Consider the following 72,089-nt stretch of genomic DNA (forward strand, 5'->3'; position numbering starts at 1 on the left):
CAAGGTTGAATAACAAGTAAAAGTCATCGAGAGCAGTGTCTCTGTAATCCACAGATGTGTCTCTGGAGGCTGGAGAACAGAGAATAGAACAGAAAATTGTTAAAGGAACCTACAGGAAGTGCTGTGATCAGCAAGTGATTGAGACCCACTGCTGTGGATAAGGTATTTTTTGTTCTCCATGTCCAAAGCAAGCAAGAAAGTTTGATTTTACCGTTGGAAGCCCTTTGTAGCAAATGTATGCATTAACTTTGATCACCTGTATGGCTAAACAATTGTGTGATTATTTATTCCTATATTTAAGGACAAATGCAACTTTACAGGTAATATCAAAACAATTATTATTATTATTTTATTTTAAGCAAGAGTGGTGGTGTTACCAGATAATATTCAACATAATGCACAGATTGCCTCCAGGAGTGGAAAAAGTGAAAGCCTTGCTGTGAAAAGCTTTTCCATCCTGTTGAAAACATCAATACCACATGCCGTGGTTGGCACTTTCAGAGAAATAAATATTGATTTTCCACCTCCCTTCTTTACCAGTGGCAGAGAACTGCCTGTCTAGCTCTGATTTTTTTCATTGTTTTACAGTTGACTGATTCTGTTAGCATTGAATTTTTATTGTTTCATTGTTCTCTTCTCTCCACCCCCCTCCCATCTCTCTCTCTCTCTCTCAAACATTTATAATGTTTGTTGTGGTGGACAAGACAGCAAAGCAGTAGTTGAAATTAATGTAGAACTCCCTACACACTGTAGTTCCCTTGTCAGGTCTGATTTATCTAATTTTGGTATTACTATCAGGACCTTTGTAACAATTTCTTGGGAACATATGGTGTTAATAGTGATAAAGCATCACTATTAAAGAAAATTCTGCAAGTTGTATCATAGTTCATATGTATGTTTTATATTGTACAATGGACATCTCAACACATTCAGTTCAATTAATAATACTGTCCATCTTCTTTCTGATCAAGTGAAACCAGACAAATTCTCTAGTTCTCCAGGACAGCAATACACAAAAGTGACCTGCAGAAATGAAATATAAGTTCAGTGGAATATACCACATTTTCCTGAAATATTCTATACTAAGCAAGATTTTTGGGGGGGGGGGTAGGGTTAGAGGCAAAGCATGCTCATAATGGTTTGATAGAATACCCAACATTTTTCAATACAACATGTATGTCATGCAAAGCTTACAGAGTAGTTCTTCATTTTCCTGAAGGTCACCCAGATAGCACAAGTTTGTGTCATTTTCTTGATAACTGTTCTACACTTGTTACTGCTCTATGAAAGATGACAAGTAACTGTCCCTCCGATCCATTCAAGCAAATGAGATTTTTAATGTCCAACTAACAGGTAAATATGTATTTTAATAAAACACATTCACTTGTCTGTGCTATTGAGGAAGGATAGCATTGTGGATGAGATACTAGAAGGGGAATTAAGAGACCTGGGTTCAGTTCCTAGTTCTGCTGTACAATTCCTGTGTGACCTTGGGCAAGTCGCTTAACTTCTCAGTTCCCTTTCTATAAGATGCAGATAGTGTTTTCTTTCCTCTTCCTCCATTTTCACTCAGACATGTCTATTTAGACTAAGCTATTCAGGGCAGGAACTGTCTGTCATAGCTCCCAGCACAATGGCACTCCAATCTTAGAATAATAGAATATCAGGGTTGGAAGGGACCTCAGGAGGTCATCTAGTCCAACCCCCTGATCAATTCCCAACTAAATCATCCCAGCCAGTACTTTGTCAAGCCTGACCTTAAAAACCTCTAAGGAAGAAGATTCCACCACCTCCCTAGGTAACCCATTCCAGTGCTTCACCACCCTCCTAGTGAAAATGTTTTTCCTAATATCCAACCTAAACCTCCCCCACTGCAACTTGAGACCATTACTCCTTGTTCTGTCATCTGGTACCACTGAGAACAGTCTAGATCCATCCTCTTTGGAACCCCCTTTAAGGTAGTTGAAAGCAGCTATCAAATCCCCCCTCATTCTTCTCTTCTGCAGACTAAACAATCCCAGTTCCCTCAGCCCCTCCTCATAAGTCATGTGCTCCAGCCCCCTAGTCATCCAAGGCATCTAGCTCTACTGTGATATCAATGAATAACAACAATATATATCAATAATAAAATATGTAGAATTTTTTTTCATGTACATTGATCACTTATTTTGCTCTCAAGTGAGTCCCCTGCCACCCTAGCCTACTCTTGTTCCTCTTCTGATGTCATATGCATAGCCTTCCTCTCTGTCAAATAATAACTGATCCTTCTCATTATTCATTATTCTGTACACTAACACCTTCTATTCTTCATGAATTTGAAACTGAGAATGCATGTCATGGTTAATTTGATGGTTCTTGTCTACAAGGTTTAATTGCTGCTTACAAATCATATGGCATGCAATAAAATGAGGTCTTTAAACATAGTGGCTGCAACTCACATTTGGGGTTTACACAGACTCGGACTGGCAGTCTAATAAAGGTATAATATATAGTCTGTTAACATTTTTTACAGTCACTCATGTTAGCAATGTAATATGGACTATGATAGCAGGTCACCCATTCAACATAAACTCTACCAAAGAGCTGTAAAGGTGAAGTGGCAAGTTGAGCTGATGGGCAGGGGGCAGAAGGGAACTATATGTTAGATTATTTGGTGTGAACCATTATTTGTGGGCAAACAGGCAGGACATGGATCCAGGATGTGAGCACCACCACTTCCCACTAGTAGGAGTTGAGAGTGCTCAGTACTTTGCAAAATCAAGCCCATGGTGACAAGGAGGTCCTGTAAAAGGGCTTCAGTCTAACATACAGGGTAGCAAAAGTGCTGTCCTATGGTGTATCCATGGGCCGAAGGAATGAATTCCTTCCTCTCTCCTGCCAAACAAAACCAGTTACTTAAGCTGTATTTGAGGAGGGCTGAATACCAGCTTGTATGAGATGTCTACTATTGTTGTCTGGTTTTGGTATGTCTGTCCTTTCATCAAGAAAGTTTAGCCATCCTATAGACACAAGACTTTTAGGTAACCGTTTATGATCATTGAGAATAAAGAAAACAAGTCTGAGAATCTCTTACCAGTTTAGTACAAATAATATTATTGATTCATATGGTTACATTAATGCAATAATATGACATTTTAAATGACAGAAAATGCAGGCATTTAAAATAAAGATTCTCAAAGTGGCTAACATTAATACCCCTAGAATATGTAACATTTTATATTATTGAGTATGGATTTTTTGTTTTTGTTTTACTTAATCCTATCAACAATGGAAGTAAATTAGCTTTGATTCCATGGTTGGAAAGTCTGCTGTGGGAGAAAAAGCCTTTATATATATATATCTGTAAGATGATTAAAGTTATGGATGCAGAAAGAACTGGCTTTCCTGCTTATTATGCATTTAAAATTTCAACTCTAGTACTTTGCATGTATTACTCGTTTGGTAAAGAAAACAAACGAAAAAATTGATAGATTATTCATTCAAATTAATATTGACTGACCTTCAAATAATTGTGTTGTTGAATATAAAGAGAATGTAGAGCTGGTCAAAAATATTGAAGAATGGCGTTTCAACTAATAGAACCATTTTCAGGGGGGGAAATCATTATGGCTGAAATTTTCCAGTTTTTAAATTATGGTATTTTTCCCATTGTTTGTTTGTTTCAATTATTTTTCTGGTTTGTCAATGAGATATTCTGTATCTTTGTTGTTGTGTTGCTTTATTTTAAAACAGAAACTGAACATTCTGTAGTTTAAAAAATACATAAAACCGTTGCTTTTCTGGTTTACTTTTTGGTAAAATTCTTCATTTTCTGATTTTCAAAACCCAAAATATTTAACTGAAAATGTTTTTCAAAAAATCAGTTGTTTTTCCAGTTTCTATTTGCATTTAAAAATGATTATTTCTTTCCATTACAAAGATTGGGAGTTGTAATGAACTGTTCTAATGTTTATGTATGAACATACATTCAGATAAATGCACAAGTTAAGGTAAGAAATGGTAAAGGGACTTGCACAAGAGTTGCAATTTTAAATATCTTTTTTGTTGTACAATACCTTACGCAATATGATCCTGGTCTATGACTAGGCATTATGATAATATTCATAAATAATTACATAGGAGGGCTCATTTGAACCTTGATTTCTTTGCTAGGATTAGCAACATGGTTACCAATTAATGCCATTTGCAGTTGTGTTTTTTTGAGAGGTGGACACTCATCCCACTAAGAACTGGACTGAGGTCATAGATTATAATGAAGGGCAATGAACAGCCAACAGACGGCAACAACTTTCAGTCTCTCCCAAACTTGGCTGAATTCCAGAAGTCTGAGATTTTTTTTACCCCCACACAAAGACGGTTTTGAGTTATGTGAGTGTAAACAGAAGGAAAGTGTGTCAAACCTCCACAACAATAAAAGTATCACCTCTGAGTAGAGAACAAACAGGAATAGTTTCAGTCCAAACAGGCTTTTGGTAAAAGTGTCTCCGAAATCTAATTATAATCTAACCATAGCCAGAAACATCTGATTGAGGAAGCCCTTTCTCCCCCAGGTATATTTGCCACCCAGAAAGAAATTGGAATTTGGATATTATCTCCTGTATTGTTTGCCAACTTCATAACAACTTACTGTATATTACATCATTTTGCTGCAATTCATATTGGTACATAAATTACACTGACACACCATTAACATGGGTAAATATTGTAAATAATTGATTTCTCCAGAGAAACATAAAAAACAGTATAATAACACAGTTCCGCAGTGTGCATGAGTGAGTCACTATTGGGAACATATGTATTTCTATAGACTTTTTTTTTTTAAACTAAATCAATTTTAAAACAAAGTTTATATTTATGCAAATGCATTTCAAAGAGAGATTAAATACCCTTTGAAATGCTACAAAACATCCTTCTTTGGGGGCATTATTCCCATCCTATTAATAATAATTATATTATAATAGATGTCTAATGAATGGAGCCAGAAGGAAATCAGGGGAAAGTTTACTATATTTGGTGGAACTGTAGCACTGCTTTGTGTGGAAAAATTGAGGATTTTATTTATTTATTTTGTGCTAAGGACTTTTATCCCCTGTGGAAAAGGCTGTTTGAACTGGCTTTGTAAATGCATTCTCAGGGGTTGAGGGGGAATGGGAATGGAATTCTTCCTCCCAGCCTGGAGCCAGGATGCAAAGAAGCTACTCTGGGGTCACTGTGGTAATAGGCATGGCACACTTACATATCTACTCCAAGGTTTTGGCAAGCAGGGGGCATGCTAATTGTGGAGCTGCATGTGGCTCTCCCAAAGCACAACCATGCAAGTGGAGAGTCTTCCTGAGTCAGCAGACTCAGCTCAGAGCTGCTGCTGCTGCTGCCAACACCTGGTAAGTCTCCCTCAGAAGCCAAGGATCACCTCAATTGCAGCTCCTTCATCTTCTGCATCTCCTTGCTGGCCTCATCTAGTTCTGCAGAAGAGTGGAGCTGGTTTCAATTCCCCTGAACAAAAGCAGTCAAAGGTAGACAAGAGACAGGAGACAGGAAGTAGAGGCCAGAGGAACAGGAGCTGAGTTGGGGTGGCAGAATGGGCCCAGGAGCTTAGATGAGCAAGAAGTAAGTGTGAAGGGATCAACAGAATGTGGAAGGAGTAGAAGCTATGTGAGGATGGGATCTGAAGGGGTTTGTGTATGCACAAGGGTTCAGAAAAAAAACTTTGACTAGACAATGTGTTTTGAGGTAGGAGGGGAATGCTGTGTGGGAGTTAGGGTGATTGACATGAGTGAGTGTTAGGGGGGATGAGTGGTGGGAATGAGGCATTTAAATTACAGACTCTGCCCTTTGCCAAGAAAATGGAATCCCCTAGGCATTCTTGGCCTCGAGACTTTGTAGGACTCACTGAGAAAGGAGCTCAGCTCACAGACCTACTGTTTCTCATACAGTCTGTGCACAACATGCATGCATGCACTACCACAGAACAGCCACCCAGAAACCTGCCTCTGTTTTACTTTGATTTTGTATGCTTTCAGTTTGTTTAGTTGCAACACTATTACAACTTTGTTAAATATTGCTAATTAACTAAGAGTCTGTATGTAGTTGGGCTGGCATATTTAACCGGAGAGTAAAACTACACAAAAATGAAGAAGTTCCAAAGTATATTTATTATCTGCAGAAACTCTGTGCATTTAGTTTTCATTCCCTGGGTGTGATGAAAATGGGTGGCCACAGGCATTTGGCCAAACATGATGGAGGTTAAATTCCTGAGACAATCCTTCATAGTAATCTCTCTATTGAGAAATCAGAGTAATCTTTGCTGTCTCCAGAGGAGGCTTTGCATTGGTTAATGCATTGATTGTAATGAGAACCATGTCCAGATTACCAAGCAGACCACCCAGTAAATAGGGTTTTCTTTGTTAGAAAGAGTATATATTTGTTACACTACAACTTCCAGCTGATTCAGTTATAGAGATCAGTATTATCTAAAGCATTGTCTTCTAGTAAGCTATTATATATGGTCATAGATTCTTGGGTTGCCTAGAATTTTAGTGTATCTTTTTTTTCCCCATATTCTTTTTATTGTTGGTATGTTCTTCACAAGATTGCAACAGTGAAGCAAAAAAGTAAAGTCCCAGTAAAAGTAAAAAAAGTACAAGATTTCCCTCTAATGGCTACAATATTACATTACTGACTGTGAAACTCAAATGGTTCACAAGAAATACCCAATATGACACACATCTAAAGACAAGACAGTGGACAGATCACTGGACTGGGCCTTTGGAGTCCTGGCTCTGTCACTGTTTCTTTTCTCAAGTGATTTCACATCTTTGTTCCGCCCTTTCTTGGTCTTCTCTATTTAGATTGCTAGCTCTTTGGGGCAGTAACTGTGTGTGTACATGTACACACATTATATATATAGATAGATACACACACGCTCCAGTGGTTAGTACTTTAGAATATATAGAATATATAGTATAGTTCTTCCGGCTTGTAAGACTATTACAGCTTATTCTGCACTGTCTTCTGTACAGGTCTTTACACAGAGATCTTAACAGTGTCTAACAGAGTGGAGCTCTGATCTCAGTTGTGTCTCTAGAATCTACCATAATACTAATATCTTAGTGTCAGACTAAGGTTAATATTGTATGTGCCATTGTAGAGGAAAAGCAACACAAGTTTAGATTTAAAACACATTTACCTTTGAGAATGAGGTTGGGAGGGGGGAAACACCTAATTTGGATGTGACTTTCACCATATGAAAGGCATCACTTCTTCATTTGTGTCAATAAACAGAGTGAGATAATGGATCAATATGGAATAGAGTTTAAAACTCTGGAGAATTAACACATTCTCTGATATAGAATAAGATTGTTTGTGATATTCATAATACCACTTTGAAAGAACCATTGTTAAGAGAGCTAGTGATTTTTTTATGTTGACTAAAAAAGTAGATATCTGCAGAAGCTACTATTGAACAAATAAAAGCCTGACAAGTCAGGGCTTGTTTGGATGTTTCCATGGATCTTAAAGCAGGTCATTAAAATAAAATAACAAATTAATAAAAATAATTAATAATACCCAGGGAAAAGTTTAAGAAACTAAGGCAAAAACTAGAATCCTGTACATGTGTAATGTCCCAGGAATAAGTGTCTTTCATATGTGAATCCCTGAAAAAACTAGCAGAAAAATACTAGCAAGTTCACAAGCACACAAAGAAACAATGCAATTGATTACATGGGTCCAAGAAAAAAAACATACAGGTAATAAAATTAAAAGAAAAAAAAGAAGTCACTTGGCTGAGAGTCCTAGTAATACATCTTAATATAAAAATGGATATGCACAGAATGTTAATAGAAGAGAAGTTCTTCTAGAATGTTGTCTTTTTAATCCAGCTCCTAGCCTCTGCACAAGTGATGAAAGGAAGCCATGTGTTCAGATATCTGATGTATGAATTGTTTTTAAGGCTACTGATGTGCCAGATTTTCATAAGCCATCTGTTGTGTGAAGGAATATTAGGTATATGCAGTGGTAATAATTCTAGCAATAATTGTCAAAGCAACACATCTTGAGGAAGGCTGAACAAGTAATTTTCAACACCAACACATCTATAGTAGGAGAGTTTAAATACAATTTGTTACTGTGCATATTTGAGTGGACTGTACTGAAGGGGGGGGGACTTCCATATTACAAAGACCCATTTACCCATTAAAACCTTAGGAACTGATTCTGCAAACCCTTATGCATATGGATCCCATCATTATGAGAACAACTCCTTTTGTTCCCTTAGAAATTCCACATACCATCTCCTTTAATTTATGAGCAGACAATTGTGTGTTCTCTTTACAACTGGTCAAGGATTTTCTTAGAAAATAATTTTGATGAAACAGAAAAAAAATAGACCAACATTTTTCTCAAAAAATTGTTCATTGGCCATGGGAATTCCTTCTCTATTATGTTTCACTCTGATCTTAGCTTCTGGTAAATAAACACGAGCTTGTGCATCTGTTACTAAGGGACTGACTCTGCAAACATTTAGGCATGTGAATAGCTATACGCGTGAGTAGCTCTGCTAGGCCTCAAAATACTAATACAAAATTAAAGCTTTTGCAGAGCATTGCGGTTTTGAGCAAATTACATAGATTCATAGATTCTAGGACTGGAAGGGACCTCGAGAGGTCATAGAGTCCAGTCCCCTGCCCTCATGGCAGGACCAAATACTATCTAGACCATCCCCAACAGACATTTATCTAACCTACTCTTAAATATCTCCAGAGATGGAGATTCCACAACCTCCCTAGGCAATTTATTCCAGTGTTTAACCACCCTGACAGTTAGGAACTTTTTCCTAATGTCCAACCTAAACCTCCCTTGCTGCAGTTTAAGCCCATTGCTTCTTGTTCTATCCTTAGAGGCTAAGGTGAACAAGTTTTCTCCCTCCTCCTTATGACACGCTTTTAGATACCTGAAAACTGCTATCATGTCCCCTCTCAGTCTTCTCTTTTCCAAACTAAACAAACCCAATTCTTTCAGCCTTCCTTCATAGGTCATGTTCTCAAGACCTGTAATCATTCTTGTTGCTCTTCTCTGGACCCTCTCCAATTTCTCCACATTTTTCTTGAAATGCGGTGCCCAGAACTGGACGCAATACTCCAGTTGAGGCCTAACCAGAGCAGAGTAGAGCGGAAGGATGACTTCTCATGTTTTACTCACAACACACCTGTTAATGCATCCCAGAATCCCGTTTGCTTTTTTTTGCAACAGCATCACACTGTTGACTCATATTTAGCTTGTGGTCCGCTATAACCCCTAGATCCCTTTCTGCTGTACTCCTTCCTAGACAGTCTCTTCCCATTCTGTATGTGTGAAACTGATTGTTCCTTCCTAAGTGGAGCACTTTGCATTTGTCTTTATTAAACTTCATCCTGTTTACCTCAGACCATTTCTCCAATTTGTCCATATCATTTTGAATTATGACCCTATCCTCCAAAGCAGTTGCAATCCCTCCCAGTTTGGTATTACCTGCAAACTTAATAAGCATACTTTCTATGCCAATATCTAAGTCGGTGATGAAGATATTGAACAGAGCTGGTCCCAAAACAGACCCCTGCAGAACCCCACTCATTATACCTTTCCAGCACGATTGGGAACCATTAATAACTACTCTCTGAGTATGGTTATCCAGCCAGTTATGCACCCACCTTATAGTAGCCCCATCTAAGTTGTATTTGCCTAGTTTATCGCTAAGAATATCATGCGAGACCGTATCATAACATACAACATATTCATGGCCAGAGGGACTACCGGTATAAGCTTCTCTCATTGTCAAAATATATAAAAGAAAAATTAGGAAAAATTAGTTTCTTCTATTGCTATAAAAATCTCCAGTGATCAAATAATTAGAATGGCTCCTACATATAAAGCTAACTTTTGCCATTTAGATACAGCTCCAAATAAGAGCACTAGGAGACATTCAGAATGCCACTTGACACTCAGAAGCTCAGAGAGGATGCTTCTAGTAGGCAGATTACTGCCTGCAACTAGGTGGCTGACCAGACCTCAATAGATAAGGGTCCATTACTTCCCCAAGGTGGCAAGTAGCATAAAGTAATGTTGTAGAATTCATTACAAAACACTCCTGCTAGTCAATTTACTTGCCATGTTACTCAAAGTCTTCATAAGAGAGAGGTACCCAACATGCCTGCCTCTTGAACATGCCAGCTGCTTTAATTTAAAGCTAAGAGGTTTGTTTGGGTTTTTTTAAATAGCAAAGACTCAAAAACAAAAGGGGTAGTTTGCCAACTGAGCATATATCCATCATCATCATGGAATTTTCCATGTGTGCAACCTTGTGTCTGTACTTTTCAGATGCAAACAACTGTGGCACACACTAGCACCTGAGTGTAAGTTTTCAATAGTCTAACACCTGCACAGCACGAGTTATAGTTTACAAAAGCAAACCCAACAAGCTTCCTACAGCTTTCATAGTGCTGAATACTGACATTATGTTATTGCTGTAGAAACTCAGGCCCTACGTTATTACAGTGTTCTAGTTTCTCACACTCATAACCATGACCAAAATCAGTAAACACCTTTCACTTCATTTTATCTGGAATTACCATGCAATGTATAACACTCATGTAGAGTGGAGGGATAATGTCACTGAAGTGCATCCCCAAGAAGGAAGCAGAGAATTGCAGTCTGCAGTGCAGCTGCTCTGAAATATGAAAGGAAGACTCCTTCCTCTGCCACATCTGTGCATCTGTCAGATGCCCATCCCAGCTGATCACTCAGGGCAACGGCATGGATATTTGGTCCCTAGTGGAGAGAGATTATCTTTTTGGATCAGTCACCACTGGTCTCACAAGCGACCAGTCCCATTTGAAATGCAGGGTTAGTGGGTTCTTCCGGTATGTACCAGTGGAAAAAAAAGCAGGACCTTACAGGTCAGATTCAGGGGGAATTCAAAGACCTTTGTTAAAAGCACTTTCATGAGCAATGACTAGGAGCTGGCTGGAAATTCTTTCTTTTACAAAATTAAAATTTTTCCATAGAAAAATTTCCATTGAGAAAATTGAAATGATGGCTCCCCAGGTCTCTGTTTCCCCACCACGCAGCTGCTTCTCCAGTAACCAGGCTGTGGAGGGGTTGGTGAGCCAGGAAGGTGGAGAGCCACTCGGGATGGAGTGGGGCATCAGTCTCCAGCAGCCCATCTGGAAGACTTGTCTGTTCTGCCACCAAGAAGTGAACTGACAAGAGTTTTCCAGGCAAGCACCCAGCAAGCTGAGACATTCCATGTCAATGTTCCCAAAATGAAATTTTTCTGGAAATCCCTTTTTGAGAAACATAAGTGAATTTCACTCAGTCTGAGCAGTTACATATTACTTGGGCAAGCAGTTACTCGTTTAGCGTGCAAGCAACTTCATGCTGTGCAAATTTAAAAAGTAAAAACCTCAGGGAATTGGAATTTTTTTTTATTTTAAATCTTTTCATTCAAAATGGATGGCAACAGACTGCAGGGAAAGGATTAGCTCTGGAGGCTTACGGCCGCACATGAAGACAGCATAATTTATTGGCATCAGAATCATCTTCGTATTTTCATCCATTTTTTCCCCCCTGGCCTATCTGTCTATAGCCCCAACAATTGTTTGTGTGCTGGCACATCCCTGCTTTAGTGTGGAGCTCCCTTTACTTCAGTGGAGCTCTATGGGGGTGTAAGGATGAGCGTATGCATAACCAATTGTAGGTTCATATGAATGTACCTAATAATGACATTTTACATTTTCATATTCTTATTCTATTTTATGTATAGCTCCACTGTATACCTGTATTCTGTATGTATATTTTAATTTGATCACAAAATAAGTATTAAGAACTGAGAGAAGGTGGTTGGAATAGTTGGCCTTTTATGCTTTTCATTCTTTTTTAAAATATTCAAAATTACACTGGGAAACTTTGTCAATATTTTTGTATTTAATAAAATATTTATGGCTAATTTCATGCTTAATTACCGAGAGCACTTCTGAGTCTTTAGGATTGCAGCTTTAAATGTTAATATCTAAAAATAAGAAGAAAGACACTATAGCTATGTTTATGTGTAAGGAAAAGAAAAATGCTTTTTTTAAAAAAAGTTTAGGGTAGTGCATAAAGTATAAAGAGCTTAAATGTAGATTGTAACCAGCCAAGTCACACCAAGTGTAACTAAATGCATTAGGAAACTTCAGTGTGTTTAAAAACATGATTGACCATAAGATGAATAATGTGCAAAGTTATACATGGGACTTGGTTTATGGAGTACGATGACACTGAGCTGAATCCCGCTCTATTGAAATCAAATGCAAAAAGCCTCCTGGGTAAAGGATGTGACGCAGCATGTTTTAATTTGTAGGTATGAATTGATTTTTTTCTGTCATATGTTTAATTGCATATTTAAACATAACTCAAGCTACAACAGTTCCTAAACTGACCATTCAGTATATATTTGCCCAACACTAGTTGGATCTCTGTCAACCTCACCTCTCTCTTTATAGTTACTTTTTTTCCTTCTGGTATGTTGTAGAACCTTTTTTCTTTATTATATTTCTGCGAAACTTGAAAAGCCTTTAGGGGAGCTGAAAATGTATTTCCAATAAAACAAGCTCTCCAGGTCTATGGATCCAACAATTATGATATTGTACTGGGGGTGGTCAGGCATAGGGTCTGAAATCATAGCAATATAACAAGTTTTTCATATAAGACAGAGCCAAGTGCTTCTGTTTCAGAATAATTTTTTTAGTCTCATGGGAACTCAAAAAATCCCCCAAAGCTTCAGTAGACTTTTCACCACAAGCTATCTGAGCTGAAAAAAGTGGCTTTAAATTCAGAAAAAAGTGAGGTACTTGTATGGCAGAGGGGATTGATATTAGAATACGGAGGCTTTTAGTTCTAGCTACTTTTTCAAATCTTCGTCAGGTTAAGGGTAAATAGTTACTCTGTGACAGCTACTTAGTGTCCCCATCACAAAAACCATCATTCCAAAAGGTGCTGTTGTGAAAAGTCTTAGCAAAGAGGCCAAGAACTGAATAGGGAAGGGAGACATCAATGAAGCAGTCCTTAGTTAGGGCTGGGTACCCTGGCAGAACAGTGTGGGAAGCTTGCATAGCTGCTGCCTATATTTCCAGTTTTGTTCTTATTATATTCTTAGGCAATGCATTAAAAAGATAATGAAAGAAAGGAGTCAATGAGGGAATACTACATTTGTGTATACTTACCAATTTGTGCTTGGAGAATTTGAATGTGGAAATTATAGTTTTTTGCTTGCTGATGCTGCCTTTTCAGGAGAACAACAAAAAATGTTTAAATTTTTCACAGTTTTATCCATACCTCTTTGGTCTTAATACTGAGCTAAAAAATCTTACAAGAGCAGGTTCTGTTGGGCCAGATCAGAAACAGCACAAGAGCAGACTCTTTGCAGCATTTTGGTCCTTTAATTTCCAGTCCCAATTCAAAACAGAGTGACAAGAATCAAAACAATCAATCAAAGCAAAATATAACCAGACCTTTTCAAATGTCAGAAAAGACTTGGCTTCAGTCTGGTTTGGATTTTGGGTGAATGTTCAGATTGTTTGAATAAAATAAAAACTGCTCACTTAATTACACTGACATGCCATATTTTTGAAGTCCCTTTTTTCATCAGAATTTTATTGCAAACATCTCTGAAACATTATAGCAACTGTTTCAGCCAGGTTTATTCTGTTTATTGGGTTCATTCATTTTTATATTGTTAGAGTTTCTATTTTTTAAACTTATTCATAAAATGTAATGACCTGCTTCAAGACATCTACAAATATTAGATTTTTTTTGTCATTAGAAATGTTATAAAAAGAAAAGAATGACCATAATACAAATGATGATGTCTACACACTAACCTTTCAATTATCTATAATCAGAATAAATCACAGCTTTGGGTAAGGGATAAAGCAAAAACATAATGACCAACAAAGAACAATGGGCAGATATTTGAGAGGTACTGTATTAACTAATTAGGTAGAGAAAAAATTTCATTTTCTTTCAAATATAATGTTCAACTATCACAGCCTAAGTCTCTTCTTTCACTGAGTACTTCATCTTTGGTTGAAAATGTGCTCACTGTAACGGAATGAGATGGGTCTTTGGCTGGCTGGCTGGAGGAAAAGGAGTTGTTGCTCCTTTAAGGGCCCTCCCTGAAATTCGGTTGCACAGGGACAGGGAATTGACCTGGATGGAACAGGGTGGAATAGGAAGTTGCCAGACCAAGTGAGAAACACTCCCACTCCTGGTGTCCAGAGGAGGAGATTATTAGTCTTTTTTTTTTCCCTTTCAGGGCAGGGAAGAAATGTTCCCCTCACTGCCAGATTGACCCAGGCAGGGTGGGGTTTTATTTGCCTTCCGCAGAGCACGTCAGGGAGTTGGTGTGGTAGATAAGCAGGTTTGGTCAAGATGTTGCAACTTAGTAAGTAACAGATGTCGCAGGTGTCTAGTTCAGGTACACATTACAGAAGGAATATAACTCCCTGATAAACAGGAGCTGGAAGAGGAAGCATCCCCAAAGGAAAATAGGAAAAGTGGATAAGGGGCTGCTATACCTCGTACAGCAAGAAGACAACCCCTACTCTTTTTTCCAGCCCCCCGTTATCCCACATTCGAGGGGAAGGCAGCAGAGTCCCACCAAGGGGATAGAACCAGGTTGGCCAGGGCAATGTGATGACCTCAGTTCAGTTACTGTTAGAATGTTTATTGAAGCAGCTAACTTATGTAATTTTGAATTTCTGACAGAGAGATCCTTTTGCGCAGGTACTTTAAATTTACATTTATACCTTTTAAAAATCAGTTTATCAAAATGATTAAAATCTATTAATCAAATTTAAATCCCATGTTTCAAATCTTGCAATCATATTTGTGCGGGATCCATTTAAGATTTATCAGGCATGCGGTTTTGTTCTTTCTTGGCAAAACTCACATTAAGTTTTGAAAGGAAGAAGCCTCTTTGCTTGTCCTCATGTAAGCCCAGATTGTACTTGGTTTTGTGCATGGGGGAAGGCTCAAGGAACTTGCCCCTCTCCCCTGGGCCCATATAAAGGCCAAACACAGCTTCAGTCTCTCCTTATTCCCTTGGGAAGGGTGAAGAGGCAAGCCATGGCTCTACCCCACTCTATATGCCAGTCAGCCAAGCAAGCTGGGAATGTAGCAGCAGGCTTTGTGTGTCTGCATGCTCTGGGAGATGTTATTCTCCTCTTGGGAGAAGCTTCTCCATAAAAAAAATATGGCTCTGACCCTCCCTTAATGCAGGGGTGTACCTTATAGTAAAAAATTAACCAGTTAGGACTGGTCTTCCTTTTAATGAATACTAACCTTGCTAATAAATAACATCCAGTGACAGTGTGTTCCACAGCTATATTACATGTTCTGTTTTTAAAGCATTTTCTTTGATTCATTTTAAAGGTGATACCTACTTATGTTTTTGAATGTCCTCTTTTTCTTGTATTTTGTCAGATGGTAACCATTTGCCCCCGATTGGTAATTTCACTACTAGGCCACGGCCAACGGATGAGAGGAGGACAAAAAAGCACTTTGAAGACACTCTCAAAGCCAAGATGAAGTACAACAGCGACAAACCATTGACCAACTAAAATGGAGAAGGACCTTTTGGCACAGATCCTAGCATTTTGAGACCCAATGAAGACAAGAGGAAATGGAGTAATGGGAAAGAAAGAAAGAATGTGCCACAACCTGACTCAACAATCTAAATCCACTCCTTCCCCTGGAAAATGTCTGCCCCAACTGTGATAAGATCTGTGGATCCTGGATTGGTCTTATTAGCCACCTGTGGATCCACCAGTGATAACCAGCTATCATTTCATGGAAGACTATCATCCTTGAATTCCAAGGAATCACCAACTATTACTTGGTATGCTCTGTCTTATTTTGTAGACTAAACAAAAAATTCTAGGCCCAGATTCTCTGGTTCAGCTGAGTTGCACACCGACAGGTGGTGCACAAAGGTGGCTCCAAGTGGTGCTTTTGGTAGCTGTAGATTCCTGGGGCATTGGGACATACCCTTTCCACTGGCCACACCCTTTTGACAGAAGCAGAGGTAATTTTCAATGGACCAAATCCATGAGCTTTATGGCTGCTTTGCACTACCAGAGTAGTTAATGCAGGACCCAAGGCTCTGTGTCCTAGTCTTTTTCATGTCTCATCCCATAGTCAGCTCTATGTGTTGTCCTGCTCAGAACCTTCTCTAATATTCTCTCTTTATTGGTGTTTGCAAAAAATATCAAAAGTACAATTTTAAAGCTTCAAATATTTAGTGTTACAATTAGAAATCATGGTAAGATTTCACCCACATAAATAGAATATACACAAGTGTGCTTGTAGATATTAACACAGAGACTCCCTCCCCTAAGTCAACAGAAAATAACCATTGACGCTTCTACAAAAATTGTCATACTATACTGCAGATAAGTAACTTTGTCATGGGAAGGAAATAAAACAATCTGCAGTGTGACATCCCCATTTTAAAATTTGCCGAGTCTGGGGTTGTTATTGGTAGGTTTAAATTTCTTCTGTGGTGCATTGTCTTTTCTGAGATGTGATGGGTGAAACTAGACAGAGGAATACCATTAATTCATATAGTGACAATATTAATATTTATTTCTTTTGTAAAGTATAATATTTTTGCCCATGTACCCATCCTTGTATGTTGAGTGGATGTCTTCACTTAGCTGCCAATGCTGACATCTAAATCTCTTTTGAGAGATTTCAACTAATTTAGAACCAAGCAATGTGTGTGATTAGTTTCATTTTTTGTTAGCCATCATCTAACACTTATCCATATTGGATTCCACCTGCTCTCATGTTGCCCAGGTGAGAAATTTTGTGTGAGACTATCTTAATGTCTCATAATTGCACCAAGTTCTGTGCTAAAAAGCTTTGTGAAAATTCAATAGGCTTTAAATGTTTTATTATATAAGTAGTGGGTTGGATTTGTGGCTGCCTAATTAGCTACAATTTTACATGTGTGCGCGTGTATATAAATTGACTTTTATATAGATTATGCTCACATAGCTAAAATTTTAGCTAATTAGGCAGTCACAAATCCATATTATATATAAAAATAAAAAATAGCAATCAGCTATTTTAGGAGATTTTTAAAAGAGAATCTCACATTTTGAAGGACCAACGTGATCGTGTCTAAATGAGTCTCCTTGCCCTCTGTTGTAAATCTCAGAAGGTGATATGATACAATTGTATTCTCTTAGGGATAAACTCTACCACTTCCCACCTGCAGAAGCCATGAATGCAGAAGAACTGAAGGAATGTTGTTGTACAGAGGGTCAGGATGCAGGGAGGCCACATGTGAAGTCCACATCCCTTTGAACTACATTCATTTGGTGGAATGTTTTGGGATGAAGTGGGTCTGCTGCTATGAAGAAGCATTTGTAGATGGTGGCTTTGACCCCAGAGGTTGCTTCAGCTCTGAGCCTGCAGTGGTGACCAGACAGCAAATCCATTACTGCTTCAGGGACTTGGGAGAGGTTTCCTACTACCTTGACTGGTACAGGATCCTGTAATGTACAATACACGTTTATGTCAATAGTCTTTAAGCCAAGACCTCCAATGAGAATGAACTTTTATAGCATCACACCTCACACGCTGACAATACCTTCTTGTTTTCCATATAAAGTCTTGGGTTTAATGAGAATCTGAACTGTAGTCTTGTAATGTGATAGTTTAGTTTATTGACCCACCACACCACCTATACAAATCTCTTGTTCTTGAAGCACACCGCAGTGAGTGAGTTACTACAAAGTAATATAGGGGAGTTTGGCTAGACCTCTGTTGTGCAGTCCACATCATGTTCACATAGGGCTTTTCAGAGACTTCCACCCTCTGAAATATACAGGAGAGCTCCTCCTGCCAAAAAAATAAAATAAAAAAAAATTAAGAACATAGATTAAGTTGTAGTGAGCCAGCACACTGCAGCATGTGAGCTGGGCATTCATCACCCTGCTCTAAGCTTTTTCATCTTTACACAAGTAAGAGACAAATAATGAAATCTATTATATTTGGGTCAATTTTGTTGCATCTACTGTGATTTTTCTACAGTCCAACCAACCGAAATAGGCTCACAGAATGAGAGAAAGAATGAGAGACTAGGAAGAGACCAAGAGAGCACAGAATCAAGGAGAGAAATTTGTACGACAGTCGAACCCGATCATGCTGAATACTGCTTCTTTGAAAATGATTTATGGATTTAGTAACTATAACCCATCTTGTGCATACAAATTATGATCTCTTCATGGCCAGTTTTGAATTTGTTATTGAAAATCATTCAGCAGTTCATTTTTTCAAGCATATTGAGGCTATGGATTGTTAGGAAGTGTTCAGAATAGTCACTGTTCAGATGATTATTTGATATGTCAAATTCACTCTTTGGGCTTTCTGACTGGCCCTCTAACTTGCATGGTATTATATTTGGGAATACTTGTTGCTTGTCTGCATAACCTAGCTGTTATAAGCTTCTTGTGCTTCCAACCAAGACAAATTGGTTGAAATATTGATTGCATTGGGAAAAAAAACCTCATGTAAAATGTTTGCGGCTAGTGTCTGCTTTCTTTGAAAAATATTTGATTTTTTTCACTGGAAAAATTCAAAAAGCTCTAAACTCAAAATTGTTGGTTAATGGCAGTATTTGGCTAAATCTTTTTCAGTTTTCATCAGGTTTTGGTCAAAAGTTTTCAGCACCAGAAAAATTAAAGAAGAGCTCTGTGGAGCTCAAACTTGTGTCTTTCACCACTAGAAATTGGACCTATAAAGAGATTTAAAAGGTGACAAGATGGGTGAGATAAAGAAGAAAGTCATGAGTACTGACCTTTGGGACTCAGCAAACTATGATGGTTACTGTTTCTGATTAAGTTAAATAATAAACTACTAGGGGGGGGGAGGATTTTTCATTGTACTTTGAGTAGAAAGAAAAAAAGTATCCTACAATAAATGACTAATTTATTCCCACAATTTTTCATCATTTCTGAATAATATAATGATGAAGTGTGAGAAAGATGCTTGATTAAATGAGGTCCCTGGAGTATATAGGACAAGATTTAGGCTGGAAAACAGCAGCTGCTTTATTCTTCTACCCTGCCATTCTCAGTGCTGTGCTGTTTCCACTTTTTATAGCATATTTACCTTGTCATGATTAACAGATTGGGACAGTGCATTAGGTGAAATTATTCAGACTTTGTGTAGTGGTCACACAAAGTGTCTCAATGTGTGAGGGTCTGAAAAATATTACTGAACACTTGATTTCTTTTTCTTGGCTGGAATTAATAATAAACAATTCTCAAATATATTGACCCAAATATCAGCTTTTCCTAACCAGTCATAACGGGTGTCCAATATAATCATGTCAGTAAACATGACTGACCTGGCTTTCTCTCAAAGTATTTTTTCTACATTTCTTCCTTAATCTGTTAATATATATATATGACATTGAAGGTCATGACCTCAACTGGTGTAAATCAGTATAGTTCCATTGAACAGAATAGAGCGATGTAAATTTATATCAGCTGGGAAGCTGGCCCTGAGTCTCATCTTCCTTGAACCTGGATTCACCACTGCATTGCTACAGCATTATAAATGCATTGAAATAAACGGAGTTGGTGGAATAATACTGGAAAAAAATAACTCTGTGGTGAAGCAGGTCCTTTATTTAATATGTATTTTTAAATTTTTAAGTCCCTTCAAGGAAAAAAACAAAAAAACAAAAAAATCAGTTGGAGAAATCTTTCATTTTTAACCCAGAGCTATGGAGTGTTGGAAAGACACAAACCAGATAACTCCAGAGGAAAGCTGAATCTAGTTCAGAGAATGCTTGACACTTCCCAGCAAGGACTACATTTTCAAAAGTGCAAATTGCCCTCTTTAGAGATGTGGGCAGAGGCCCCCCCTGGGGGGGGGGAAGAAAAAAAAAGTTTGCCAATATTTAACAGCAGCCAGAAGGAATATGGACAAGCACAGAAGGAAGTGCACTGAGGGGTGCTCAGCTGATTGTTCATTGAGCAGCTGGTGGCAGCAGAGACATTTTCAAAAATATCCCCGGCAGTTGGAGACAGCGTGAGGCAGGCTGCAGTTAGAGAAGAGCAGGTCACAGGATGTCCCACACCTGCTAGATCCCTTTCCTCCCCCTTTCTTTCTTCCTTTCTCACACATCACTTCCTTGCAGTAGATCTTTGCTTCACCACATTTATCCTATCCCCTCTCATCTGTTTCCATCATCTTTCCCCTTCCTCTCTACTCATTATTGTTACTTAAAACATGACATTTCACAAAACAGGCATCTCACCACTCCTTTCCTTTCTCCTTTTCTGATTTCAGTCACCTGTCTTCCTCCTTTTCTGTCTTTCTGTTCCTCCTTTTTGTTCTCTTCCCTTTTAATCTCTTCCTCTCCAGTTCAAGTTGAGGAAATACAGCCACATGGCCCTCTAGTATGTAATTTGGATCCTTATACTTCCATCCTCACTGAGAGCAGTCTCCAGCTAGAGAGAGGAGAGGCAGAGTGGGAGGTAAAGCTACCTGCCACTGGGAGTGCAATCTCTATTCTTTCTTTGCTGCTGTAAAACCTTGTATTTGATTCCAATTCCTCCCCCCCCCCCCCCACCGTATTCTCACCATCTGGCTGGCATTCCAAATACTGTGGGAACATGCCTCTGATGAAAATAGCATGGTGAAAAAAGCTATCAATGGTATTTTTATGCAACAAGAATTCATGTTGCAAGTTAACTAGCACGGAGGTGGCTGGACACTGATCCGTTGTCAACAAATATCATGGGATTAATGCTGGTTTCAGAGGGTGGTTTCTGATTCACAGAAGAGCAGAACTGTTCATCCATTCCAATGGTACATTGGTTCATTTAAAGGGATGCCTTCTCTCACGACTGCACAGTCACATTTGATTAGAGAGACAACCATTTTTATGAAAAAAATGTATGCCAATATTAACTAGTAACAAAGATAATATCAAAGATAAAACTGCCACAGAGTTATTACAAGGCTGTAATTTACTTGAGCATTCTTATGAAATTATAAAATGGGATAGCATATCTATATCTTATTATGAACGGCAGCATATCCCCATGAGTTAATAATTACAGTCTTGTTTTCATGTGTTGACAATCTATGACTAATTACAATCTGAAGAGAATTTAAACAAATCAATTCAACATCAGCTATCTAAAGAAAAGCAATGAGGTTTAAACTGATATTTTATTCTGAGTTGTGAATTTTCCAAGTTATTTTATTTTATTTGTACTTAGAAGCCCTTTATGGGGGTCAGGCAGGGATTTTATTTCCTCCCCTCCACACACCATGTATTTTGTTTTGTTTGTTCGTTTTATCTCCTTCCTCTAAAGGATCAGGAATGGCCCTGGCTGGTAATGGGATATTTGACAGGGAGGGTCAAAATTCTGAGGCAGCACTGAACATTCTCTCTCTGGGGTTTGCTCAGGGGCTAAATGATCACCATATGTGGAAAGAAGAACAGGAGTACTTGTGGCACCTTAGAGACTAACAAATTTATTAGAGCATAAGCTTTCGTGGACTACAGCCCACTTCTTCGGATGCGGATACAGACTAACACGGCTGCTACTCTGAAACCATATGTGGAGACAGTACGGAATTTCTCCCAGGTCATTTTGGCAGTGATGCACGTTTTTTCCCCCACCTTCCTCTGAAGTGTGCGGGTGAGGGTTACTTGCTGCGTATATCTAGGGTGACCAGACATCCCGATTTTTCAGTGTTTGTCCTGACCGATCTCTGGTCGGGACGCAATTTGTTTCATCCCCCTGGTGTCCCAATATTTTCTTCCTCTCATCTGGTCACACTAATATCTCACAATCATTTGCCTGCCATTGTGGGGGCCTCAGGCAGTGGTGTATCTTGTCTGCTCCTGTTCTCTGCCTGTGGCACATATGAAGTCTCCTGTGGGCTGTAATCCTTTGGTCTTATTTCAGTTGTTGGTTTTAGTATATGGGTGTTGGATGGTGTTGGTGGTCGGTAACATACAGGAGGTCAGGCTAGATAATCTGGTGGTCCCTTCTGGCCTTAAACTTGATGACTGTAAGGTAAATTAAACCCAACTCTATATTTTTTTGTTACAAGTTATCCATAAATAGAGAATGTGCTAATTTTATACAGTACACTTCTTATTCTTTAACCCCTGCAATGTATTCATAATTTTTATCTTGCATTTTTGGACAGTCCCATGTTTTGGAAGTGAGTGGTGTTTGCCTAATGGTTAAGGCAACTAACTCTGCCACTGTTTGAATTAGCCCAAGGGTAGTGTCGGAGAATAGGTTCTGCCACTGTGTGCTGTGAGAAAAATGGATCTTTCAGTTCACCACCAATTTCAAAAAAAGTTTCAGAAAATAAAAATCTGCACTATTTTTTGAAGACTTCAAAGAAGAAAAAATCATTTTGGGTAGAACTAAACATTTCATTTTGTCAGAACAAGATGTTTTATTTGACCCAAAATGAAACGTGCTTTCCATTGTGGCCAATTTAAAGAGTTTTTTTAATTTTTAAAAATATATAATTACATTGAAGGAAATGTCTAAACAAAATAGCTTTGAAATGAAAAATCAAAACATTTTGTTTAGAAAATATAAAAATAGAACATTTTTATTTTTTCAGCTCCCCCCCCCCACACCCCCCCAAACTGAATAACTCATCAAAACAACATGAATTCCTGACACATTTTGGTGTTGCTGAATCTGCATTTTCTGCTGAAAAAATTTTGGCTGAATAATTTCGCCCAACATTAGTAATAAGTACTGTATAAATAGTATTTTTGAAATGAATGTGGCTAATCACTGAGTAATGTTATAACAAGCATGAATAAGGAGGGTAGATTCTGAACCTTAACCTCCTTCTTGCCTAGTTTGAAGGGTATTGTGCAGTTTAATTAATAATTTTCATAAAGTGCTTTGAGATTCTTTGATACAAGCCACTTCTGCAGATGTTCTCACATATTACATTTTTATAGTTACTTCCTTCTCCTTATTAAAATCCCTCCTTCCAATGCACCACTTTTGTGAAATACTTCAGTAATGCACCAATAGTTATTAAAAAACAAAGATACCTGCAACTTTTGAGTCCATATCTTCATCTGGTGTATTGATGTCTGAATTGCACAGCGTGTGTCTGTTCTTGACAGGAAACTCTTGGGGGGAAACAATGTCTTCCTTTATATTTGCACAATGCATGGACTCTAGTAGGGCATAATAAATAAAATATCAATCACCATTTACATTAATCTACAAAGCAATGAGTGTGCAGTATAGCAATCACAGAGTAAAGGTCCATGCCTGTCTGTATTACTGAGGAAAGAAAGAAGTACTTACAAGTTAGATCTCTCAGTGCTGTAAATCCATTGAGTACATTACAATTTGGTATTATTAATTTTGAATAGACATTCTAGAATTATAGAATCCAAAATGTAACATTTTGTTGAGGCATTACAGATCTGAATCTCTTGATTGCAGCATCACAAGGTTAAATGTCATAGGTCAAAGGGTTCATAATATTATATTAACTTATCAGTTGTCAATGAATTACTGAATTGGTTGATTTTTAATGCTTCTTAGGGGCAACATTTTAGAAATATTTAAATCTCTCTTGATTTATACTCTCCAGATGAACAATAAGGGCTTATCACCGAGAAAGGGAATCTGGAAGGTTTAGTAGCTGACAATGTGAAGTCAGGTTAATTTAACAGTGGCTCATTGAACTACTGGCAACAAATAATTTAACTGATTAATTTAGCCCATAAACAGGAAATGATTTGTAGGCATATGTTTGCTATTTGCATTTGTTCAAGGAATAAAATTTTAGCCTACAAAATTCTGAGTTGTTTTTTTTATTTTAGCAAGTATTTTCTATTTACTATTCAAGATCTGTGATGGGTTACTGACAATCCATGTTATCTTTCTGCTTCTTAACTGGAGCATTGGAACTTCAATAGTCTTGCCTGAGCAGATGTATTGACAGGAGAATAGTGTAGGCACATATAACCCAAGCATGCCTACAAATACAGACTCCCACAAACACTTGCAAAAAAGCCCTCATTCATTTGAATATTACAAACAGTGAATGGGAAAAAAAACATGATTCATAAATGTTCATTTCCTGATATTACTTACAGAATTTTTTTTTGTATCTACTTTCCAGTTGTATTTGCACTGATCTATTTGTAACTATCTTCTATGGAATTAGACTAGGGATGAATTTGTCCCATTATGCTCAATGTTATTTTGGGTCATTTGCTATCCTACTGATTTCCTTTCTTCCCCTCTATATTATTCGTAATGAAAGCATGAGAAAATTAAAATTAATGAGCCCCTGTAAATGAAGAATGGAGCAGAATTAAAACAAAAAACAGAGGTATGTAGAAGTGTTGAAATTTCAAGAAACCATCTATGATTACTCATCAAAAGAATGTCAGCTCCACAACAGAAATATAATCACCTCACCAATCCTCATAATGAGTATGGTTTGTTACCCAGTTTACAGTGGGCTTCCCCCCCCCCCCAAAACAAGAAACCCCATGAAAACTGTTAATGCATTTTGTTGTAAATCAAATCCATTCCCTATATCTAGGTATATGAAAAGAAAGTAGATTAGTATTTTTCTTGCAATTCCATGAGGTATGTGCAGTTTTCTAGAGCTACTGTACATTCAGAGGCCATATATATAGTACATAAATCATTTCTAGAAGAAGAAGAACATGGAAGATGACAAAAATATCATTATTGCTAGCAAAGGCATAAATATTGTCATTGAGCAGCATTGTGTTAGTAACTTCAAATAGAAGAGTTGATGGTATAATCTTGGTTTAAAATTTTGGGAATATGTTCTTTGGTCAAAATACGTGCATAATTCCTGTTGATCTTACTCAATGGATATTGATGTCTGTTAGGTGACAGATTAATTGGCTCAAAGGGTAAATATTAACTAAGGCAAAGATGAAGGAAAATAAATCTTGATCTTCACCAAAACAATAAACCAAATTTTAATTTCAGTTACACAGGGGGGTTCCTTTATTTATGCCTTTGGATTTTCTTCCACTAACATAACTGAGTGAAAAGTTTGTTCCATTACATAGTAGCTCTGTTCATTTAACTGAAGTGAAGTATCTCTGTTACGGCCATGAATTTCATTTCCCTCAAGAGTGGAGGACAGGCTCGTAGAAGGATCCTCACACAGACACTCCCATCCTCCCCACAGAGATTCAGTAACTGAGAAGATCTGCTCAGCCTTGGCACAGGCAGCGTCCTCGCTCTCTTGGAGCCAGTGCTCACAGCACATTTGGGAATGCTCTCAACAGGGTCTGAGCCATGAAAAGGAGACAGAAGCTACTGGCTTCCTTTAACTGCCACTTTGTGAAATGTACAAACAGCAAAGTGATACAAGGATTAAAGTGAAGAAGTATTCCCGGTTCTGCATATTGTTGTCCCAAAAGGATTAAATTAATCTGGAAATCAGAAGTGGTTGCCTCATGGGGATAAGAAAGAGGTCCCATGACGAATAAGTTTGATCAAGAAAAATCCCATTCCATCACACACTTATTTGTAAGCAGTGCCATAAAAGACAGAGTACATACTCATCAAGTGTCCATATCACAAAAATGAATACTTAAAACCATAATAAAGCCAGTCTTTCCCCCCTTCCATTTGGGGTACCTATTTTGCATTCTTGTCAGTTCCACTTTTTTCCTTTACTACAGGCAGTTCTAGTAGGCAGCTGAAATATTTGTATACAATGTAACAAAAAAAATATTGTGCTTACTGTATATTCAAGTCATTGTTTTCTTTTGCAATTTAATCTGCCATAAATATGAAGGCTATAGTGACAAAAATATTGTAAATGAGTAGTAAGTGACATTTTATCACCTCTTATATGAAAGATTTTATCATACTGTGTTTGGAGTATTATACAGTACAAATTAAGTACGCATTCATCTAGGATTCACATACTGTAACAGAATAACCTCATACTGTGTATTTAAAAGGCAACCTTTAATATGTTAATATGATGTGAATGTTTTCCCAGGAAAAATGATTTATAATACTGAAAAGAAGTAGGCTTATTGCAATATCTATTTTCTAAAATAGATTGCACTTTATTTCTCATAGAATTTTTAATTGATTGAGTTAGAAATGGAAATGTTCTCAGGCTGTTGTAATGCATGTTATAATTTAAAGTATTCCTGTTTTAATGAAAGTGACAGCGAGAAAATGGAAACTGCTAATTTATACCAGACAAAGAGACAATTTAACACCTGGACTTGAATGCCATGGTTCTGTTTTGTTTCTAGCATCACAGCATTGACCTACCATGCAAAGGATCCGGGTGTAGGTAATAGGTTTATCCCTCATTCCAGACTAGAAGTGATGAGGCAGCATGCCTAGATTCTTTATTTCAATATCCCCATTTTTATATTGCCCCGAGCAGTTCCTTCAATTCAATGCTTGACAGTTTCTTGAGAGAAAGCTTCTGCAACACAATTCTTGGGAGTGGGATGGCAGAAAGGTAGGGCTTGTCTACATGGGTACACTCAGGAAACTTAATCCAAATTATTTTAAATGGATTAATTAAACTGCATTAAATCCCAGTCTGACTGCTCTTATTCAGAATTAAAGTGGCCTTCATTCATTTTAATTTAATTCACTTTAGAAGTGAATTAAAATAAATGGAATTAAGGACACTAATTTTGAATGCTAGAAATAACTCACAGGCTTAAAGTGAGTTAACTATCCACTTTAAAAGTTAATTTGAATTAACTTTCCCAAGTATACCCATGTATATGAGCCCTTAGTGGGATCCAAACAGTCTCATTTCCCACCTCTTCAGAGGCCTATGTCCTCTAAGATATTTCTTTTATCTTTTTTCTAAAGAAGTCCTTATTTTTCATTGTGATCACAGTCAACTTTCCATCTATCTTACCAACGCTTGAAAAGATGCATACTAATTTCTATATGTTAGGAATGAAACATCCATTAAGTACCTGCTACTACAAATTACAATGTGAATAGGGACAGGGAAAACTGGTACAGATAAAGAAGACTGGACCAAGACCTTAACCCTAAATTCAAATTGAAACCAGGGGATGGGGAGGAAGGACAAATTCACTACTCATTTATTTCAATGGAACTACTACACTAATTTACTCCAGAGAGTTTCACCCAGCTTGTTTATGTTGTTTTGGAGGGCAAGTTAGTTTTCATGTAGTCATGCATTTCTTGGTTTGAACTGGGAACAAAATTAATTATTGTAGTAATTTTGACATGATAATCATTAGTCAGGCAAGAGCATATGCCTTCAAACACACATCAACTTGAGTTCAGAGGGTATATCTTCTATTTTACCTGTCTTTCACCATACTATCCTCATAGTTCTCAGCAATGTCACTCTTGGAAGACTGTACTTCTGAAAATGTGATGATATTACCCTGGTCACTGAATAGATAAGACTGCATTTTTTACAAGTTTGCAACAAAAACGTGTTTCTTGACTACTTCTCAAAATGATGATTTTATTATAAATGAAAATTCACAGCATTTGGTTTGTGATGATCTAGGATGTATATGAAAAATAAATGCACCATTTACTTTAAGAAAATTAGAACAAAATTTGCAATTCCCCTTTAAAAGATGGGAAGGGTGGAGAACAGAGTGGAGGTGTGGGGGGAGGGAAGGCTGTGACAAAGCTTTGCTAGAGAGTGTTAAGCAGCAGCCAAGGGAATTTCAGTGGCTGAGTTAAAGTTGCTGAAAATCTAAACAAAACTAGGGAGGGCCCAGTTGAAGTAAAAATGTGCAGCAGAATGAATTAGAAACCAGTATATATTCAGTCAGATTCTTAGCCTGTTTGAACTCCAGAACATGGAGTCTCATAATAAAATGAACAAACCATCATTTATCCTTTGAAGATAATTGGGGAGAAAGGCATAAGGAAATTATGAGTACTCAAGACTACCGGCTTTTCGGTTATCAGAGTGGTAGCCGTGTTAGTCTGTATCCACAAAAACAAGGAGTCCGGTGGCACCTTAAAAACTAACAGATTTATTTGGGCGAAAGCTTATGCCCAAATAAATGTGTTAGTCTTTAAGGTGCCACTGAACTCCCCATTGGCTTTTCAGGGTGCTTTTCCAAGTGATGCCTATCTTGTCACAGAGCAATGGTTATTGGTGCATTTCAGCTGGGAAAGCAATAAGTGAGCCAGACACTAACTTCAAGGTGATGTCCCTGGACCTCCACACCTTAAAATCCTTTATGAGTATGACAGAGGTCCCATGTTTGCAAGCAGATGAAGTGATCAGTTATCCCTGAGATGCTTTGAGAGGGACTGTGAATATCAGCATCAGCGACCACTTGGCACTGATGACAGACACATGTTTTTGCTGAGATGCGGGGAACCAGGAGAGACAGTACAGTTTTGATATTTTACTTTGTTTGCATCACACTTCAGCTGAAGACTATTTTCCAGATGACTGAAATGCAATTAGAACAACTCCCTCAGAGAGCTCTGCAATGCAAAATACTCTTTAAAGTGCAAAGCAACAGCAGCACCAGGTTTTAAGCCTGCCTTCAACCTCAGCCTATGTAACAGACTAGAGCAAAGGGAAGTATGAATTGTAAATTCTAAGTGAACTATAGGTACTTACTGTAAATTCTTTTGGAAAAGAATTCTCTCTTACATTAAGTGTGCAGGAAGCCAGAAAACACTATAATCAGTGCAGATTATTTTTAAAGGATTGAGGATTTTTAAAGTCATTGATTATTTGATTCTTGGAATATAAGAAGGAAACTTTCATGTCAATTATTATAGAACAGTCAGTAATACTAATAACGAATTAGAATCACAAGCTAATTACTGTATATTGTCACAAAGTCCTGTGAGAAGGAGACAGCTTACCGACTATATGTTTGTAAAGACCCAGCATTAGTTTTAAATAATTCTTGTAGCCCAAAGGTATTCCTGCAGTGGCAAAAAAAGATATAGTTTGTTTACTAGAATAGGCACACTTGGAAAATGGTTTTGTTGTATAACTTCATGTTTTACACAGCTACTATTAAAATATAAGCGGCTGGATTCCTTGCTGCAGCTACATTCTACATTGACACAATTAGAAAGAGGCTATCTGGGAACTTATCTGATTTACCATCCCGTTCCACACCAACTCCACTGTAGATCAGAGCTAGAGCTGTCAGAATAATTGACTTTTTTGGTTCATTGGAGATTCCAAATAAAGGAATAAAAATAATTTTGCATTTTGGATTTATTTATTTATTTTTAATTTCAGCAAACCAAAAACTTGGCCTGGCGGGCCGCGGGCCAAAGATGGCTGATCCCTGGTTTAGAGCATCGGTTTGCATCACTGACCATCTTGGCTAAAAGCCATTGATGGACCTATCTTTCATGCATTTAATCATTCTTTTTTTAACCCAGTTATACTTTTGACCTTTACAACATCCTCTGAAAATGAGTTCCACAGGTTGACTGTGTGTTGTCTGAAGAAGTACTTCCTCATGTTTGCTTTAAACCTACTGCCTATTAATTTCATCTGGTCACCCTTGTTTCCTTTGTTTTATGTGAAGGGAGGAATAGTACTTCCTTATTCACTTGCTCCCCATTCATGATTTTATAGACCTCTATCTTATCCCCCTTACTCAACTCTTTTCTAAGCTGAACATTCACAGTCTTTTTTCTCTCTCCTCACATGAAAGCTGTTCCATACCCCTAATCATTGGTTGCCACTGGTTTTGGTTGCCCTTCTCTGAACTCTTTTTCAATTCTAGTATCTTTTTTGAAATGTGACAACCAGAGCTGCACTCAGTATTCAAGCTGTGGGCATACCATGGATTTATATAGTGGCATTATAATATTTTCTATATTATTAGCTCTCTCTTCCCTAATGGTTCCTAACATTCTGTTTGCTTTTTTGACTGCCGCTGCACAGTAAGCAGATGTTTTCAGAGAACTATCCACAATGACCATAAGAGCTCTTTGTATTTATCAAGCCTGAATTTCATCTGCCATTTTGACCTTCAGTCACTCAGATCCCTTTGTAACTCTTTGCAATCAGCTTTGGACCCAAGTCTCTTGAGTTCTTTTGTATCATCTGAATATTTTGCTGCCTCATTGTTTACCCCCATATTTCAGATCATATATGAATTTAAATACATTGAACAGCACTGGTCCCAGCACAGCACATTGGGGGAACTCTGCTATTTACCTCTTTGCACTGTGAAAACTGGCCATTTATTTCTACCCTTTGTTTCCTGTCTTTTAACCAGTTATTAATCCATGAGAGGACCTTCCCTCCTATCTCATGGCTCCTTAGTTTGCCTAGGAGCCTTTGCTGAGGGACCTTGTCAAAGACTTTCTGAAAGTTCAAGTACACTATATCCTTTGGATCACCACTGTCCTCATGTTTGGTGACCTCTTCAAAGAATTCTAATAGATGGGTGTGTGGATCCCAGTCTGTTTTAACTACAACTGGGTGACATTTTTCATCTAAACCTTTTTTTAAATGAATAGTGAAGATTTGGGTCAAGTGAAACAAACACATCCCTTAGGGGAGGATTTATTGATATTCTAGTAAAAAGGAAAGTTGATAGAGTATAGGTAGGAATGGAAGAGAAACAGTCAAATAAAAAAGTCCCGTTCAGTTACATCATATGAAGGCAGACAACTAAATACTGACAAATTTTAAAAGTGGTTATATACAAATTCAAGAAGTCTAAGTACTAAGACGGGGGGAATTGAGTGTCAGATGTTAAATGAGGATATTGATATCATATACATCACAGAAACTTGGTGTAATGAGGCTACTCAATGGGACATGGTAATACCTGGGTACAAAATATATAGGAATGACAACAGATGACGCTGGTGGAGGAGCAGAACAATACGAGAAAGAAACCAGCATCAAATATTGAAAAATTCTTAAATGAATCAAACAGTGCCACTAAATCTCTATGGACAGAAATTCTGTGCTTCAATAATAATATAACAGTAGTAATACGCTGCCCACCACCTGACCAGGATGGTGATGGTGATTGTGAAGAGCTCAATGAGATTAGAGAGGCTACAAAACCAAAAAGCCCAGTAATAATGGGGGATTTCAACTATCCCCAAATTGACTAGGAATATGTCACCTCAGGATGGGCCACAAAGATAAAATTTCTAGACACCAGCAATGATTGCTCCTTGAAGCAGCTAGTGCTGTAACCAGGGCCGGTGCAAGGAAGTTTCGTGCCCTAGGCGAAACTTCCACCTTGCGCTCTCCCCCCCTCCCCGAGCCCTGTGGCAGCTCCCTACCCCCCCTCCGCCCTGAGGCGCCCCCCCACGGCAGCTCCCCCCACTGGGAAGCCATGCAGCATCTCCCCACCCCAGCTCACCTCTGCTCCACCTCCTCCCCGAGCACGCCACCACCGCTCTAATTCTCCTCCCCTCCCAGGCTTGCGGCGCCAAACAGCTGATTGGCGCTGCAAGTCTGGTAGGCAAGAGAAGTGGAGCGGCGACTGCGCGCTTGGAGAGGGGGCATAGGAATGCTATAAAAAAAATTGGGGGCACCGCTTTTTGGCGCCCCCAAATCTTTGTGCCCTAGGCAACCGCCTAGTTTGCCTTAATGGTAGCACCAGCCCTGGCTGTAACCCACAAGGTGTGAGGCAATTCTTCATTTAGTCCTATATGGTCCAAGAGGTATATAGCTGAATATAGCTGAATTGCTTAATAACAGCAACTATAATGTAATTAAATTTAATATGCTGGGGGAGGGATACCAAAGAAACCCACCACAGTAGCATTTAACTTCAGAAAGGAGAACTATGCAAAAATGGGGCAGCTCGTTAAATGGAAATTAAAAGGAACAGTAACAAAAATGAAATGTCTGCAAGCTGCATACAAACTTTGTTTAAAAAAAAAAATAGTAGAGGCTCAAAAATATGTGTATGCCCAACTAAAAAACAAAACAATAAGACCAAAAATATCCCACCAGGACTAAACAGTAAAAAAGGTGGTTATAGACAAAAATATCTTTTAAAAATTGAAAGTCAAATCCTATTGAGGAAAATAGAAAGGAACATTAACTATGGCAAGTCAAGTGTAAAAGTATAATTAGGCAGGTCAAAAAATGTTTTGATGAGCAACTAGCAAAAGACACAAAAACTAACTTTTTTTTTTTTTTAAGTACGTCAGAAGCAGGAAGCCTGCTAGACAATCAGTGGGGCACTGGAGCTTGCTTCATGGGCTCCATGAATGATGGGTAGGGTGACCAGATATCCCGATTTTATAGGGCCAGTCCAGATTTGGGGGGCTTTTTCTTATATAGGCACCTATTACCCCTCACCCTGTCCCAATTTTTTACACTTGCTATCTGGTCACCCTAATGCTGGGAGAAGTGGGCAGTTTCCATTCTTTCTAGGAGAGCAGAACTGGCCAAAGAATCTTGGTTCTAGTGACATGTGTAGCTAAAGTCTCAGTTATAGAAGAATACATATACAATTCCTGTTGTTTCCTAAAATAAATAGTCACCGCTGATAGTCATCCTTTCTGAAGGTTATATTTGAAACCTTAAAAGGAGAGAGAATCTGCCCTTTCAACCTATAACACCTGATAGAGGTTCAAAGGTCTAATGAACATTTTAATTTAATAAGTCTCCTATAACTAGTCCCTAATAACTATTGTAAAGTTGGTAATTGCCCTATAATATTTCTTGGCACTTTGACTGCTAATCAGTTTCATCATCTCTAGCCAAATGCTACAAGCTATCCAAGGGAGGAGAAGTTTGCCATCATCTGCCAAAGTATACAGTTTGCAGCAAAGTGCTGAAACCTGGCCTCAATCCATAACTAAAAGTCCTGTCATGTAAATCAAATCCACATGGGTAGATCCCTGCCCCTGTGTGGAGCCCTATTGATTTCAATAGAGCTCTATATAGGAGCAACAGTCCATATGCAGGGATCAAGGATCAGGCCTAAGTATGCAAATGTCAGTTTTATACGTGAATATGTGCAAAAGGGATACTGAGATTTTAATTTCTTTCAGAACAGTAAGGGGAAGGCAGAAGCTTGACTCTAGTCTTGTCCTCTGGCTTCCAAGCATGTCTTCCAATGTATTATAATTTTATCATGTATAGGATAATGCTTCTAGAAAAGATGATATATTAAAATTTATCAAGGTAAAGTCATTTTGACAAATTCACCACGGATATAATTCCATTAAGTTCCGCCAAGATAAACCAAGTGTGAATTTGCCCCATTAGTTCTTAAAAGTTCTTTAAAAACTACATTAGATGGCAAAATTACTTGTGCAATTCAGTATAGATAAATCTATAAAGATGCACATCCTGATCAAGAGGGTAATTAGATAAGGAGAAATATAATGGGTGAGGTTTCAGCATTCATTCATGAGCAGAGGGAAGTGTATCTACTTTCTGGGTTAAATTCATTCATGGAGTAACTTCATTAAAGTTAATGGAGTTGCACGTGGGATGAATTTGGCCCTCCATGTTGAAGTGTAAATAATATCGTTATTAATACATTCAAACCTCTCTGGTCTTAATGAACTGATCAGGTTATTCTACTCATAAGCTTCACAATGATGAGGATCATTATGTATTGTCAAAAGAATCAGCACATAGCATTCATAATGCTGAAGCTTAGACAAAGTACTTTAATATTAAAGGCTGATTAATTTATCAGCTTTAGGATTCACATTAGGTATGTCAAGCTGATTTGCTCTATGTTTTGCCTGAGCTAATGGGTTGGTGACCAAAAGCAATGCACAATTGAACTGAGTTTAAAATGTGAAGAAGAGTCTCCCTACTGTGGCTGAAGTACAGTTTAGAAGTGATTTAGAAGAGGGACAAGAATTTGAAGCCAATTGTTCAGTTTTTAAAAGTACACGTGCACATTGGGGAATCATCACAAGTTTCACTGATCTTCTGTGATATAAACAGACTAAGAAGTGATGTGATAGACTACCATAAAAATAAATAGAAAGGTCCCTGAAGAAGGGATCCAAGCTTCTCATAGACTCATAGACTCATAGACTTTAAGGTCAGAAGGGACCATTATGATCATCTGGTCTGACCCCCTGCATGCTGCAGGTCACAAAACCCTTCCCTGGACTCTGCCGTTGAAGTCCCCAATCCTGTGTTTCAGTGACTTCATCGGCAGAGACTCTCCTGCTAGTGATCCCTGCCCCATGCTGCGGAGGAAGGCGAAAAACCTCCAGAGGCTCAGCCAATCTACCCTGGAGGAAAATTCCTTCCCGACCCCAAATATGGTGATCAGTAAGACCCTGAGCATGTAGGCAAGAGTCTCTAGCCTGACCCCTGTTGGCCATTATACTATTTACGTACCATTGCTTGTTTTTCCTTGGCTACTATGTTTTACCATTAAACCATTCCCTCCATAAACTTATCTAACTTAATCTTAAAACCAGACAGGTCCGTCGCCCCCACCGTTTCCCTCGGAAGGCCGTTCCAATATTTCACCCCTCTGACGGTCAGAAACCTTCGTCTAATTTCAAGCCTGAACTTCCCCACGGCCAGTGTATATCCGTTCGTTCTCGTGTCCACATTAGTACTAAACTGGAATAATTCCTCTCCCTCCCTTGTATTTATCCCTCTGATATATTTAAAGATAGCAATCATATCCCCCCTCAGCCTTCGCTTTGTCAGACTAAACAACCCAAGCTCCTCTAGTCTCCTTTCATACGACAGGTTTTCCATTCCTCTGATCATCCTAGTAGCCCTTCTCTGCACTCGTTCCAGTTTAAGTTCATCTTTTTTAAACATGGGAGACCAGAACTGCACACAGTACTCCAAATGAGGTCTCACCAGCGCCTTATACAACGGAAGCAGGACCTCCTTATCCCTACTAGATATACCTCGCCTAATGCATCCCAAGACCGCATTGGCTTTTTTCACCGCCACATCACATTGTCGACTCATAGTCATCCTGCGGTCTACAAGGACCCCTAGGTCCTTCTCCTCTTCCGTTACTTCTAACCAATGCGTCCCCATCTTGTAACTAAAATTGTTATTAGTCATCCCCAAGTGCATCACCTTACACTTTTCACTATTAAATTTCATCCTATTTCTGATACTCCAATTCACAAGCTCATTCAAGTCTCCCTGCAGAATATCCCTATCCTCCTCCGAATTGGCAATGCCTCCCACCTTCGTATCATCCGCAAACTTTATCAGCCCACTCCTGCAATCGGTTCCGAGGTCAGTTATAAATAGATTAAATAAAATTGGTCTGCACTATAGCAGATTCAAGCTCTGAACTGAGTCTCTTGCCCTCCCCTTACTCATTTCTTCTCCCAGCACCAGCAAAATTCTTAACTTCCATTTCTACTGCAGTTTCTTTTTATTCTAAAGGGTACGTCTATACTTACCTCCAGGTTTGGCGGTAAGCAATCGATCTTCTGGGATCGATTTATCGCATCTTGTCTAGAATCAATCCACGAGAGGAGTACGCGGAGTCGACGGGGGAGCCTGCCTGCCACGTGTGGACCCACGGTAAGTACCTTGTAGTTCAAACTAAGATACTTCGACTTCAGCTACGTTATTCACGTAGCTGAAGTTGCGTATCTTAGTTCGAACTGGGGGGTTAGCGTGGACCAGCCCTTAGTAAAATTGCAACCCTGATCCCTCACACCTGCTGTTATTACTCCCCCCCTAACTTATGTGGGCCTTACCCCTTGTCCTTTCAAAGAAAAAATTGTATTGCACTGTGTGATAGTCCCATTTTCATTTATGGAAAAGCAGCTATATTGCAAAGAGCTATAAGACTCCATAGACAACAAGCAAATCCACATTGTTATTGTTCTGTCTGCATTCTGCAGTTTTCTAGCTCAACTAAACCTTCTAGAATGTAACTGATCTGGTTTTAACAGACTGATGACTGATCTTTCACTGCAGATTTTTTGTGAGCGCTGAAGGGGGGGGAAAAAGTCCCCAGTAGAAGAGAAGGGATCTTCTGATTGCAATACACTTACACATGCTTTATCATAGAAAAGTAGTATTTTCTTGAAACTTACAAACCTATCATATTAACTCTTACAATATTTGTAAACTATTTTAATTCTGTTTATATCTATAGATACAGTTGACCATTATTTCTTTAACAGGCCCTTCTAAGGTATTGGACATAAAGGTATAGCATAAATAAAACAAATAAAATGAAGACACATTCATGACAAGCATCTTTAAGCATTTTACCAGTAGGAATTACAAGATGAAAAAATGTCAGTTGTGCAGCATGCTAACAATGAATTTTAGACTATAACTCAAAATTTCCCATTACTTTGCTTTAGGTGGGTTGAAGATATGCATCTATAGTACAGATTGCCTTTGACTTCATGGAACACGTCTACTTTGTGTTTTTACGTCTGTTTTCCTTTTCCATAGCTGGATTTACATACCCATGGAAGTACAAGTTCCCTTCATACACACCTATGTAGATTATCTAGAATTTAGATATGAGTGCCCAAGCTTAGTGATACCATCTTGTGTCTATTTATATCCTCCCTCTAATAGACAGAGCTTTGGCTCCAGGTTCTCTTACTCTCTAGTCAGTGTAGCTTGGCCAGCACAAGGAAGGTGGTAGTGATTTGCTGCTGTCAGAGGTCAGCAGTAAATTATTAGTTCCTGATTAAGCAGATGCAGGGAACAAAGTGTGGCCCCAATTCTTGAGCTACTATTCCTTCCCCACATGCTCTTGAAACAAAGCAGCTATTGTTTAGAGACATAATCTAGCCCTAAATAATAATGCTTGTTCCTGTTTCTGCCATGTCACCAACAGAATCTAGAAGGGGATCAGACATACACATTTCTGGATATCTTATGATGCAAGACCTAGTTAATGGCTGCACTCACTGTGACTCAGGCTATTTAGCCAACATTACAACCAGTGACAATTGCTTTGAACTTTCTTATATTTTCTGGTGATCTTATCCTGTCAGTTTGTCACAGAACAATGGGATTATTGCTTGATGTGACAGCATTTAATGACTATCTCAGGAGCAACATAGCCTGTCTCTTTTTGTGGCTTGACTGAGTGTTGTTAAAAAAAGTGCAATGTGTGAAATGCAGTATTTCAGGATAACTGAGACTGTTTAACTCTTACAGTACTGAGAACGTTCCATGGCAGCCCTTTCCCATGAGCACTCCAGCAGATTCACTGTCCCTGATGATTCTTAGACCAGTAGTAAAGTCCAACACCTGCAGCAGGAAGGAGCAACCCCTGAGATGTGAAGATATCAGTAGCTTTCAAGCAGCAAACAACCAATATAGAACTTACCAGAGCTTTGACTTGCTGTACTCTGCAGCTGCTAGAAACCAACTGTAGCCTCTCCTCTTAAATACTAGAGATGAGGCTGAGCGTCCATGTCCAGATTTGGATCTGAACTCCAAAAGGTTGAGGGGTTTTGTATCTGAGATTCTGGGCTGAAAACCCAGAAGCAGCAGTAAAGATTAACAGCATTTTATTTTTCTCAACCACAGGATCTACTAACTTGCACTCATTGCAGAACAACTGCAGGTGATGAATATCCTGGTACCAGGCTGCAATCAGAGGATCAAATGTTTCTAAAGCTGCAAGGTGTTCTCTCTTTCTGTTCTTTGCAGACATGGTCCCAACAGAGAGATTCTCTCCTTTGCTGAGTTACAACTCTCTGATTCACAAGCTGCCTTAGCACTAGCATAAATTATAGAAACCTAGGGGTTGATTTTTTTTTTATACCAGCTGGCTATAGTTCTGGACATGTCCCCCCCACTCTGGTAAAGAGGAACTGGCTATGCCAGCTTTTTTCCAGTGGAAAGTTTCTCCACACCAGGGGAATTCTCATCTGGCCAGTTAGGACTGCATTTGAAGAGCTTTCCTAACTTCTGAGTGCTTGGCTTTGCAACCTTAGTGTTATCTTGGTGTAATTATTATTATTTATATTATGGTAGCATCCAAAAGACTCCAATCTGAATATATGCCCCATTGTGCTAGACATTGTAAAAACACATAGATAGACACAGTCCCTATCTTGGACAGCTTACAGGATAATCAAATCCAAGTTGTAACAAGTGATTGTAACATACAATTGGGGAGAGTAGGTGAGAGAGGTTGAGTGTAGTAGTGGATCATGTGTTTACATAGACCATTGCCCAACTTGATGGTTTTGAATCATGGAAGCATTTTTTAAAAGTTATCCTTTAGAATTTTTTTTTTAATCATAAAAAATAGCCCCTCATGCTCTACATCTCCCTCCAACACTCTTTCTGCTGTCCTGGAACAATGACTCTGGACTCACTGCCTCTTTTTAAAATATTTTTTATTGATTTTCATTTGTTCTTGTTCCTGTGCAGATGATCCCTAAGTGCCCCTCTATTTACCATGAATACTTTTGTATGATTTTAATATAAACTATCTCAGATGAAAAGTTGCCATCCCTCTATATGAAGTCTCCTCTAGTGCTGCGGTGCCTACCTCACATGAGGATGGGTGATCTGTTGGGTCTTCCTCTCAGGAAATCCATTGCTTAAGAATGGAGCAAATGCCAAAGGCCACCTGACTGCAGCCCTCCCAGCGACCGGCAGGCTGCCCCCTGCGGCTTGCCGCCCCAGGCACACGCTTGGTGCACTAGTGCCTGGAGCTGCCCCTGCTTGTGACACTCTGTTTCAAGGTTCTAAAGATATGGCACTGAGGAATCTTAGGCACAGAACTGAGACATCTTAGGTATGTGGATGAGAAGTCTCAAGGAGTATTTGGGATGAGGTATATAATTAAAAAAATTGTACATGCACTCAGAGTGGGTGATGGTTTAATTTTTGAGTAGTAAATTATCTGACTTGTTGAACTATATGTTCACAAATCATTGTCTCTCTTGTCTTTGTCTTTATAACTATCTGTAATTAGGGGCTGTGAGAAAGGGAAATATCTGAGCCACATCATTAACTCTATTTAGTGTTATAACCTCCATTTTGCATTAGGGCATCCATTCTGTAGTAGGGGCTGAACGCATATCTAGCCTTGCCTTGGGCTGGCCAACCCAGAAGAGATATTTGTTTTTCAACAATGTGTCAATCTGAGAATCCGCCAAGACAACAATCTAAGGCCACTAACTCTCACTGTAACTCAACTAGCAGCCCATTCCCATGGAAAAATGGACACTCTACACAGGGGAACACAGGGGAGGGAAGGGACAAGCATGTTTGTGGAGAACCTGGAAAAAAGCAACAGACTCACAGAACAGGCAACTCAGACTATTGCTTGTTAAGAGTAAAGTGACTGTGGTTAAGAAATTCCTTTGCTAAACCTGTGATCCTTATTTTCCTGTAATGTTGTCCCCTAGGAGGCTTAAATTATAAACCAGAATGCCTACAGCTAGGTGAAACTCTAAGAGAATGTATATTAACAACGAGGGTTTGGGAGGTCTCAGGCACTGGTTTCAGGGACAAGAGTGGTTGGTGTGCAGTCCCACATCCTTAGGAAGGGCGCAGACAAGAGTTTTGTATCTGATAATGTGCTCCAGAGACAGACAGGGTGACTAGACTCTACCCAGTCCAGGGGGCTTAGAAGCACAGTGTGCCCAGCAATTTGGGTCCAGTCACAACAGACTGGTTACCATCCAGCTGGAAGATTGGCCTGGCTTGTAACAGGAACCATTCTAAATGAAAAACTGATCAACGAGAAATAGCACATTTAAAAGGAGAAACTGAAAGTGAACAAATTTTATAAACAAACACCCAAATACCAATTTTTTCTAGGAATTACACTTATTTATAAGCCAGAGGTTTCCTACGATAGGTTTGTGTAGTGAGAGATTCACGCCTACAGATTATCTATAGTGCTTTAGCATCTGTTCCATGGCAATATTTATGATTTGTTATTGTACTGAAAAAATTGCACCTATATTTTTTTGTTTTGAACCCACTCTTTCCTATTTCAAATTCTCTACCTTGGATTTTTAAAAAAATGGCTGAAATTAAACCACACAGACAACTCCCTCCACCTGCTCCAGTGACCACATAATATGGTCACAGAACTGGTAAAGTGTGTGAGGGGTGGTGGAAATGTATCCAATCCTCAATAGAAGATAATATCTGGCTGTCAAGTTCCCCAAACTAATAAAATATCTTCATGGCTATCATCCTTTGTACATGAGCTTTCACATTTGATTTTGCACATGGAAAAGGTATTGATACATTTTCCCAGCTCTACAACTAACACTTGATTCCTTTGGGTAAGTCATAGAGTTTAAAGCCAGAAGGAACCACCAGACCATCTAGCGTGACCTCCTGAATATCACAGGCCACCAACACCTGTATACTAAACCCAGCAACTGAAATTAGACCAAAGTATTACAGCCCCCAGGAGATTAGATTATTATGTGCCACAAAATGAGAATAGGAGGGACCAAAGTGCACAAGTGCCTAGGGTCACCACAATGGCAGGGAAATGATGAAGTGAGATACACCCTGATAATCCTGGCAAATGACCTCACCCATATCCTGAACAGAAAGGTGAAAATCCCCCAAGGTGACTGCCAAAATGACCTGGGGATTCCTTCCTGATCCCCAATATAGCAAGCAGTTAGACCCTGAGCACATGCACAAGAACCAACCAAGCAGCAGAGAGTCACTCAGCTTTTCTGTCTCTCAATTTACCTGCCTCACAGGCTGGCTGTGAAGCTTAACTAATGTTTGTTTACTGCTGTGAGATACTTAGTAGAAAGACCCTACAGAAATACAAACCATTTTTAAGGTAGGTATTTGCTGAGGAATTCATGTATTGCATTAGAGGATAGATATTAAACCGTGGTCTATAGAACCTTTTGTGTTGATCTGCATAGTAATATATTTAGGGAACCAACCAGGAGGGGGAAGGATATTGGGGAAAGATGTGATTAATGAGAGTATCTATCCTATCTATCTGATCTATTATATTTCTAAGGTTCCCATCACCCTAAACCCTAATATTGCAGATTTGTTGCAGCATCACGGCCAGAATATTGTCACAGGATATTCCAATCATTAGCTGGTGAACCATACTACTTGGCCAGTTCATGTGGTTTCAGAATCACAAATACACAGCAGGTTATTGTCATTCACCATGGCGTGTATTGATTCTTTTCTTACATCGTAACACAGGGCAATGCAGGTTTCCCTACGTTCAGAGCCTAGGTTCACCTTCTGAACTCCCCTTGCTTCCTGTTGTTTCCACTTATATGGTCCTAATTACATTGTTAGCCCAATGATTGCCACCCAGGTGCTCACAGTACCCCAACAGAAAGTGTATAACTGACTCCAGCTGGGCTTGCAGCCCTCTTCAGGCTTCAGCAATGTCAGTGATCAGGGTGCTGCTGACAGTGCCCTGTCACGGTCACTTAAGACTGTGCTTTAGTCCGGGGCAAGACAAGCACATGCCTAAATGTTTGCTGAACTTGGACGTAAGTGCTGAACAATAGTTAAAAAATGTCTCTTATAAAATGGCTCACAGAGAATGAAAAACATGGAGAAATATTGACATAGAGTTTGAATAAATGGTTATTCTAATAAATAACCAAAGCGCTTATTGCCCTTAGCTTAGGGGTAGGAAGATGCTTTATTTTTCCTCAGTTTCTCCAGTCCAAGCACATTTTTCCAGCAATGGAGAAATGCACACCATCCATTTGAGAACAGAATCTAGCTCAAAATATGTTACAAACCCAAAGGAAAATTACATCTTTGATCAAATATCTCTTCACATTCTTCATAGGTTATATTGTTAGGAAGGGATGCAGGGATGGGGGAAAAAAGTGAAGGATAGCCCAAAATATATTTTTCTGAAGGATTTTTAAACACAATCGTTATTCTAGATTCACCACAATAGAGTAATTATTACTGCTGAAGTCCCTGCAATTCATTCACAAGCAGGTGCAAATCAAGATACACAAATATAGTCCTAAAGGAAAAATAAAAAAGCACAAAGTAAAGTTTTAAATGGAAATATTTTTAAAAATGCAGACAAATTCCTGATAGAGAATCTGGGAGAGAAATAAATAGTGATTTCCTCTTCAAGAGGAAAAAAATATCTCCTACTATAACGCAAATATGCACAGTATGCAAATAATTAATCTCCCCTCTTAATCACAGTCTGAAGGCTCAATTGGCTGCAGACACACCCAGGGTTCAGAATAATCTTCATGCACCTTGGGCTGTGATAGATGAGAACATGATGCTCCCATGTGAAATTAGGATATCAATGGAGTTGCTCTGAATAACATTTGTGTAACCCAGTGTAGGACTTAGCCTAGAGACGGGGACGAAAGAATCTTCTGGAAAAAACCCGCTACAGCGTATGCTATGTAGGATTGTGCAGACCTCCCACTTGTCACAAGTGGGAGTTCTGTCCCTAATACATACTTCACTTTAATTGGAGTAGGCAGTGGGCCAGATTCTCCGCTGGTACACATTAACACAGCCCCATTGACGTCAATGGAAGCTGAAGATGCTCAGTACATTTGCAAATCAGGCCACTTCTAGTCAACTATCTAACTGTAAGCGCCCAAGCTTCAAAATGTTGGCCTAATATTTTTGCCAAACTTGTAGTGTTACATTTAGTAACTTATTAAGTTTACAGTGATTTCCAATGCATCCGATATATATCTATATGGCTCTTTTAGAAACAGTATGCAGGGGAACTTTGTCTTCCCCTGCTGCCCCACAATCCAATAGAAGAACACTACTATCATAAGAAAAGCTGAACTTAATCATGGCAGTAGTACTTTCTGCACAGCTTTTACATTGCATATCTAGTATAACCTCAAGGTTCCTGGTAACTGGCTTCACAGTCCTCTCATCAGAATAGAATTGCAAGTCTTGCTATACCATTCAGCAAATTATATGAGCTGATCAAAATCACCCTTGCTTTTGTAGAATGCAATTTTATTACATTCTGAGAGACTGAAACCTCAGTTCCACTTAGACACGTAATCAAACTGGCAATTATTTCCTCAGGTTCAACTACAATTGTAAAATAACCTGTATATTTAATCAGCATTACCATGGTAGCTGAAATGATAGCAGTGAATGATGCTACTTAATTGCTGGGGCAGGTTACAATAGTGGGTTGACTCAGAACTACATGTGTCCTGGATCAACACATGCACACACAATAGCAAACTGTGTATGTTTTAAGAAATAAGACTTTTAAAATATTAAATCGGTGGTTTCCAAACATGAACACACAATCCATGATCCTCTATTTAAAATACACCAAAATCAGAAGTACATTTTTCATTAGATCTTTTTAAAATAAAAGCATCCTTTTTTTTTTCTAAAGGAGTTTGTGTTGTTGGTAGGCTGGTTGTTTTTTTGTGGATAAGTTAAATTGAACTTTTTTCAGCTTTTGGTTTTCTATCAAAAAACTGGACCAATTCAGCAAAAAAAAAAAAAAAAAAAAACCAACAACATTTTAAAAGATTATGGAAAATACATAGTATTTTCTAATCAGCTTTGTTCAATAGCCTGAGACAAGAGTGTGCTGTTATCAAGTTAATGTAGGTGTGCAGATAAAAGGTCATTTTCAAACTAGTGGCTTCCATTTTGTTGTGAGGTAAAATTAAAATGCCACACGAATTGTCTCATAAATGGTGTTAGTTTAGATGTGATCTTAAAGCTGGGCTATTGCCATCTTTTCAGCCATGCTGCCCATGTTCTAGTCGTAAATTAGCCAAGCCATTAGTAGGAGGGGTAAATTCTTTGAAAAACAGAATGACTCTTTCTGGGTTATTGTAGGTTGTTAAGTCACAGAATTTCCAGCCTAATGTTGCAGAGTGAAGAAGTTTATATCAGATCAGATTTAGATGAACTTCCCAACTTCTAAATGCTCATCCTAACCAAATCCGTAATCTGAGCCTTTTGTGGTTTGACTAACATTAATATTCTGCTGCTGGATAATGAAATAGAAAATATTTCCAGCCAGTGAATGATCCATATATGTTTGCAAAGACATTGGTGTTTGATGTGTTAATTTCTTATTTCTCAATATCTGCTGGTCATGTGGAATTTTACCAGTACCTAAATCTCCTTTACATAATACTTTCTTATTATTACATTTTAAAATAATACCCCACACATTTGATAGTGAAATAAAATTTCAGACTTTTAAAAAACATATTTTCAATGTAGTAATCTCTGTGGATCACATTCCACACTGACATGCCCTGTGCTGTGTCCAGGAGCGTACACAATGGGAGCCTCTCTCAGCTTTCACATCTCCCCCTTTCCAATAAATGCTGCCCTGTGCCATTTTTCGGTCAGTGTATTGAAAGGAATTGAGGGATTAGATTTATCTAGTATTTTTTGTTTTTTCATAGATTCATATATTCCAAGATCAGAAGGGACCACTGGGATCATCTAGTCTGACCACCTGTATAACACAAGTCATAGAACTTCCCTAAAATAATTCCTGAGTTAGAACGTATCTTTGGGGGGGGGGGGGGGGGAATCAAATCCTAATTTAAAAATTACCAGCGATAGAGAATCCACCACATCCTTCGATAAATTGTCACAATGGCTAATTATCCTCACTGTTAAAAACATATTCCTTACCTTCAGAGGTACTCAGAATTGTCTTTTCAGTAAGTGCAAACGAAAATAGCAGATTAGATGATATTTGGCCAGATTCTCAACATCAAATGTAGGTTTCTTGAGCAGGAACCAAATAATCAATCTTTAAAGGTAAGTTGGAAACAGGATCTCCTTGAAGTAGCTATTAACAATTTCTAGTAGATCAAAGATCTTCAAACCTTGGTCTTCTTGGGCTGCCTAAAATCAATCACTGGAGATGAGTTGCTTTTTTCAAAATTTAAATGAATTTTTTCTATAAAATAACATTGACTTTTTTTGGTAAAATATTTGCTATTTTTCAATCCGCTTATGAGCTGATCTAAATAGATGCTATTTTTTCAACTAGCAGTATTATGCACCCACATTGATAGTGAAGTTTCCAAATAAACAATTTCCATGGACTTCAGACAACTTATAAGTGTTGGAGTAGGCAACAAACTTCAGGCACTGAAGTTTGAACATTTGGATCTGAGGTTTTCATTGCAATTTAGAAATGTGAAATGCACTGTACATTGTTATGTTCACAACATACCCACAGAGAATTTAGATAAAAATAAAAAGTTGTGCTGGAAGGTTTCAACATAACACTCATTTATTTCTTCAGTTTCAGAATGATAATACACTAGAACTCAAAAATAGAGAGGAAGAGAGAAAACAGGCTGCTCCCTAAGGTAGCAAGGCACAACACCTACTGCCTCCTTGCTTAAAGCTGTTTCTTTCCAGACTGGCAGTCTGCTCACTGACTCAGACTGCCTGGCTTCTCTTGGTGCCCCCTCAGCCTACAAGCAGGACCAGGAAATCCCCCACACTTAACGTGGAGCTAGTCATTTTTAAACAGCTTCCAATATACCATATACATGAAATAATTTGTGAAGTGGTATTTTTGGAGAATTTCCTGAGCTATGCTACAACAATGTTTTGAATTGAACAACACACTCTTTGAACTTAAAACTGAAAAGGGAATACAATGAATGAAATCACCTTGTAACTGGGAGCACTTGCTACTCAAATACAAGTCACATAAGAGAATGCAACACTTGTGTAAACACAAATGACTGAAAATATTACTATTAAATGTGACTCATTAGTCACAATTTTGAAAAGCATTTTTCAGGCAAATGATGGGAAAATGAGCTGTGCATCCTGAACGCAGTAGCAGCAGCAGTGGGGAAAGTGGGCATTTTGTCATTGTCTGCAAGGTGAACAAGGACAAAAAAAATAACTAAGTGGCAGATATTTCTACTTTCATAGTTTGGAGCCTGTCTGCTACACCTCTTGTTATCCCATTTTAAACACAGATGGCTTTCCTGTTGTTTTCTCAAGTAGCCTACAATATATTCCATAGCCATTTTTACCATATATTTATAAATATTATGTATATTATCGTAACATCTTGGCTGCAGAGAGATGGTAATGTGCATCTAGAGGCTGTCAGATAACTCCTTAATGACTACACATATCTTACAATAATTAATTAAGTACAAGAAGCTACTACTGGGACTGGAATTAAAGAAGGTTGATACAGCACATCTCTATCTGAGATGCTTCAGACTATAGATGTGCTGAATTATGAACTTTTTAATCAGAATTCTGAAAGTCAGCAAATATCCTATGGATAGAAATATACACTGCTGTTACAATTGCATAAAATTCAGTATATCTTGCATCCAAAGCGAATGTTTTGGAAATAGTAAAGGTACGTACACAAGACAGATTTGCATAAAATGCTGATATTTTACTTGGACATCTCTTTATCAGAAGAGTAAAACTAAAATAGCATTTTAGAAGAGCAGCTGCAGAGTCAAATCTGAAGTAATACTGATGTTTCTGAGTAGAAAATGAAAACGGTAGTCAATAGGGAGGTTGGTCCTGCAGAGGGGAAGATGAGGGATGTGAGATCACAGCGCCGTGATATCATTATCAAAGTAATTGATCATTATCAAAGTAATTGTAAGGTTTTATATATTGCTTTGTTGCTAACAAATAAGGCAAACTAAGCTTCAGGAAGTGGGCAATACAAGCTGATGGGTCAGCAACAAAAATGTGCCCAGCATACATTCTGAGACACTGGGCAGCTGCACATGACACTGTTTCCTTGGATTTTCTTCCTGGCTACCCCTACTCTCAGGTTATCTTAACTGCAATTCATAAACACACTCTAGAGAGTTACTCTACCACTGGTTGGCACACAGCATGGATGAAAATCCTGTAATTGGTTACTCCACACATGGTTAGTATTCACTGGATTTCACTCTTATGCCCTGGCAACACCCTACTTCTGAAGCCCTGTTCCTCCCATCATGCCCACTTTCCCCCAACAAATCCTCATTTTAGTGTGTGCATTGAAGTCTCATGTTGCTGAGCATATTTCATCATGCTCTGTGGATGATTCTCTGCATTTGTTCTGCAAGTTTCAAATTCATAATTCTGAGTATCTACACTGGAAAGCTAATTCTTAGATTTATATTATTCAGAGAGATTACGTTCAGAAGGAAATCAGTAGACCATCTAGTCTGACCTCTCGTGTAACACAGGCAATAGAATTTCATCCAATGACTTCTTTATTGAGCCCAATAACTTGTGTTTGACTAACATATCTTCCAGGAAGGCATCAGTGCTAATCTTAAGACTTCAACAGATGGAGAATCCACCACTTCCCTTGGTAGTTTGTTCCATTGGTTAATCACTTTCAGTGTTAGACTAAATAAAATTCTATTTTTTTGTCTTTAACTTCTAGCCATTGGTTCTTGTCATAGCTTTTTCTGCTAGATTAAAGATCCCTTTAATTCAAGGTGTTTTCTCCTCTTGAATGTATTTCCACACAGCAATCAAGTAATCTCCTGATCTTCTTTTTGATAAACCAGACTGAGCTTCTTAGGTCTCTCACTACAAGGCACTTTTTTCCCAGCCCAAAGATCATTCTTTGTGGTTCTTCTTTGCACCCTCTTTTTATCATTGTTGTTTTTATCTCTCTTGTTATAGCACACAAAGGCCACAATCAGTATCACAGTTCTGCTGTGCTAAGCACTGTACAAACACCCAGGTAGACAGTCTATACTCTGAAGAGTTTACACTCTAACATGAAAGAAGACTGTTTAGCAACTTGTATAACCAGGGGATTTTCATTGCAGAACTTGATTATTCTCAGTAATTCCTGATCATCTGAACGTTGGGTTGTTTCAAAATAAACAAACAAATTAAGGTATCCCTGTCTGCTGAACAACCTATTTGTCATTGGTGGGTTGATTGCTTGTAGGCATCACAATAAAAGTAATCCTAGTTATACTCATCCAATTAGGAAACACATAAGTATGATGTAACATCTCTGTCCAGCTATGACAGCACAGTTTTCAGGCATTGAATATTTGCAACAGAGTGCACGTGAACAAGCTATATATAGAGGATTAGTTAAAGAAATTAGTGAATCACTCTGAATAATGCATAAATTTGAAGAAATTATGATCTGTTCATGGATGGTTCTAGAGCAGGACATAAGGCAAAAATTGTAGACTGCATTATTCATTATAATTTATTCACCAAAACGCTAGTTTACATGCTCAAAAAGATCCAGGTCTTGAAGAGACTTTACACACTGTGTATAGTCCCATTGACTTCAATGTTTTCTTGGAAGGGTGGAAGTTTAAGTCATTTTGCAGTCATGTTCCAGAATCATGTCTGAACAATGAAAGGGGGTTAGGGGTGTTCTCTGAGCCATGAAATGGCTGTTGAAAAGGATTTAGTTCAAACGTTTATAGCATGTAGATGATGAAACGGTCACACTCCCAAGCTCTTCGGTTATAAAGACAGAAAAGTGAAAAAATAAAATACAATTCTAATTAAAATTCTCCTTGATCTAACAAAGTTCCCACCCCCCACCTTAATTTAGGGATTACAAGAAGCATCATATCCAAATGACTGTGTGTGCATCAGATTTCTCTGTGTGTAAAATGGTTTTCATATTAAAATACATTCATTGAAAGCTCAAAAAGCAGAGGCACAGAGGCTATTCCCCATGTACCTTTGTTTAGTGGCTCTACACAACAGATGGAATTTTATGTCATGCAGCATTAGGCTACTGTTAAATTTTAATTTCAATTAATGGTCTTTACACTCTTTCTTTATGCACACCAGGGATATTTTAGGCATTCATTTCCCTTCTAATTAGCTTTTATTGCTGAATTCATTCTGAATCTCTGGAAGTCATTAGATTCTCAAACATTCACAGCTGAATTTACTTACTCTCTAATAAAATTAATTAGTCCTTTACAAAGAAGTAGTCAAAATTTGATCCACCTTTACAGATATAGGAGAGTACTGAGCATTTGGTGGTCCTATAGTATGTCTTTCTTTGACACTGATTTCTATCCTTAGCATTTATGTTAATGTTTCTTGGGTTGATGCTATACCTATCTGACTTAAAATACAGTCCATTTCAAAGACTTTATCTTCTGTGTTACGGCACAGCTTCCGTTACACACTGATTTCTATCAATAAGCTATTATAAGTTATGAGTTCTTAGGAACGCCTTATGTTCACCTCATAATCATATAGAGAGTAAGACCCTAAGGCACAGGTAACTTTCACAGTTTTGGTGGAATTATGTAGGCTGATAAATCATATTAAATACAAAGACACACAATTCATTTGTTTTAAAAACCAAATCAAAACAATAACTACTAGGTAATGCAGAGAAAACAATTGTTCTGTGTCAGCGATTCACTATAAGAAAGGATCCAATTTTGCATGTTAGTACTGACAAGTAATTTCTTTCTTGGAAACCAAAATTTCAACCCTCGAACTTTGTGTAAACAAAGGAACTTTCTTACGCCTAAGGGAAGAAAAAAATGTATTGTACTGCACACCAGAATTATTACTACTTAGATGGCTTTTAACATTTGAATAATTGCTTTTAAAAAGTGCTGGGTAGTTTAGTGGCACAATAGCATTACTCTCTAATTTATCATACTGCTATGACTAGAATAACCATTAAGATACACCCTAAGGGAAGAGGTAATGAAAGATTTCTCTCTTTGAATATGGATTGTAGAGGATTGTTTGTTTCACTATCATTAAGGGTCTATCAGCACTTCAGTTGTAAAAGCCCATTTTCAAAGTATAAAATTGTGTGTGTGTGTGAGGGGGTAATATATATGGATGAAACAAGGCATAAGAGACAGATCCTGGAAAACTTTGCTAAACAACAACTGACTGGAGTGTTGTTTGTTTATTATTATTTTCTGACTTTTGTTTGTTTTGATTTGTGTGTGTGTGTGTGTGTGTGTGTGTGTGTGTGAGGAAGTCATCAGCAACTGACCTAATGTTTTCAATTATAATGGCTTTCATATTTTAACTGTTTATGAATATGCTACAAGTATATGCACATCTCAATATACATATAAAAGGCAAATGTATAATGGGCATAGCAGGTATTATATGTGGTACTGTTATGAGATATATGCAGATAGGATTACTGCTATATTTTTTAGTTATTTTCAATTTATAAAATGCCCTGATCAAATAATAATCGTCCATTATTTGCACAATGACAGCTGAAGGATTCCAATTTCATACAGTAATCCAGCCCCCATCCAAATATCCCTCACGGTCAAAAGCCTGTGTAAATTAATGATTCTTCTAGCAGGCCCAGATCATCAGAATCAGGTTCTATTGGGAAAGAAGGAAGGTAGTGAGTTCTAGAAGCAAGGATCCTTCACACAAAACACCCAGCTACTCCTCCCATTTAAACCCCGAGGTTTTTATGTCAAGATCCTTAGCTGACCTCAAGTGATGCAGTATCACTCCATGAGGTGTTCTATATAGCAGATCACTTGGAGCTTTTTAGGTCAAAAGCAATGTTTTAAATTGCTCCTGAAAACAACTCAGCAGCTAGTGCAGACTATAGAATATTAGGTATCATGCTGTCTACCAAAAGAACAGGAGTTTTTTTTAAATCTATCACTAGGTACTTGAATGGTCCTCATCAGCACAGTATCAGAGAGCTTCCAACAGAATTGAAAAAGGAACCGTAACACACTCTTTCCCTCTCAACCTCTAGGATCGAATGTGCAATGGACTGATTGTTTTCTTTTTCTCTTGTTAGTGGGTATAAATGTGTGTGTAGAGCTTGCTTTGGAAAATCCAGGTTTAAGAAAATGGTTTTTAGTTGTAGATCTGTATGACCTGGGATTAGTGGTAATTTTTGCTAACTTTTTTATGGAAGTGAGTTTTATAATCTCAGTCTCACAAACCTCTGCTACTGTTCTACAATTTTGTTGGTGCAGTAACCATATAGAACATTAACTACAACGAATATCCCAGGCATAAATGGTGAGGCCTTAGGAAATGTAGCTTCTCTTATTTATTTGCCTCTTTCAATTTTCATTTCTGTCTACTCTACCCTTTCAATAGTCCTAAAGCTCCCATTTCAACCTCATAGTGGTTCAAACTAACAGACTTTACAATCATGACATTTTGACGCATAAAGAAAATTTGTCATTGATCCAAAGCTGGAATAGTGAGGGAACAGGAATGGAAACAATTCCACATTTGGTGGAAGAAAGAGAAATCTTGATGTAATGTAGCAGCTTTTAAAATAACTGACTGATTTTCAGTTTTCTGATGAAGCACCCATGCAAGACATTGTAAGCATTCTATAATCTCATTGCATTTGTGCCTTCTTAATTCTAGAGAGAGAGTACATTTTTACAATTCCCTTAAAAGTATGTACAGGAGTGTTTTTTTGCTCCCCTTATTTGTTTATGGGGAACTTTTTTTTAGTTGGCCCAAGAGCAATGGCAGGAGACTTAATTGAGTTTACTTCTCTTTTACATCTCCCTTTTCAGTCTACACACCTACTGGATGCCTCTTTGATTTAAAAAAAAAAGAACAGGAGTACTTGTGGCACCTTAGAGACTAACAAATTTATTTGAGCATAAGCTTTCGTGGGTTACAGACCACTTCATCGGATGCATAGACTGGAACACACAGAAAGAAGAAATCTATACATACAGAGAACATGAAAAGATGGAAGTAGCCATACCAACTGTAAGAGGCCAATCAATTGAGATGAGCTATCATCAGCTGGAGAAAAAAACTTTTGAAGTGATAATCGAGATGATCCATAGAAGGTGTGAGGATAATTAACATGGGGAAATAGATTCAGTTGATATTTTCCCTATAGAATTTTTCATCTGGGGAAAAATTGTTATTATTTTGTGTATGTTTTGGAAAAGATGAATATTAAAAAAATGTTAAATTATTTTATTTTTTCAATGTAACCCTATTATCTGAAGAAAAAATTGCTAGTTGGAAAAATTGTGACCGCTTTTAGTGGGACTCTTTCTATTGAATTTTGGATCAGATACATAGTAAGAAAGGTTCAGAACCCTGAAAATCTCTAATTATAGATAAAGCCTCTTAATAAAGAATAATATTGTAATTCAATATGATAAATTAACTAACAGGTAGCTTAACAGAATGAGATGAATCTAGAAAATTAAGGTGTCAAATCCTGCTTCCTCTTTTCATTGACTGTACTGGGAGGAGTCACATTAGGAAAGGCAAGACAGATTGCAAAGAATACGTTCTTATGTTTCCATATCATTATTTCCAGGCAGTGCTTTATCACAATATTAAAAGATGAGTTTTACATGTATTTATAGGAAATGTTTAAATATGCATGGTCATGAAGCACGGCACAACCTCATTTTATGTTATTCATACTCAGTGAAATCAAATATTTCCCCCCTGATTCAACTTGTTTTAAATAAGAAATGCTGACTAAAACAAAAGAATCATCCAAAAAGAATATTAGAATGAAGGGATAATTTGAAATATTGATGCTAACTGAAAGGCTTTCTTTTTTTCTGAAAAGCTATTATGTGTCTTCATCTGGAGCTTTGTTTTTGTGGGATGGTCTTTGCATAAGCAGTTATGAACAATGGGTGGTACAGATTTTTGAATTTGTCAGATTGGAATTTTAAATAGCTACAAGAAAGCAGGCTGGTCAAATGATATAATAATAAGCCACCTGCTCCAATTAACATACTTAATTACTTTCTATACACACTTTGTATATCTTTTTCCCATGAACCCATTTCTAATGAAGACATTATTACTGCATTTTTTCCCTTTGTTCTACTATTTAAATAAGACCAATCCTGAAATCCTGATTCTGTTTTCACTCATTCCACATTCAGGTAAACTTCCTAAGAAAATAAATGGAAGTCAAAAGCCTTGAAGACTGCTAATCAGTAAACTTTGATTTTTTTTTCTTTAAAGCTGATTCATTCCTTGCTTTTCTGTTTTAAAGTGATGAGTGAACTGTTGCATGAAATTTACAAGCACTTAGCTTTGCAGTAACACGTCTGACAGCAATTCTTGTACTTAACATACTTAATTGTTTCTCTTACCAGTCCCATATAGTCTTTTATCACAGAAACTAATCAGCTGATGCTGTGTGTTTGTGGTGGTGCTTTCAAGCCTTTTTCCTTCTGCAGCTTTTGTTCAGAATTGTTTTATTGTGTCAGTGACTAACCAGGCCTCCTTGGATTGTCATCTTTTATTGCCTGTTCCTGCCAGCTGCAAAAACACTGGCTTCCTTTTTAAATCATGAAATGAATTGTTATAGGACTAGGGAATGGTATGATTTCCTCCACATAGTCCTCCAATCAGAAAATTATAATTTCTGGGATGCATTAGCACAATATACTAGGAAACAGCTGCATAATTTAACTTAATTTTAAGCAATACCTCATTATAGCTCGAAGGTAAATTCAGCAAATTCACATTTAGTTTCTGCTGCTAGTCTTTTTCAGTGTTTGCACTCACTGTTTTTCATCCTCCATTCTCATCCCAAGGTGCTGAAAAGCCATATTTCTAGCAAAAACAAAAAAATAGCTGTCCTTAAGACCGAGCTTTAACTACTAGCTCAAAGTGAGATGGAAGCCTACAATTCAAACACTATAGAAGAATAAACCCCTTTAGATGACCTTGGAAAAGCTTATTGCAAACACACTGAACAAGATCAAAACAGAAACCTGAAAGCTGAGGTCACTTATAGATGGATAGATTTAGAAATGTGTGTATTCTGCAAGTGAGACCAGGCAGAAGGTCTGGAATGGCAAGTTAGATATATACCAACCTATGGTGTGGGGATAGGGAGGTGCAACTTTCTTTGATGATCAGTTTTGAACACAAATACAGCTAGCATGTTTTTTAGCAGCTATATTGCTCAGGGATTTGTTTTAAGCAGCAGGGGAAGAAGAAGCCAGCTGTATACTACACACTGAGGGTGAAATCCTGGTTCCACAGGAATTTTGTCACTGACTTCAGTGGATCCAGCATTTTACCCCTAGCCTCTAACACAGTTATAATAGAGGGTCGGAGCCTACAAACCCAAGTTGCCCATGTGAATAGTCCTAATGAGGCCAACATGAAGTCAGTGTAAGATGTGTAGGCATTTCATTTTGAAGTATGAGTTACTGAACAGAAGAGTCTGAATTACATGCTACATGGCTCTTCTCCTCCAATAGGTGTTTGTGCAGTTCCTAAGAAGTTCATCTACAAAGAAACTAATGTTCAGGACACCAATAATAACCTCTGTCTGTTAATAGTTTGTGTTTCTCATCCCCTGGCCTGCTATGAATTGTTATCCTAAAAGGTTTTCCTGTCTTCCTAGATCACTGTATTTATGTAATGGACCCAGTCCTAAAGATCTTTTTTTTTTTCCATCCCCAATTCAGTCTAGACCTTGGATAGCACTGGCTATACTAGTTCTGGGAAAGTAGGACTTTTATAAATATCAGCATTTAATGGTTGTCTAGAAAGACTGTTAAATCCTGATTATCTGTATGTGACATGGTTTTCTCAATGTCAGGCATGGTCAAGTGTGATAGGAGTCAACTATAGTGCAAAACAGGCTACCATTTCCAATATTAGAAAAATAAGTTGGAGTATAGTTAAAGGGCCAGATGCCGGTTGCCTTACTCATATAAGTAGTTCCATTGGTATCAATGAGATTACTTGTGAGTAAAATGGCTTAGCACTACAGGTTGATCACACTCCTGCCAAACAGTGTTAGGCTGTAGCTTAAATTGGGTCCCATGGGACTTCAGTGGGCCTACTCACATGCTTAAGTGCTTTGCTGGATTGAGACCCTATTGAACACAACTATTTCTTCCCCTTTCTGATCATACTACTTAAAAGGATCCTTTAAATTTATGCCTTGTTATGTGGTTCTATAGAGGCAAGATGTACACTATTCATATGCTTGCCTAGCTGCAACTTCTTTATTTGTATCCTTATTATTTCCTTAAACCCCAGAGCTATGTGTATGAAATCACATGAAAAAGTATTTCCATATATTTATATTTGCTATTTTGACATGTTGAAAACATATATATTTATATTTGATATTTTGACATGTTTAAAATATACATTCACATGCATCCCATGCCATTCTATTGTCTCACAATATATTTCAGTATCTTTAAAATATTTATATGGCATCATCAAATGAAAATATAACACTGTTTAGTATCATACAAATGTTTTCTAATTTTCGTCTATCTTACATATGATAAATGTAATGAAATAAATCTAATATATTCTATAAAGCAGTCAAGAGGTCTTTAAAATAAAACTAAAAATTTTCTAGTTGTCAGTGTTCTAACCAATATTATGCTCACTTATGATCTCTCCATCTGACCATTTGATGGAGACTTTAAAGTTTGAATTTAGTTGCCATACTTCATCCACACTTATGGTGAGACGCACACAAAGATTTCATCACTGCCTGTTTGAAATAGCATGTATGTTACTCAGATGGCATCTCCTAATGAACACCCTCACATTTTGAAATTAATAAACTGCAATGACTCTGAAGGAAGTGGAGAGGGAAAAAAGCTTTCAGAGCGGTGAAAAGCGATAGCAGACAGTTTGGTAGACATTTACCATTAATGCAGCACCTGTAAGAGCCTCTATAATAAACATTGTACCATTATTTGTATTATATAAGTACCTTTTTTTGAGGGTTTGTAATTCCAGACAGAAACACAGAATGAAAGAGGTCACTGTTTGAAATATATTTTAATCTGCCTTTTTTTAAGGTTATTGGACACCAGAAAAAAATGTTATACAATATGGGGCATTTTAATTTACACTTATTTCAAAATATATTATCCTATTAATGTTTTGGCTCATATGTCATGAGCTCATAATATCGACCAACATGTAATTTTAAACCATGTAGTATATTGACTGGAATGGATGCTTATACACCTCTACCTCGATATAACGCTGTCCTCTGGAGCCAAAAAAATCTTACCGTGTTTTAGGTGAAACCGCGTTATATTGAACTTGCTTTGATCCACCAGAGTGCCTCCCCCCCCCCCCGGAGCACTGCTTTACCATGTTATATCCGAATTCATGTTATATCGGGTCGCGTTATATCGAGGTAGCGGTGTAATAGAAAGTTTTCACTTTAGTGTTAAAAAAAATGAATATCAGTTCATAATACAGCCAAAGTTATTTTGTTTCCTCTGCCTTCCCCCCTCCCCCTTTTTCTTTTTCTACAGTGGGGCTGAAAAACATAAATAGCAATGGAACAAGGAAATATGCTCCAAATTTGGCACAAAAGAGCAAATCCTATTCTGAGAATACCAGTCAAATGATCAGGCTAGGCATTGTAAAACTACTCAGTGGAGGTGAGGTCATCTCCTCAGATCTCTCCGTGGCTGCTACTGTAGCCTCAGTAGATGTGCCTCCTCTGCCAATCACACCACATGGATCCATCAGCTCTGCTCCTTCACAGACTTGCCAATGTTTTGGGAAGCACAGAGCTCTCAGGGAGCATCTTCCTGCTCCACCCTCCCATATAAGCACCTAGCATCCTGGCTTCCTCCAACAGAACTCTGCTAGTTGAATTGTGATTAGGGGTTTCCAGTGGAGAAGGAGGTGGGCCTAGGGGGGACTGGGCCTGGAGACAGGAAATTGAGATTAGGTTTAAATATCAAATCCAGATTGCTGACACATTACAGGTTCCCTGTGATTAAGCTTCTCTGATACAGGTCACAGGGTCATATCATCCTGCCTCAGCCATTATTTAGTCCCCTCTGAATCTTCTCACTCACAGACTTCTCTAGTCTTAAGGAACCTAAATAATTCGGTGCCACTAGCAAATCTTACCATCTCAGTATTCATCCCCTTTTCCATTATTCCCCAAGAGGGTCTTGTGCAGCATCCAGTGGGAGAAAGAAGCAATGCCAAAGAGCTGGCACTCCCCATTCCCTCAGCCACTCCGCAGAGATCTACTAAAGTTTGGGCTTCTCCAGTGGAAGGGGCAAAGTATGCCTTAGTTTTTAATTCCGTGCTTGCTCAAGGGGAAAAAAAATCTTACTGAAGTAAACGGTAGTTCAGTCTGAATGAGATCTGTGTAGGAAGGCCTTCTGGATTTGGCCCCATGACTCTGTCTGGAATATTTTAAGGACACACTTCAAAGACAATAGAAATGTTTAACGATGTTTCGTTTTCTCAAGATTTAACTACTGTGCAGTATGTGTATTTCAATAATTAAAGCTCTTTTGGAATTGTAGTGAAACATGAAAAGAAAAACTTTACAGGTGAAACTTTTGTAAGAAGGGGGTTTTTTTCGTCAAAAGCTTAGGGTAAAATGAATTTGACACAGAAATCATAGCCCTGGGAATCCATAAATGCTTGAAGTTAGAACATGTAATTATTGAAAATAATCAATCATTCTTGTAGCTTCTGCTCTGTGTAATTTACCGCCCACCAAGATTTGGTTAGCATCTAATAAATTTGTCATTACAAAAAAGGTAATAAAAACAGAGCAGAAGCTTGTCGGATAATTCTACCAGGTTAGCAATATGAACATGAAAGTCAAGTGCATTTTTTTCTGATTACTGCATGTTTCCATATGCACGTGTCCAGTAGATAAAATTAAGGAAGCTACAGCTATAAACTAGCCTTCCTGTCAAACAATATTGAGTCTGATTCTGACCTTACTGATGCCCACATTATTCAAGAGTAACCCCAATGAAGTCAGGAGAATTTTTGATGTAAAACTGTGTATGCTGAGGATCAGGCCAATTATGTGACAACACTTGATTAATTGTTTCCCATTATGTGGCAGGAGCAGAGGGATGAATGCATGAATCCTCCTCCTTATCTCTCAGGGAGGGCAAGTGGGAGCCAATCTTGATGCAGGATTTTTGCACCAAGTTCTTCCTTCTCCTGAAAGACAAGCAGATTTTTTTTTCTAGCAGAGGACTTGCAAGACACTCATAGCTCAGAAATTCAAAGGTCAGAAGCAGGCCAAGGTACCCAGGGCAGTGCAGCTCATGTGGAGACTGGTTGCTAGGAAACTGGAAGAGGCTCAGGTAGGCCTTCACACAGGAGCTCCTGGGTTCTGTGGCATAACCCAAGATTCAGGAAGCTGAAAATGTTGGATTAACACCCTGTTCTTTCTCTAGAGAGGAAACTATAAACAGAATTATGGAGCTTTTCCTATCCCCTTCAGGTTTCTTCTCTCCAGGTAAGAAACAATCTAAGCTTGAGTAAACACTTCAAGATTTGACCCATTGTACTTAAAATATTAAACTTTATCACTTCGAACAATATACAGTGAAACCAATCTCAAGTGACCACTGAGGGGCATGACAAGCTGCTTATTGAATGCATTCCTCTTGCAGAATTATATTGATGATACTTAGGTCTACTTTGGGATGGTCTTTTAAAGAGTAGGTGTCCTGCTGTTTAGAAACATTACAGGATGAAATGGATTTTTTTTTTTAAAAAGCAGGCTTGATGGTTAGTGGTTAGAAAAGTATCAGTAAAACAGTTCATTTTTGCTCTAGGGAAAAGAAAGAAAAATCAATACATACAAACAGTAAGATTTAAATCAATTTTGTAATGTGTGACTTATACAAACATTATTTTTGCTACCTCAGTAACTTGCTGTTTTACAAAAGAAGGCATAAAACCTCCTGTGAAATATTTGCTGAGATACATCTAAAATAATCTAACTGCAGTTAGCCTGTGGAACTTGAAGCATCAGGATATTAGAGGCCTTAGCAGGATCCAGAAAAAAAGCTTAGATGTTTATAAGGATATCAACAATGTCCAGACTTATAATAGTAAATATTTTAATTAAAAGGTTTGGAAGGGATATAACCCTCATGTTTCAGGACATCATCTGACTTCTAACTAGTGATGATTGGGAGGCTAAACTTTCCCTGGGGGTAAGTGATCTCATAACTAATAGGGTTTCCTGAAATTTACTCTAAAGCAGCTGGTACAGGCTACTATTGGTGACAGGCTGCTGGTCTAGATGGACTATTCTGATCCTGTTTGGCAGTCCCTATGTTCGTATGCCACCCACGGCCACCTGTGTTATAGGGTCAACAAGTCAGGATGCTGACATTTTAAAAATATATTTATTCCCCCCCCAAAACTTTATTAGACAATTCAGAAATCTGCAGTAAGTAAAGACTAGCCTTAATTTGTTCTTGCTACAGATGAATAACTCCTATAACTTGAATACAGTTACTCACAGATTAGGATTAGATTATGTCCAATCTAAAGGACACATGCAGGATCTTAATAAGGAGAAAGAACCCCTCTTATACCATTGCAAGGACTACCCAGTCCTTGGGTCTGCACACTCATGAGTAAGTGGGTGATATGTGATTACTCTTCCCCCCCTTGGCCCTCCTCCCCCCAAGCAGGTAGGTGGAAATTGGGCCGGGAAAGGCCTGAATGGGTAGAACCATGGCTTTATTCCCCAACACACTGACCAGTGCAGCTCAGCTAGACTGCAAGGTATAATAATTTGATGTTGGTATGAGTCCATAGAAAATACTTCTCTTCCAGTCCTCAGGGTAAGGAAAAAACAAGGTCAGAACTTGGTCGCCCAGTGGCACAGTTAATTCCCTTAATTGTTCTTTGGGTTGCTCAGCTGTGCTCAACCCCATACACAGGATTTGGGGCAAAGCTGCAATCTAGCCCCTATCCTTGTGTAGTTGAGGTTCAAATTTGGCTCTTCACTTTGATGGGAGCTGCACCTTATTTACTTCAGATGCTGATTTGGTCCCCTCAACACAGCAAACCTGTCAGTTTCACTCCTTTTACAGAACCACTGACAGTTGAATAGGTATGGCTTACACTATTTTCCCACATAGCCACTTAAATTCAATTCTGACCTACTTACACCAAAATTGCAATTTACACCACCATCAACATTACCCCTGGATTTGGCCAACATGTTGAAATACAGCTGTTGGTCTGATTCTGATTTCACTGAGCTTGATACAAATCAGGAGTAACTCCCCTGAAGTCAGGAAATTACCCTGGTGAGAGCAGTCAGGCCCATCATATGTTTCTGATATCCCTCTCGCTCCCCTCCCCCTTGCACCTACTACAGAACTTAAAACATTAGAAATGTACTTGAGCCTGACAGAAAGTTTTTTGCTTTTTTAAAAATAATTCTTCCCAGAGAACAATTTAGCTCAATTAGATTTTTTTTGTATTGTCAGTCCTGTATTGTTGAAGTATTTGTGAATGCTTCATTCATGTAAAGTGTCAATGACTCTCATAAAATCCATTTTGTCAACCTTTAAACAGGGAAGGTACCACTGCCACGGTTGTCAATGTAGCGACTGATTAAGAGTAACATCTAAAGTAACAATAAAACAAGCATGTGAGGACTAAAAGAAATTTAAATAATTTTAATTACCCACTGTACTCTGGTATACAATTGAACTATTTCCATATACTATTAGTGGCTGCCTGATACCCAAACATACTTATCACCAAAGAACTGAGTCTCTGTTCTACATGAATTAACCTTCATGTTTCTCCCTTAGAGCATTTGAATGTCAAAAACAATAACAATAATCATGATTAAAATGTAGCCTGAAGTCAGGTACCTGATGCAATAGATGAATCTTTAATTGAATTTTAAATTGCTTAAATAATGTTAAATCCAAAATTTTCTATGTGGATGAACATTAATTTATCCAGAGAAAAATGTTTCATGTTTAATTCAAAAGTTAAAATTTTAAGTTATTAAAAGATTCTAATTTAACATTTCCAGTACAGAGATTAAGCAAAGCTGAGAAAACTCTGCCAGCGCTGAGTGTTTGCTTTTATTCCAGGCAACTACAACAAAAATAAATTGCATAATTCAAAAGCAGGTTAGCATTACGGTAGATTCTTTATAGCTGCAGCAATTCATTGATGGCTAGCAAGCCAGTAATAAATGAAGCATTAAAGCACAACAGGTCTGAGTCATTAACTTGTTAGTAATCTGACACTTACATAGACTGATACAGTTGCCTGGAAGATAAAGGATTTATACACAATGGAAAAGCCACTAATCAGAAGTGTTGTGTATAAAAACAGAAGGTCTTATTCCTGATCAATGTGTTAAAGTTAATTTTAAAAGTTACCCTTATATTTTGAATGCATTGACTGGCTAAATAATATTACACTAATTTGAAAATATTATGTTTAATTGTCAAATCAAAAATAAATTAATCCCCCCAAATATTTTTCATTAATCAACATTAATTCCATATGCATTTGTAACATGATATTGGTTCAGGAGCAAACAAGGACCTTCAAATATGCACAGAAACCTACTGGCTTAGTAGGCTGGTAACCTGACAGATACTAATTTCTCATACAAACTCTCCAGTGTTATAGTGCTTATATTAGATGATATCTCCCACTTAAATTTGATGTTGTTGAGTCTAAAATTAATCTGGGTTAAAACCCAATTACCTGTCTTATGGCAGGGGAAAGTGTCAGATGCTTTAGAGGGAATTAACAGAACAGGGCAACTATTGAGTGATCCATCCCTTGTCATCCAGTCCCAGCTTCTGACACTCAGAGCTTTAGGGACACACGGAGCATGGGGTTGCATCCCTTACCATCTTAGATCATAAATATTGATGGACCTGTCCTCCACAAATGTATCCAATTCTTTTCTGAACCCAGTTATGCTTTGGCTTTCACAGCATCTCCTGGCAACAAATTGAACAGGTTGATTGTGTGCTGTGTGAAGAAGTATTTCCTTATTTTTATTTTTAAATTTATTTATGGGAAGGGGTCGCATAAATTATGTGAAGGGGTCCATGAAATTCACACATGAACCAGGGGTAAATAATGCTTATTCACTTTCTCCCCACCATTCATGATTTTGTAGACCTCTATCATACAGCCCCCCCCCCCCCCCCATAGTAATCTCTTTTCTAAGCTGAACAGTCCCAGTCTTTTTAAACTCATCTCATATGGAGACTGTTCCATATCTATAATTTTTGTTGCCCTTCTCAATAACTTTTCCAGTTGAAATATATCTTTTTTTGAGATGGGATGACCAGAACTGCCCACAATATTCAAGGTGGAAGAGTATCATGGATTTATATAGTGGCATTATGATATTTTTGTCTTCCTATCTCCCTTTTTCCTAAGGGTTCCTAACATCGTTAGCTTTTTTGACTTCAGCTGCACATTCAGCAGATGTTTTCAGAGAACTATCCACAATGACTCCAAGATCTTTCTTATGAGGTAATGGCTAATTTAGACCCCATCATTTTGTCTGTTGATTTTATCCCTCATATGCTACAAACTGGGAAGAAGGACATTATCAGTGACTGGAAACAGGGTCTGGAGAGGACTCACGGGAGCCCCTCCCCGTCCCTTCCCTCCCTTTCCCCTTCCCTCCCCACCCCCCCCAGTACATACTACAGTTAGTCCTGCAATTACATATTTGAGTTTCTTCAGAACTCTTGGGTTAATACCATCTGGTCCTGGTGACTTATTACTCTTTTTCATTTATAAATATGTTCTAAAAACTCCTATATTGATGCCTCAATCTGGGACAGTTCTTCAGACTTGTCTCCTAAAAAGAATGGCTCAGGTTTGGGACCCTTCCTCACATCCTTTGCAGTGAAGACCAATGCAAAGAATTCATTTAGCTTCTCCCACACAGCCTTGTCTAAAACCTCTTCTATTGAGGCATCAATTTAGGACAGTACTTTAGATTTGTTGCTAAAAAATAATAGCTTGGATGTGGGTGTCTCCCCCATATCCTCGAGTGCTCCGTTAGCACCTTCATTGTCCAGTGGCCCCACTGATTGTCTAGTAGGCTTCCTGCTTCTGATAGTTTTTGTGTCTTTTGCTAGTTGCTCTTAAAATTTGTTTTTGGACTGCCTAATTATATTTTTACACTTGACTTACCAGAGTTTATGCTCCTTTCTATTTTCCTCAGTAGGAATTGACTTCCAATTTTTAAAGGATGTTTTTTTGGTCTCTAATTGCCTCTTTTACTCTGTTTAGCCATGGTGGGTTTTTTTTTTTATCTTTACTGTAGTTTTTTTTCAGGGGTGGGGGATGTATACATTTAGTTTGAGCCTCATGTATGGTGTTTTAAAATTAGTTTTCCATGCAGCCATTTCACTCTTCTAACTATTCCTTTTAATTTCCATTTAACTAGTTTCCTCATTTTTGTGCAGTTCCCCTTTATGAAATTCAGTGTGACTGTGGTGGGTTTCTGTCCCCTTTCAGCCCAAAGATGTTAAATATACCGTATATACTCGTTTATAAGGTGAATTTTTTTAGTAAAAAAGGGAAGCACGAGAGAAGGAGGTCGGCTTATGAACGGGTATAGAGAGGGAGAGGTGGGATACAGCCCCTCCCCCCAACAGAGGGAGCAAGGAGAGGCAGCACAGCCAGAAGGGAAGAGGCGGAGCCAGAGTCTCTCTGCTTCTGGCCACGCTGCTCTCCCCGCAGCCTCCGAAGCAGCTGCAGCTCTGGGGCTGGCAGGCTGCAGCTGTGCCGCTCGGCCCCGCCCCCCAGCGCAGGCTGTGGCTGCGCTGCCCGGGCGCCGAAGCACGCTGCGGCCATGCCTCCCGGCCCAGCCTGCTGGAACATGCCGCCGGAGCAGGCTGCGGCCGCACTGCCCAACCTGCTGGAGCAGCTCCAGCCAGGCCAGAGACATCCTCCACAGATAAGGTGGGAAGGGATGGAATGGGGAGAGTGTGGGGGTTGTGGGCTAGGGGTGGGATCATGTGGGGGGTGGTCACAGGGGTTACTCCTCTGACCCCCAGCTTCTCCCCTCAAAAAAATTACCCCACCAGTTGCTGTCCTGGCCCATCAGGGTAAGCAGCTGGTGTGCCGGGACACTTTGGTTACTTAGGTTTACCTCCGTGCCTGTAGACGCTTGAGGTAAACAAACCTTCTCAGCCCACCAGCAGCTTATCCTCATGGCCCAGGAGCCAAAGTTTGCTGACCCCTGAATTATAGGGTCGGCTTATGAACGGGTCATAACATTTTTCCATTTTTCCTTATCCATCTTGGGGGGATTGGCTTATAAACGAACCAGCTTATGATCGAGTATATACAGTAATTACATTATGGTCGTTATTTCCAAGCATTTCAGCTATTCACCTCTTGGACCAGATCCTGTGTGCCATTTAGGACTAAATCAAGAATTGCCTATCCCCTTGTGGGTTCCAGAACTAGCTGTTCCAAGAATCTGTCATTAAAGGTGTCTAGAAGTTTTATCTCTGCATCCCATCCTCAGGTGATAAGTACTCAGTCAATATGAGAATAGTTGAAATCCCCCATTTTTATTGGCTTTTCTGCTTTTGTAGCCTCTAATCTCCCTGAGCATTTCACCATCACCATCCTAGTCTGGCAGTTCTACTGCTTCACCCTAATTGTTCAAGGATAGAATTTCTATCCATAGAGATTCCATGGTACAGTTTGATTCAGTTAAGATTTTGACTATATTTGACTCTAAAGTAGGGTGAACAGATAGCAACTGTGAAAAAAACGGGATGGGGGTGGGAGGTAATAGGCGCCTATATAAGAAAAAGTCCCCCAAAATGGGACTGTCCCTATAAAAACATCTGGTCACCCTACTCTAAATGCTTTCTTTTACATATAGTGACCTATTTTGTACCCTGGTATTACCATGTCCCATTGATTTATCATCATTTCACCAAGTTTATGTGATGCCTATTATATCAATATCCTCATTTAATACTGGCCACTCAACTTCACCCCTTTTAGTATTTAGACTTCTAGCATTTGTATACAAGCACTTGTAAAATTTGCCACTATTTCGTTTTCTGCCTTTGTATGCTGTAATTGGATGGAACTCTTTTTCAGCTGACTTTTTTTTGCTTCAGTTCCTACCTCTACTTCCTTCACAATAGTGTAATGAGCATAAACTTGTTAATGTTTGTGAGGCACTGAGGTACTATGATGAGGAGGTGGCCAAAAAGATAGAATTCACGGTGGGGTATATAGGCAGTAAAACTGCAGGTTATGAAATTGTATTAGCAAGGATGGGAAAGGAGGGATATAGCGCCTGACTCTGATACCCTCATGTTGGCCACCACTTTACTCTCCCTATGTAGTTCTATTGACTTCAGTGGAGTAAGGTATGGCAGCAGCAGCGTAGATTCATCAAGGCATTTTCACCACCTATTACCAATCAGTCTTAGAAGTCTGATATCATGTGGTGATTCTGGGATAAGAGTGAAACAGCCACTGCTGCATCAGCACCTGGTAGTATATTAGATTCCCAGTCAGTCTCTGTGATAGATTCACAAATTAAAGCAGCAACAAAAAAGAAAGAAATCATCTTGTTCCTGTCTATATTATTTATGTGAATAACAGTAGTGTGTAGGGCCTCAATCAGTGATCAGAGGCATACTGGGCTAGGGCAGTGTACAAGCAAGTAATAAGAATTCTTTCTTTCATATGGTTTATGATCAGAAGCAACAGGTGGAAGAAACAGACTAATGGAGAGATATTGGGTAGGAGGGCAAGGTATGCCCCCTCTCACCTTTAAGTAAATTGAAATTGTTAACACAGTAGTAGTTCCACTTACATAAACACTGCATATTCACTATGCTCTTTCCTGTTGATAATTTGATAACCTGCTATCCAAACTTGTTTTTTATAGTAAAAACTAGTTTGAAGTTGCCATCTGCCTATGGGAAATTAACATTAAAATGTCCTGCCAAATGAGCTACCTCGAGGAGAGGACATAACCATGTATTTGAGATTGTCTTTGAGCGGAATGCTTTGGATTCTCCATTTTTTAATGCATAGACAATCGGGGGGGAGAAGGGGCTATAGGTCAGATTTTCCCTTTAGTAACTTCTTTTTAACCCCATTGGCCAGAGAATTTGGAACTGTATAAGGTAGTTGTGTGTATGTGTAAAACAGAAGAGTGCATATTTTTCAGCTTTAGGCAAGAAGTAATTAAGACTAATAACTATCCAAGGATTATTTTTGCTTAAGCTTTTTTTATTATTTTTATTTTACAGTCAGCAAGGTACTAACTCTCAACCTTTGTTAACTTGAAAAATTATGAAAATTACAACTTACTAAATATACTAATTTTTCATAAGGGTTGGCATGTTATGAGATTGATTTCTCAGTGTGATAGAGCTCAGACAGAATGAAATGCAGTAAAGGCATCTGACATCCAAAATAATCAATACAGAATTTTTTTCAACACTTAAATTGTTCTACATGTCATCACAAAACTAACTTTAAACCCACAATGGGAATGTTTGTTTAGGTATATGCACACTCACACACAATTTAATACTGTACAAGTCACCCTGCCACACCAAAAAAAAAAAAAAAAAAAAAAATCAATCAATCAGTATTTAGCTGCTGTATAAGGATGCTGTGAAACTTTTCATTGCCCTATCAACAAGATGGGACTCTGACTTACAGATATTTCAGCTTTTGCAGATGTTTGATTACATCAGTAATTAGGATACTAAACTGAATGTCTCCTTTTTAATAGACAGATACACAATGGGAAAGGGGAGGACTTAGTTAAGTTGTGTCCATCCCTTCTTTTTCTTATAAATTATCTCTGTTTGCAAGAAATCCTGCACTTTGATCATGGACACACATTCAGGGCCTAAGCCTGCAATCTGATCTATGTGGAACTACTCCTGCACTCTGACTTGGTCCTGGCGTACACAACTTAGGTTGACAAAACTATGTCAGTCAGGTGCATAGGCGCTGACTTCCCTTCTGCCTGGTGGGTGCTCGACTCCCCCCCGCCCCTTGCCCCACCCCTGCCCCTCCTCTTCCCACCCCTGCCCCACCCTCACCCTGTCCCCATTCTACCCTCTTCCCCCAAGCCCCTGCCCCACCTCTTCTCCGCCTCCTCCCCTGAACGCGTCACCTCCCTGCTCCTTCCCCCCGAAAGTCCTAAGCACCGCCAAACAGCTGTTTGGCAGCGAGAGGGTGGGAAGCGCTATGAGGGAGGGGGAGGAGCGGGGATGCGGCGCGCTGGGTGGGGGAGAAGGACGTGAGGAGGGGGGAGCTTGGCTGCCGGTGGGTGCAGAGCACCCATTAATTTTTCCCTGTGGATGCTCGAGCTCTGGAGCACCCACGGAGTCGGCACCTATGGTCGTGTGTGTGTGTGTGTGGGTGAAATATACCCCCACCAACTTAGCGATACTGACCTACACCCCAGTATAGACTCAGCTATTTCAACAGGAGAGGGCTTCCATTGATGTAGGAAAACTGTAGTAGTAGGATGTTATGTTTGTATTTTGTATTATTTAGAATAAAAGATAATAATGTAGCATGTATTGATGTATGATTTGAACATATCCTGTCAGCAACCCTTTCTGATCGCAGAAAGGAATGGCCTGATGCATCTCTACCAATGGTGTATCAGCCAGAATTACTTCATGTCTGGACTGATTTCAAGGCAGTAACAGACCTTTGAGGGTCACCAATTTGTTGTAGGTTTAGCATTTTAAAATAAGTAAAAGAATGCCATGATTTCTTTTGCATTGCAACTTGATGTTCCTGTTCAAAATGTTCTGTGTAAATTAATTCTGTTTTGTGTGTGAATGAGGAATGTGTGTTTTCAGAAGAGATAAGTGTGAAGGTCATCGCTGATCCAGATGGTCTGGGGAGGAACTGGAGACAGAAGCAAGGGTGCCAGGAGGCTCTAACATGCCCCTATTGAAATGACGGAGGAGGGCAGATTGACGACTCTAAAGATGAGACAGGCACCTGTCAATGGGGACAAGTTAGCTGTGATGAAAACCAGCATGGGATAACTCTGTGAAAAACTTGATGAAAGAACAAGATAAAGGATGAGAAGGACAATTTAAGAAAACAAGCACTCGTCAAACAACAATTGATTACATTGGTCGCAGTGAAGAAAAATCACTATATAAACAGGGTGCCTTGCCATGAAACTTTGGGTTCGTCCTGCCAAGACTTCCCCCGGAGCATCGTGTCGCGGCTGACAGCACCCGACTCCCATCTACCTGTGATCAACCTAACTGGCCACTAGATTGATCTGGACTCTGGACTGGCAACTATAACTATAACATCGACTGGCGGGACAGTGTGTGTGGTGTGATTGAATGCATATGATAATTGTTGTATCTTCAATAAACACAGCATATTGCCTTTTCCACTGAAAAAGTTCCCATGTGCTTCTTATAAGCATAACAACAACACCTCTCCAAACACAGTAGCTACACCAACAGAAAACCCCCTTCCATCAGCGTAGGTTGCAACTATGCTATGTGGCTACATCATAGCTACAGTGATGTAGTGCAGACGTACCCTGAGTCTTAGTTACTTCATTGGGAGTCCATGTGTCTAGAGAGTCTGTTTGCAAGGATCAGACTGAATGGCTTGGTATTATTTAGCAGCAGAACTGGCCCATACATAGGTTCATTAAGGAGAACTGGCTTTCTGCAGAAAAAATTTGCACTTGCTTGGTAACTAAAAAAATTTAGTTTAAGACTTGCATAAAAATGGTGATTTATAAAATGGGTTTTCATCTGATGTTTTGAAAAATTCTACCTGGTAACTATTAGGAAAGTCTAAGCTTAATAGCAAAACCAAACTACAGAAATATAAGGTTTGGAATCCTGTAGAAGAAATAAGATTCACTACATGTAAATCAAGATTCTTTTGCATGCCCACTCATCTCTTCAATAAATTGAAATGGTTAACACACAGTAGTAGTCCCACTCCAAAAACACTGCACAAGATTCACCCTTCTTTTTCCTATTGCTAATTTGATATGTTTTCATTTATTATTTCATTTTATTTGACATACAATAAAATGGCATAACAAACTCATCGGCCACAGCTGCATCATATTCTAATCAGAAAGATACAAATGAAGCAGCACATGTATCCTCAAAGGACTGGTGGCAGACTAGAGTAGTTGACCCCTCTGTTGTATGTTTGTTTTGTTGTTATTATTGTTTTTTAATTAAACCTACTCTGCTAGCTTGGTTAACATTCCACACTAGAGAATCTGCCCAAGATGCTCTGTAGGTATGTGTGTAATGGAGAGTTTTCTTCACAAGATTTTTCTAAGTTTTAAAAAGCATTTGGCATTGATCCACTCACCTCTCTTCACTCAGTATGAAGCAAGAACAGAAACCTGTTTCAAAAGTACTATTAGTTTATTATTACTTTAAGGAACTCTGACACATCCTATAGTACAGATGAAGTTGAGTAAAATGTCAATGTGTGATCAAAAAATAATATGTCTGAATACAAATAATGCAAGTAAAACCTTTGAAAGAAACGTAGCTTGGCTATTTTTAATTAACAGTTGGGATCTACTGATTCTGCTATTGGACAATTGATTGCTATTGATTAGTCTTTTATTATAGCCCACTGTAATGCAGCAGCTTCGTGGAGTCCTGGCTGCATTACGAAGTTGTACTTTGTAAAGACACTTTGGAGAATCTGTTATACCTCAAAACAATGAAATGGTCAGGAAAACTAACTCTCAGGCAGCAAAATCAAGTTGAACATCTACAGCAGTTGATCTTATAAATAAGAGAACAGGATGTTTGGGATACTTAGTCTGTTTTAACTAAATGATGGGTGTCCATTTGTATTCAGAATTTGCATGTGCTTTTGTATGACTGCATGTCCAAATCATCTACATCTCTACCTCGATATAACACTGTCCTCGGGAGCCAAAAAATCTTACTCTGTTATAGGTGAAACCGCGTTATATTGAACTTGCTTTGATCCACCGGAGTGCGCAGGCCCCCCCCCCCCCCCCCCCCGGAGCACTGCTTTACCGCGTTATATCCAAATTCATGTTATATCGGGTGGCGTTATATCGAGGTAGCAGTGTATTTAGATATCTAACTAACTAATCACTAGAATATGCAAGTAAGCATATAGATTGCAGTTACCAGATTTGCACATGCAGTTGTGGCAAATGGATGCAATTTCAGGAGTTACTCACATAGTCTTACACGCTCATTTGCATGAACATAAGAATGGCCATACTGGGTCAGAACAATGGTCCATCTAGCTCAGTATTCTGTCTTCTGATAGTGGCTGCTTCAGGGGAAAAGAACAGAACAGGGCAATTTACAGAGGTATCTGTCCCCTGTCCTCCAGTCCCAGTTTCTGGCAGTCAGAGATTTAGGGACACTCACTCCATGGGATTGTGTCCCTGACTCTCTTGGATAATAGCCATTGATGAACCTATCCTCCATGAATTTATCTAATTCTTTTTTCAAACCCATTTATACTTTTGGCCTTCACAACATCCTATGGCAATGACTTTCACAGGTTGACTCTGCGTTGTGAGAAGAAGTACCTCCTTTTGTTTGTTTTAAACCTGCTGCCTATTAATTTCATTGGGTGTCCCTTGGTTCTTGTGTTATGTGAAGAGGTAAATAACACTTCTTGTCCACTTTCTTCACACCATTCATGATTTTATTGACATCTATCTTGTATACTCCCTTAGTCATTTCCCCCCCAAACTGAACAAGTCCCAGTCTTTTTAATCTCTCTAATGGTATCCTTAGCCTCTGTTTGCCAGAAGCTGGGAATGGGCAACAGGGGATGGATCACTTGATTACCTGTTCTGTTCATTCCCTCTGGGGAACTTGGCATTGGCCACTGTTGGAAGACGGGATCCTGGGCCAGATGGACCTTTGATCTGACCCAGTATGTCCGTTCTTATGTTCTCTTCATATGGAAGAACATATTCCAGTTGTTTTTGTTGCCCTTCTCTGTACTCTTTTCCAATTCTAATATGTCTTGTTTTAAGATGGGGTAACCACAACTGCATGTGGTATTCAAGGTGTGAGTATCATGGATTTATAGAGCAGCATTATGATATTTTCTGTCTTACTATCTATCCCATTCTTAAGGGTTCCTAACATTCTTTTAGCTTTTTGACTTCCCCTGCACTTTGAGCAGATGTTTTCAGAGAACTACCTGCAATGTCTCCAAGATCTTTGAGCGGTAACAACTAATTTAGATTACTTCATTTTGTATGTATAGTTGGAATTGTTTTCCAATGTGCATTACTCTTCATTTATCAACATTGAATTTCATCTGCCATTTTTTTGCCCAGCCACCTGGTTTTGTGAGATCCCTTTGTAACTCTTCACAGTCTGCTGTGGATTCAGCTATCTTGAATCATCTGCAAATTTTGCCACCACAGTTTACACTTGATCCAGATTGTATATGAATATGTTGAATAGGGTTGGTCCCACTACAGATCCTTGGGGACCCCGCTATTTACCTCTCTCTACTGTGAAAAGGGACCATTTATTCCTATCCTTTGTTTCCTATTATTTAACCAGTTACTGTTCCATGAGAGGATATTCATTCTTATCCTGGGGCTCCTTAATTTGCTTAAGAGCCTTTGGTGAGGGACCTTTGTCAAAAGCTTTTGACAAAAGTCCAAGCACAGTATATCCACTGGATCACCTTGTCCACTTTTAGAATACTTTGAGGAGGTAAACAGATGGGTGAGACATGATTTCCCTTTGCAAAAAAATGTGACTCCTCCCCAACGTATTGCATTCATCTATGTGCCTGATAATTCTGTTCCATATCATTGCAAAGAATATAAAAAAGTGGCCTTTTGTAATTTGTTCATGATATACTGGTAATAGTGTGTAGCTGTATGCCCTCTCATTTGAAGTGACTACATGGTGGAAAAGATTTAGAGGTGATAGTGATCAAAAGATTTAGAGGTTAAATTCAAATAGGCACTCCAAAATTCAGCAGCCTATCCTAAATGTTGCTGAATTATCTCTACTTCTGGGCCTTCATATTTTGCTTGATAATTTAATAGTTAGTAGGCTTCTTGCAGGAGGTCCTTGAAATCTCCCCTCTAATCATGTCTCACAGGATCTTTGGACTGCCTCTCTTGTGCCATTTTGGCAGTGCTGCTTCTGGTCCCAGCTGGAAAATGTATAACTGAGTAAGGGAATTTTGGCCAGGACACCTAGTTTATCTCCCATTAAAAACAGCAAGATAGAAGACCTAATGATATTAACTATTGTATAGGAAAAGAGAGCCTGAGATCTGAACTAAAACAG

General features: G+C 38.5%; 1 long non-coding RNA gene across 2 annotated transcripts; it reads right to left on the reverse strand.

Moving 5' to 3' along the window:
• Window positions 1–16,947: 16,947 nt before the first annotated feature.
• Window positions 16,948–37,549, reverse strand: LOC135974375 (uncharacterized). 2 transcript variants are annotated; one of them, XR_010591627.1, is made up of 4 exons: window positions 37,376–37,549; window positions 23,141–23,221; window positions 20,348–20,540; window positions 16,948–17,570 (listed from the first exon to the last, which is right to left on the reverse strand). It is a non-coding gene; the product is annotated as an uncharacterized LOC135974375 (long non-coding RNA). The 2 variants fall into 2 exon arrangements; XR_010591626.1 differs by having other exon boundaries at window positions 23,141–23,269.
• Window positions 37,550–72,089: the final 34,540 nt, after the last annotated feature.

Source organism: Chrysemys picta, chromosome 11, assembly GCF_011386835.1.
Source record: "Chrysemys picta bellii isolate R12L10 chromosome 11, ASM1138683v2, whole genome shotgun sequence".
NCBI classification, from domain to species: Eukaryota; Metazoa; Chordata; order Testudines; family Emydidae; genus Chrysemys; species Chrysemys picta.